This window comes from Electrophorus electricus, chromosome 5, assembly GCF_013358815.1.
Source record: "Electrophorus electricus isolate fEleEle1 chromosome 5, fEleEle1.pri, whole genome shotgun sequence".
NCBI lineage: Eukaryota > Metazoa > Chordata > Actinopteri > Gymnotiformes > Gymnotidae > Electrophorus > Electrophorus electricus.
The window spans coordinates 25,757,834-25,818,869 of NC_049539.1; the positions used below are offsets into that span (position 1 = coordinate 25,757,834).

At 40.7% G+C, this 61,036-nt stretch overlaps 3 protein-coding genes across 5 annotated transcripts; 1 reads left to right on the plus strand and 2 right to left on the minus strand.

Moving 5' to 3' along the window:
• Nucleotides 1-6,799: 6,799 nt before the first annotated feature.
• Nucleotides 6,800-13,136, plus strand: si:dkey-96l17.6 (kinesin-like protein KIN-14I). Its single transcript, XM_035525957.1, has 9 exons — nt 6,800-6,818; nt 7,137-7,329; nt 7,447-7,627; nt 7,982-8,192; nt 8,879-9,039; nt 9,379-9,581; nt 11,027-11,138; nt 12,622-12,716; nt 13,076-13,136. The coding sequence occupies exons 1-9, from the start codon at nt 6,800-6,802 to the stop codon at nt 13,134-13,136; spliced, it is 1,236 nt and encodes a 411-aa protein (XP_035381850.1).
• A 2,600-nt stretch (nt 13,137-15,736) lies between these two features.
• On the minus strand, nt 15,737-40,609 carry LOC113590290 (transmembrane channel-like protein 2-B). Its single transcript, XM_035525958.1, has 22 exons — nt 40,572-40,609; nt 39,393-39,550; nt 38,777-38,836; nt 34,845-34,964; nt 34,491-34,532; nt 34,136-34,385; nt 32,640-32,786; nt 30,464-30,554; nt 30,275-30,356; nt 30,003-30,109; nt 29,039-29,137; nt 28,782-28,924; nt 28,386-28,533; nt 27,419-27,613; nt 26,981-27,160; nt 21,941-22,102; nt 21,250-21,378; nt 18,323-18,390; nt 17,978-18,217; nt 16,471-16,593; nt 16,081-16,159; nt 15,737-15,841 (listed from the first exon to the last, which is right to left on the minus strand). The coding sequence occupies exons 1-22, from the start codon at nt 40,607-40,609 to the stop codon at nt 15,737-15,739; spliced, it is 2,766 nt and encodes a 921-aa protein (XP_035381851.1).
• Nucleotides 40,610-41,217: 608 nt separating this feature from the next.
• On the minus strand, nt 41,218-60,735 carry LOC113590285 (transmembrane channel-like protein 2-B). Of its 3 annotated transcripts, XR_004776084.1 has the most exons (21): nt 60,651-60,735; nt 60,288-60,329; nt 58,876-59,272; nt 58,040-58,186; nt 54,658-54,748; nt 54,420-54,501; nt 54,218-54,324; nt 53,785-53,883; nt 53,542-53,684; nt 52,766-52,913; nt 50,398-50,592; nt 49,869-50,048; nt 49,171-49,332; nt 48,213-48,341; nt 46,891-46,958; nt 46,445-46,684; nt 45,561-45,683; nt 44,777-44,855; nt 44,510-44,630; nt 43,406-43,847; nt 41,218-43,001 (listed from the first exon to the last, which is right to left on the minus strand). XR_004776084.1 is itself a non-coding variant. In XM_035526391.1 (20 exons), the coding sequence occupies exons 1-20, from the start codon at nt 60,691-60,693 to the stop codon at nt 43,603-43,605; spliced, it is 2,832 nt and encodes a 943-aa protein (XP_035382284.1). In that variant the 5' UTR covers nt 60,694-60,735; the 3' UTR covers nt 41,218-43,602. The 3 variants fall into 3 exon arrangements, 2 of the variants coding, with proteins under 2 accessions (XP_035382284.1, XP_026886147.2); XM_035526391.1 differs by having other exon boundaries at nt 41,218-43,847; nt 49,180-49,332; XM_027030346.2 differs by having other exon boundaries at nt 41,218-43,847.
• Nucleotides 60,736-61,036: the final 301 nt, after the last annotated feature.

The following is a 61,036-nucleotide window of genomic DNA, read 5'->3' on the forward strand; positions in this document are numbered from 1 at the left end:
AGTACCTATACCACCACCTAACAAAAATACATGCAAGAATATATATGAGATTAATCATCAACAAATCATTGCTGTCAGTAAACAAAACGTCTGTGCAGTGAAATTATACATTTACTTGATAAATATTTCAGAATGCATTAAAATAGGAGCATGACAGTATTATACCAACAAACTGGGTAATATATTATTTAAGTGTAAAAAATATTTTATGGACTTGGTTCAAGATATCAGGATATTCAAGCGATGTCATAGTTACATATAAATTATTTCATATTCTCTTGAATCTCTGTTTTCAAATTACTGAATTACTCATAATGTAGGAAGGTCAGTGTTAGGATGTGGAACACACGGGTTATTGTTGGAGAGCGTCCCTGGAACAAGGCAGTGAAACGCGTGACTGTATTTCTTTCTGTTGCCCAGAGGTGACAGTGTTCTATGTGTCTTTGTGTTTGGCTTAAGAAAAATAAGGTCAGGCTAAATCAGTTTTTAAGATAGTGGATGAAAGAAACCAGACTCAGAGTTTGCTTGTTTTAACAAGAATCTTGCAGGATTCCCAGAGAAATGAGAGGGAAAAAATCCATATAATCATGTGAGGAAGTATAGGAACAGAGTGTAAACAGGACAAAACTGGAAGTGCTTTAATTAGGAAAATATACTTATTTGGAATAGCAGCAAACACGTACAAGCTGTTGCACATGAATTATAAATTAAAACGTGTCTGTTGCCAACGTTAGGCACAGTGCAGTCCATAAAATGTGAAAGTCTTCAAAGAAATCTCAAAATATAATAGTGTCTAAAAAACCCCAAATAATATTTAAAGAACTAAAATGCAAAAACAATATATTAGGCAATTTGGAAAGTAGTGTTATGCTAAGTTATGCTTAAGAAAGTAATGCTAATGCTATGTCCTATGCACAGGAAGCAAAAATCTATACAGTACTTCACATGCATTTTGACAGGGCAACGCATATGCAAATTAATATTCCTGTGTCACACTGCTGACAGTGTTGAAGAGCTCCACGTCTAAATTGAGCACTCCCAGTTACAGTTAGTCTTCTACTCTGGTGACATACTGCGAGGCCTTTCAGGCTTGTTAAAGCTGAAGAAAGGAACTTGTTGTGAGGAACAAACAGTCTGTTTGGAATTTGACTCCTGGAATTTCATCAGTCGCCTTAGTGCTTCCCATACTTGAACACTCCTGATGACACACATCTACTTATCACACATCACATATCCCAGGGATGATGTGGGTTGAAGTGGATGTGTGTGTGATCATAAAGGACATAACGCAGTGTAGTTCAGACATTACTCAGGGCCAGTGTGGGGGGTACTATTACACAATGTCTCTGCCCCTGTACCAGATCACTGACGACATGGTGGCCATGAAGTCTAGGCATCTAGAGATGGTTCGGGAGCTGGAGGAGAACTTCCTCATTGCATCCCATGAGAACCAGGTAAGTGTGAGGTCTTATAATGAAGTGTGAGCAGCAGACTGCAAGGTCTTAAAGATGATCCATCCTGGGACATCATGCAGGAGGGTTACGCATCAGCAAGCAAGGTTGAACAACACTCCGTGTTTGGGAATTGGAATCTAGATACATGCAAGAACTAATACGAGTACTAGTGTTATGACTATTGTTATTACTAACAAAGCTACTTTAAATGAGAATGTAAGTATATGGTTTAGGCAATGAAAAAGCCAAAACTGAACCCTATATCTGCTGTTTTTAGTGAACTGTTAAACTTCATGGTTCTGTACATTTTAATTTTAGGTGAGCTTGTAAATCAACTTTGACTCAGGATTCACTATAAATGTTAACACAGTTATCTTCACCCCCCTAAAACGTTAAAAATTAATCATGAATGTTTCTACATTTGTTGGCTCATTATGATGAACACTTTTAGGGAGATTGGCCACACGAATGTGTATGTTTGCGTGACTACAGCATGTCTGCTTGCATTTGAGCAGGAAAAAGCGGTGATCAGAACCCGAACCCATTACCAGAACAAGCTAAGTGCTCTGAAGAGGGTCCTGCATATCTACCAGGAGATGGTGGAAAGGAGACATGCACTGTGGAAGGATAAGATCAGGGTGTGTTCAAAGACGACTTCTTTTTGTGTGTTTTTTCAACTGTGTTTCGATCTCCTTTTTTTAAAAGGCAGAGCAACAACACATGTAAACAAACAAAGAAGGAGTTTCAAGACAAAGCCAACCAAAGGCCTATAATTAATAGTACATGCCCTTTTAAAAATATTAAAGACTCAGACATGTGTAAAGCTGTTGTAAAAAGCACTATATAAATATATTTGACTTTGACTTTCCCAGCACATGGAGTTTAATGTCTTATTGCAGAACTCCAGACTGTAGCATGACGTTACTCTGCCTTGTGATTCACCTCAGAGTCTTCAGTGCGCAAACGAGAGGCTGCAGTATGAGCAGAGGGCTCTGCAAGAGCGCAGCAGACAGGACTCCGCAGCCTGGGACAGAGAGAAGGTATCACCACCAGCAGCGCCTGCCCCGCCACGCCCCATCGTCCTCCCTACCCCTGTGCCAGTGGACGACTGCCTGCTTAGGGTTACAAAGAGGCAGGGGAAAAAAGGAGACACACACCACATGACACCTGTTTTGGACACCACTACAGTATACACCACATGACACCTGTTTTGGACACCACTATAGTATACACCACTACAGTATACACCACATGACACCTGTTTTGGACACCACTACAGTATACACCACATGACACCTGTTTTGGACACCACTACAGTATACACCACATGACACCTGTTTTGGACACCACTATACTATACACCACATGACACCTGTTTTGGACACCACTACAGTATACACCACATGACACCTGTTTTGGACACCACTACAGTATACACCACATGACACCTGTTTTGGACACCACTACAGTATACACCACATGACACCTGTTTTGGACACCACTACAGTATACACCACATGACACCTGTTTTGGACACCACTACAGTATACACCTCATGACACCTGTTTTGGACACCACTACAGTATAAACCACATGACACCTGTTTTGGACACCACTACAGTATACACCACATGACACCTGTTTTGGACACCACTACAGTATACACCTCATGACACCTGTTTTGGACACCACTATAGTATACAACACATGACACCTGTTTTGGACAGCAACAAGAACTTATGCTTAGTGTTGGTCTCCACTTGCTTTTACATGTGGTGCGCATGCTGCACAATGTCCAGGCACCAGTGCCGTATCATTCATCAGGAGCATTATGAGAAAGCTCAGAGCGTATTTATAAATGTGCCTGAAGACATGGCCTTTATAAAACTGAAGCAAACCAAAGGCATCTTCTCTTGTTCATGATTCACAGAGCAAGATGATGGAGCTCTTCTCCACTCGCTTAGATCTTCTCCAACACCACCAGTCATCCAGTGAGTGCCTCACTAAAATTACGTGTGATAATACCACTGTATTGTCAATCATTATCATGCAATTTCTTTTGATTTGCAAATAATACTTTGACATTTTGTGCAGTCTTGCAGTTTAATTGTAAAGAGCAACTGTCAAAATAAATCAAAATGACATTGGATTTATATAAGAAAATATTTTGTAATCAGATTCATGTTTTAAATCCCTGTGCTGTGGAAGCGATGAGTTGAGAGATATTTCCCTAACATGGACACAGCTGGTTTACAATTAGCCTCCATCTGTGAATCATTTACCTTTGCTGAATAAAAGGCCTCCATAATTAATGCAAATCTGAAAATGAAGAACAAATAACATTCTAAGGAAATTAGTTTATATGTATCTCCAAGTGCAAAACTGGGATATCCCAGTGAGCGGTGATGAATCAACTGTAATCATAGGCAAAGCGTCCCTCAAAACTGTCAGAACAAGAATGGCACTTGTGTAGAAGTGACAGAGAAGATAACAAGAAGGTTGAAGGAGCTACAGAGCTCAGTGGCTAAGACTAGACTGAACGTTCACCAGTTGAAAATGTGGGATTAGGCTTTGTGTTCACATGAGACAAAAATGGAGGTTTTTTTGGCCAATATTCAAAATCCAAAGTGCTAATTTAGTCTTGAGGCTAAATTTCTTGCCCTGGCGTGGCTGAAGGAAGCTGGAGCTGACCTCAGTGGGGTGCTTGTTAGCCCTGCAGGAGCTGCAGATGGCAAGGGTGGAGATGAGCCAGGTACAGGAGCTGCTGCAGAACCTCCAGGAGCCCAAAGAAACTGCGGAAGCAAAGGTATGGGAGTGTAGCCCTCCTTCTCTTCATATGACTCAGTCCACTGAATGCATCGCACTGGATGTGCTGATAACTATACCATCATCAGACTGTCCATGACTGGAAGCAACTAACATCATAACAGTATTGTGCCAAAGAACAATTACCCATCATTGCCTTGTTAAACAACATCCATTGAACTAAAAGGAACAGACACCTGACATTCAAAAATGTTAGGGCCACTATATATATAGGTAATCATGCACCCCCAACCCACAGGATGGGAGTAACACAGACAGTCCACTAGAGGGAGCCAAAGCCCGTCTGGAGGTTCTGAGAGAGAGTCTGCATAAGAGAGAACGGGAGATCTCCATGCTGACGGAGAGAGGAGGACACAGAACCATCACACAGTCCCCATATGCTTACCTCCTCGCTGCTGTAGCACACCAGGTCAGAGGAGACCACCTCGGCAGTCAGCAAGAGAAGAAAAAACAGAGCGTCACTCCCCTAATTTGTATTATTCTGCAGATCTTTTTAACACTGTTGTTAATTTATTAATTATTAATTAATTAATTAATTCATTGTTTTTGTTCCTGTTGTTTGGTTGTCTGTATTGATGATTATTTTGTGGCTTGTGCTCCAGGCCCATGTTGTCTACACAGAGGTGACTGAAGCGAAGCAGCAGTTTGACCAGATGGCAGTGGACAACATCAAGGCTCTGGCTGAGGCTAGAGAGAGCGCAGGCCCTGCACTGGGGGAAGCCTGCACCCAGGAGAGCTGTTCTGAGGGGCAGCCAGCAGAACGAACACCACAGCGGTAAAACAAACGTGCATATATGTATATGGACAGCGGTGTAGAAACGACAAAAAAAAATATGATGAAACAAAAGACAATGAACCGAATGGAAGATGATATGTGCCATAACAGGAAGGACCAATCAGACGTCAGCGAGGCTGATCACATGACTCAGGAGAGGCTGCAGAAGCAGGAGGTCATCCAGGTGGCTCTGGAGTGCATTAGAGCAGGGGTCACACCCACCCTCACTGGTAAACACAAACAAACAAGAAAACAAACACGAGACATTGCCTTTGCAAATAAACTCGTGTCACCGGAAAATTGCTGGCACCATCTTGAAGGGCTAAATGTTGCTAACCCACATGCAGGGCCTGTAAATGAAGGCGATTTGGCAGTGCTGGATGAGACTATCAAAGTAAGGACACACAGGCACACACATGCACATTCACATGCAGAGAATGCCTCCACACACCAAGCAGCCTTTTACACGGTGGTGAAAAACTCCAACTCCATTTCAAACACAAGTTTCACCTGATGATAACCTGATGTTCATAGAATATTGGAAATTATTCAGGAAATCCAGCAAACAGCAATGTGCAGTAGAAAGTAAATTATACACTTTACTTTTTAAAAAGCAATATTAATGAGAATACATGAACTGATACATATATGAATACATATCATATATAATTTTTTATATTTAATTTTAATGTTTGTTTAATTTTGTTGTTCAACCAAAATGTGTTCAATGTGATAACAAGCAGTAGTTGGATGTGTTTAAAGTATCAGGCATATTCTGATTGACACTTGAAAATGTGCTGCAAGTTTTCATGGTAAACGGTCCTTTCACAGCTGTTTGTACTTTTAACGAGTGAAAGTACAAATGAAAATGACCAGAAACTAAGCGTAACTTATTTAGTAAATGTAAAACTTCAAGTCATTGTTTTAAAAATGTTGTTTTCTGGAAGCTTCTCAGCATACGCGGGACCCGCTCCACCCATCGAGGTTTTGTTATAAATTAGCACATTTCTATATGACTGTTGATTATGAGCCCATTTGGTCCTGTGCTCTGCAGACCTTCGAGGAGAGTTTCAGAAAGATCGACTTCCTGAACTACGATGCCGGGAAGAGTGTGGGCCAGCAGTTACTGCTGCTGCAAGCCGAGGTCAGAACAGCCAGCTAGGGTTTACGCCACAGGCAAATGTCCACTTTCATTTTTGCTTTCAGAAAAGATGCTGTTGGGTCCCAAAAAAGCTTCAGGAGATGTCTTAGCACTACACACAGCAGAAGTTCCAGAACTGAAATCACTCTTTTACCTCTTTCAATTTCATTTCTGTGAGCCCTCTAACATGTTCATTCAGGACTGGGCATTTGGCTTTAAGTACTTGTTATCTCCCTTTGCTAACATGTGCATGAAACTCATGAAGGCCTTGTCATTTAGCTCGAGATTTTACATTCGATACATTAAAATGTCCAGTGCAGACAACAGTGGATATCCAGGCACTCTGTTCCCGTTGACAGTGTAATATAGTCAAATCCCCAACAAATCTGAGCACAGATCAGATGCATGAATGGATTAATGCTAATATTGAATCACTACTAACCGTAGCTGGGGGGAGGGGGAGGGGTGCTTGAACGATAATGAATGGGGGGGATTTCATGTCGCTGCACCTTTCATGCCCAGCTAAAGCAGGTCAAAGAAGAAAACAGGAAGACGGTGGAGCACTACACTGCAGAGCGGACCCTGAGGAAGAAGTACTACAACATGGTGGAAGACATGAAAGGCACCTGCACATGCTATCAGTGCACATATCATCCAGACATTCAGTATAACATGTGGGGAACCAAAGGAGATGAGCAAATTTGTTTGAACAGGAAGCAAGCTCGCATTGTAATATGAACTATAATAACCTTGATGATTTTGAAATCAGCTATAAGAAGTGTTCCAAAATTGCCTTTTTTGTAGCAGCTCTCTGTGAGCAGCAGGGCAAGTGCATTACAGCTGTGTCCTAAATGCAGACTTGACTGTTGTTATAAGTGAAGTATTTTGATGTGGATGGGTGTGGTTCAAGAATGAGGTCATATGCGTGTACTGTGAGCAGGTAAGATCCGGGTGTTGTGCCGTATACGGCCTCTGACCCGGCCAGAGCTGGCCAGGGGTACCAGCACCATCGTGTCATGCTTGGACGATTACTCGGTGATTCTCGAAACTCCACGGGGCCCTCGGGAATTTCAGTTTGACAGGATCTTCTCCATGGACAGCACACAAGAAGAGGTGTTTCAGGAGTCCAGCAGGTAGGGGGGCAAACGCCGTCACGCAAACACAAGCTGGTTGTGCACTGTGAGGGACCACAGATGGTTCTGGTAGTCTGCTTAATTCTTCAAACAGACATTTCTCTACTTTCTTTTAAGGCTGATTCAGTCAGCAATGGATGGTTTCAATGTGTGCATCTTTGCTTATGGCCAGACCGGGTCTGGGAAGACCTTTACTATGGTGGGTGACAAAGATCTTAAAAACCCTGGAATCATCCCCAGAACCTTCAGCAAGATCTTTGAAATCATTCAGGAGAATGAGATTAAATTTGAGTTCAAGGTATTTGACCTATTTGTAAGGTATTTGTAATCTAAGTTTAACTTAATACAACAATGGATGTCAGAGTATTATCAACAGGGTTGTTATTCCCTTCTCTCCCCTACCCTATGTCTTGATTGTCTTGATGTTGTCTACCCATATCCTGTAAAGCAGAGGTTCTCAGTCTACCACCTGATCACCTGACTCAGATGCATTGGAAGATATAACGGAACACAAATCTGGCTTTGAGGACTAGACTGGGAACCTCTGCTGCTTTGTGTTGCACATCTAATCATGAAAGAAATATCAAGGAAGTAGTCATTATCTTTCCCTCTCCTCTCCCTATATCTCCTCGCATGGCCCTTCCAACCCCAGGTGTCAGCCTCCATGCTGGAGCTGTACAACGACCGGCTGCAGGACCTGTTTGTGAGCCCAGCCGAGGCGCTGGCTAAGCGCGTTGAAATTAAGAAGGACAAAAAGGGGCTGGTGTTTGCCCAGGGAGCAGAGATGAAGCATGCGGCCAGCTCCGGCGAGCTCTTCGCCCTCTTCGAGCTGGGCTGTGCCAACCGCCACATAGCCGCCACCAGTATGTTCCTGTCTTCCCTTTAAAGCGGATTGGGTTTAGGTGGGATTAGGTGGTGTTAGGGTGGAAACACTGGTCCCTGGCCCTCAATGAACAAGGATTAGATATCTCTGCTGTACTGTGTTTTGACTGGCCTTGGCTGGCTACTGTGTTGTGCTATGACTCTGTTGGCTGGTAACTGTGTTGTGCTATGACTCTGTTGGCTGGCTACTGTGTTGTGCTATGACTCTGTTGGCTGGCTACTGTGTTGTGCTATGACACTGTTGGCTGGCTACTGTGTTGTGCTATGACTCTGCTGGCTGGCTACTGTGTTGTGCTATGACTCTGTTGGCTGGCTACTGTGTTGTGCTATGACTCTGTTGGCTGGCTACTGTGTTGTGCTATGACTCTGCTGGCTGGCTACTGTGTTGTGCTATGACTCTGCTGGCTGGCTACTGTGTTGTGCTATGACTCTGTTGGCTGGCTACTGTGTTGTGCTATGACTCTGTTGGCTGGCTACTGTGTTGTGCTATGACTCTGTTGGCTGGCTACTGTGTTGTGCTATGACTCTGTTGGCTGGCTACTGTGTTGTGCTATGACTCTGTTGGCTGGCTACTGTGTTGTGCTATGACTCTGTTGGCTGGTAACTGTGTTGTGCTATGACCGTGCTGGCTGGTAACTGCTGCATTCTGGTCTCGGCTGCCCTACAGAGATGAACGTGGAGAGCTCTCGCTCTCACCTGATCATCAGTATCATGCTGGAGAGCCGTAACCTGACCAATGGCAGCATGAGCTTCGGGAAGCTGAACCTCGTCGACCTGGCGGGCAGCGAGAGAGCGGCTAGGACGGGCGCCAGGGATGATCAGCTCAAGGTCCCCTTTGTGCTTATGGAATTTGAGGAGTTGTTAAGAATGGACAATGAAGTCCAAAGACAGATGTTAATCCAAGGTGCACACCTTAAGGTCCTGAGATTGGATACTGTCTTCAAGTAAACAACACCTATAAAACAATTATAAACATAGATCAATAGGAACTATAATAGAAGTGATACCACCCTTTGCTTGCCTGAACGAAAAGAAGGTGTGCAGCTTTGACTTAAGGGCTGTTATACTTTCAACCAATAATTTACTCCATATTCAGCATGTGTAAGTATACACAGTATACCTGTGTTTATGTGTGTTTGGCCATTTGTACTTTGTGCATATTTGCAGGAGGCTAACTCTATCAACAAGTCTCTGAGTGCACTGGGTGACGTGATCTCTGCCCTCGCCATGGATCAGACCCACGTGCCGTACCGCAACAACAAGCTGACCCAGCTCATGCAGGACTCACTGGGTGGCAATGCCAAAACTCTCATGTTCCTCAACATCTCACCTTCTGACTGTAACCTGGATGAGACCCTAACATCACTCATGTGAGATGTGCATGGGCGTGTACACAGATCCACACGCATTCAGATCCTTTTACTTGATGCACATGTTGTGTTCTGAATGGATATAATCGCCCTGAATCCACACTTAATCACTCATAATGGCAAAGTGGAATCATGCATTTAGAAAGCCCTGAAATCTTCAGGTCTAACCACAGATGTTCGATGAGATTTAAGTCTCGGATTTGGCTTGGCCACTCAAGAACATTCAGAGATTTGCTCCAAAGTCACTCTGGTGTTGTTCTGGCTGTATGCTTCAGGTCATTGTCATGCTGAAAGGTGAACTGGCAGCCCAGTGTGAGTTTGGCTTTCATTCATCCCACTTTTCTCCCTGTACAGACATAGTGCTTGCTATTCTACCTGAAGAGCTCAATTTTCATCACATCAATCTTTTTCCACATGTTTGCAGAGTCCTTTACATGCCATTTAGCAGGCTGTCATATTCCTTTTAATTAACAGCGCCTACTGTCTTGCCATTCTGCCATAAAGGCCTGTAGAGTGCTGAAGTGGCTTTCCATCCTATAGCTTCTCAAATCTCTGCACAGGACTTTTGGAGGTCCATTAGGCTTGGAGGCCTTGGATCTCGCTTACCTTCCTGACCAAGGCTTCTCTGGCCCGGATGCCCAATTTGGCCAGACGGCCAACTCTAGGAAGATTCATGGTCATACCAAGCTTCTTCTCTTCAAAAATAATTGAGGCCAAAATCCTGAATATTGTTTTATTTCCATGCCTTCATATATATATATAAATATACACACACACACACACACACACACACACACACACACACACACACACACCTTGCCACAGTTTGTTTGCAAAGATCCATACAGTTCCTTAAACTTCATGACTTGACAATACATTGTAAATTGTGAGCTTTTTATAGACCTGGATGTGCGCCTTTCCATACGCTGTCCAGTCAAATGAAATTACAACAGGTGGAGTCAGTTTGAGTTCTACACACCCCAAGAATAATTAAAGCAATCACATTACCACAATCTGGAATGCCTTAGCAAAAAGTATATTTTCACTTCATCATTATGGATGATAAAGTGTAGATTGATGGGTAAAAATGGCAATTATATCAATTAACAAACACTTAGTAAGAATACGACACAGGAGTATTTTAGGTGTCCCTGATGCTTTTTAAACCAAGGGCAGTAGTAGCTCTTTTCAAATGAGAAGACACTTTTGGTAATAGGGTATTTCACTGTTTCATGAAGCATATTGTTGCTATTTACATTGTTTTTTGGCCCAATTAGAAAACCTAAAGATATACCAAGATATATTTTTTAAAGTGCTTAGAATGTTGCTAAACAAAAGTAAAGCCTACTGAACACATGTAGCATGGAGCATGTTTTTCTTATTCATGGAGCATGTTTTTCTTACAATGAGAAGTTGTTGTGACATGGATGCGTTTCTTCAACCAGATATGCCTCCCGAGTGAAGGCCATAACAAACCACGCCCAGAGGAACACAGAGAGCAAAGAAATCGCTCAACTCAAAGAGGTCACAGTTCAGCTAGTGAACTCTGCTTTGCCAGTATTTTTGAAGTGTTTCTATTTTTTGTTTAAAAATGTTAACCTATTGTCTCCTTCACTTTGCTTTTAGATGGTTCTGAGACTGAAGTCAGGACAACCAGTGGAAGAGGAAGACATCTGAAAGAAACACTGACACACACACACACACACTTATGTGCTCACACACACACACTAGTGCTCACACACACACACTAGTGCTCACATACACTCTGGCTTGGCAGCATGAAACCCCAAGAAACCTGGTCATAATATAATAATTATATAATAATATAACAATAATATATTAGAATAATTATATTGCTTTTCAGTATAATTCCTGCTTTTCAAAGTTGCCATGGTTAGCCTGTCCCTAGTGTCTCTGTCACCATGGCAACCCTTTCTTGTGTACTTGTTTACTTCCTGGTTTCTTTTGCATGTGCTTCCTTGTTTTGGTTCCATTCCTTATTTTCGTTTTCTCCTCCCTGCATGAGTTTCACCTGTGTCTTGTTTAGTTCTCGTTAGCTTGTGTATTTAATCCCCATGCTTGTCGTAGTGTGTGGCTGGTCATTGTTAGTCCGAGCCTCTGGTGGTGCTTTGCTCGTGTAGTTTGTGTGACTTTAGATTTAACCATAAAAAATCTCACTCTTTTCTGGGTTTGCATCTGCCTCATGTTTGTTCCACATTACAGCTTTTTGTATACATTCAATATTATATTATTGTATGAATTATTGCTTTTTTTCTGAATTACAAGGATTTACAACACAGTCAACAAAATCAATCTAATCTGTGTCCATGTGTAGTTTGTTTCAATGTCCATTAATTTGTTTTGAGAGTGTGTGTTTTGAGTGTGTGTAGGTAATTTTAATCTTCCAAAAAACAAAAAAACCCTCAAAACAAAAATTACTTAATTACAATCTGAGTAAATTAACTTGTGACGTAAACTTGAACTGACGTGCTCTTTATTATTCATGATAATTGCCTGTAACAAAGTTATCTGAGAATAAACTCTGAAATGTGAGTCTTAATGTCCAGAAGCCTTCCAGTGGTCTCCAGGACCGTTAATGCACAGCGCTGTTCCTCGGGAGCTGTGGACATATTAGTAGGGAGATATAGTGATGACGATCAGGTGTCTCCCATCAGTAAACAGGTTGTCACGGGCCACGCCCCCTCCACGAGTCACGTGGTAAGGTCTGCCGTATGCAGGGGGGTTCACCCATGTTTGTAGCCACACCCCCGTGAAGGCACGCACCTCTACGGGGTTACGTGTTAATGTGTCTGTCTATTTAAACCACCGTCAGTGCGTGCCTCACTGTTGGTTATTGTTTGTCTGCGTGTTACTGTCTGAAGTTGTATGTTTGTATTCAGGTTACTGTCTATCCATTGTATGTTTGTCTAGCCTATGTTAATCGTTAACACAAGTGTCTTTATGTTCGCCATAACTGTTATGTGTGAGTGCCACCATTGTCTATATGTTTGTGTCATTAAACGTTTCACCACGTTGAAAGAGTCTGTACGTCCTGCTCCATGCCCTGCGGCACTCGGGCATCGTTACACGGGTGATTTTGATCAGGATAAATGACCGGTACTTCCCTCCTCTAAGGTGAGTATCTTCTTCTCGGAGTTGGCCCAGGCTACCGTGACATAACTACTGTGTATATGGCGTGTACACTGAATAAAATAATTACACTGAGTAACACTGAAGAAAAGAATTACTTTGAACTAAATACAAAGTAAATGTTTATAGCTATAAATGTAAATAGTTTCGTACTAGTGGTAATTGGTTCTCTCACACATGACAGTACTTTCAACGCAGGACATGTGTGATGTTTTTATTAATCTCTTGGTATATTCTGGACTAAATCTTTGGAAACTTTATGGGATAAAAAAAAGCACAAAGCAGAACGGAACGCTCAGGGATAGGATTGTGACCCCTCTTAATGTGAGACTCTGGGAGTGCAGAACAGAGGGGCCAGAGAAGGAACAGGAGCAGAGACCGATGGACTCTTCTGATCTCTGCTGAAGAGCACGCAGGCAAAACCTCCCCAAAGAGGCATTTCACTGCAAACAACCTGCCTACGTGGAGGACTGAATCAAACTGATAGTGCTAGTAGAGCTGGCAAAGCACAGACAGGAAGACAGACAGGATGAATGATCAGCAAAAGAAGGTGCAAAACGTATGGCTTAAATAGTAAGGCTAAAGAAACAAACTAGGAACAGCTGGAAACTATAAAGGGAGGAGAGCAGGGCCTATAGAAACAAAATGAACACACAAATAAAGGCAGGTAACCAGGGCAATGCTCAGGGATGAGACCGTGATACAAAATCTGGTGGGTAGCTGAATGGACTCAGGTACTACCCCGAAGAGTGCTGTGAATGGACTCAATATGTTATGCTTGTAAGAAGAAAACCAGATGCTCATGGATTTTAAAATAATGTTCTGTATTAATTGCAGTTCATGTTTTAAAAAGTGTAATTCCAAAATATCATGAAAAACAGTTCATTAATCCAAAAGGTGCAAAGGTAACAGGCAACCTAACAAAAGGGTCAAAAACACAAACCAGGTCAAAAAACAAAACAATAACACAATGATAAACCACCAAAACAGATGGAAATACTTCACAATGAAAATAATACAAGTCCAGACTTGAATACTTTTGAATAATGAGAGACAAGTGAAAACAGTTCCATACTCAGGTGATGTAGAATGGCTTAGAAGATTCTGATTGGGTGAAGGTGATGATGCACGTATGGGGAGTCCTTCCAATGGCTCATAGGAAATTGCATCCTTACCACTAACCACTGTAGGCTGCAGATGACTGACAGGTGGCAGCAGTAGGCATGTCACAATAAGAGTATAGGGCGGTGCAAAAAAGGGCAGGGCAGGTTAAAAGAACCTTGAAGCAAAAATGTGAAATCGGAAAACCTTTCAGAACTGTGCCATTAAGGCTGTTTTTGTTGCTTCAGGGGTGTTCACACACCAGCAGGTCTATCCTGGACTGTTCTGTAACAGGTGCTACTGCTGTTTGGCTGGCTGGCTTGGGGAGTTTGTGGGAGGCCCTGTTTATGACACTAAGCCTATTTGTGTTACCATATATTTCAGTCAGTAGAGGGCGCTCATACACCCTAAGATGCCAGAGTTGGGATCGTGAGAGTTGGTAGAAAAAAACAGAGGGAAGCGTATTAGAGCAGTAAGAAAGAGACTGCTCTAACAAGAGAGTGATAGCAAGCTTAGTGATGTACTAATACCTGATTGGTGGTTGTTCATTGTTGTTCATCCTGACATCAAATCACCTTTTGACCACAAACATAAGCAAAGACACAACTGCAGTTAGGTGCTACGCTGCATGACCTATCTGTGAATCCATCTTTTCCCTGACCGCCGCATGTCCATAAACCAATAAAAATGATCAAAAACCTGTTGGTTCATGGTTGTGTCCAAATTCCTAGAGATCTACCAGAATTTAGCTTCAACTTCAATTCAGGATCTTTAGGGGCATCTGACTATATGATCCAGGTACATTAAATTAATTTAAATTGATGTTCTGTAAAAAGTTACATAACTAGGAGGAAGTTCACCACTTGTAGTGTATTTGGCAGGACATTTGGTACTGTGGCATGGCACAGGTCAAGATGTAATACTGTACATGTATTTATGAACACAGTCAATAACATTATGGGCTCTGAATCGTTCATTAATAACCATGACTCATCTTGTATCAGTGCAAAAGTTATTTATTTTATCTATGGAAAGTCATGCAATCAACTCATTTTAGAAAAACAAAAAAAGACATACTTTTATAGCACTGCACACATTAAAGGCATAACTGTTAATGTCAGTCATTTTTTGTTATGGTTGCACTGAAGTTAGGAACTTTAATAGAAGAAAATACAAAAACACTTCTAAATACTTGGAACCATAGTTCAAAGACGTTCAGCTGAAAATTTATTTGTGTAATTTTGCCAAGTGTGCTGTGTCTCTTATTTGTTTGTGACCTTGTATACGATCTTTGCTATTGTGTATATATGTGGCATTGTGTGTCTTTACAAATGTGTATGATCTTGTACATTCTTTCTTTTTGTGTGCATGTTTTTTTTAATTGTCTTTGTGTCTCTGGCTTCAGTGTCTTATCCATCTTTCATTGGTGAAGGTCCTACTGGACCATGGAGAAGTCCTGGAGGAAGTAAGTGAGCATACCCCGGCAATGGCCCTGGACACCTGGGGATTAGTAGGCGGGTCATTGGAGTCCATGGATTTTCAGCAGCCAATGGCATGTCATTCTCAGAGGGTACCCATCTTCCATTGGTTGCTGACTCTACTATTCCATACATCATTGGTAATTTACCAACAAGGGGTGGGCTAGCTGGTTGCTCTAAAGTTGAAAGAGGAAATTGTTAGTATGCACATTCTGTCCTGCTCTAAAGCTTTATTATTAATCTGATTCTAAATCTAAAAATTGGTATGTCTGGCAAACTCAAAAACAATAGCGCCACTCATGCCCTGGCATGAGAAATCATGAAGACTCCATTGGGAACCTTTGTTCACCAATAGCACACCAATAAACAGACAAAGCACTGATAAACAAAAGTGACCACATTAAGAATTCAATAAAGCAAGCAGCCCTACTGACCTAGAGTGTGTTCTGAAATCAGGGCTCTGTCAGACAGAACATCCTTCTCGTCATTCATTACCTTGTTGGTCCTGTATTTTTTCTTTTTTTCTTTTACCTAAAATCAAATAAGATTCATACTTGGCTGGTTTGAAAAGAGTTTTAGCCAACCAAGTTTATGAGTTCAGTAACGTCCAATTATCTTTAATTAAAAACAAAATTACCAGAGGGGTAGAATGTGACATACAAGAGACAACAGACGAGATGGAATTTTTTTCATAATGAGATCAAACACTTGGAAGACGCATTTGTAATCCTACCCAGTACTACTATAAATAGATTAAAAGTGGCACACACTTTTTCCAATCTCTTTTTCAGCTCCATGTTGGTTTTGTGGTAGCCTGTAGATACCTTCTGCAGGTAGTAGATAATCAGCCTGTACAGAGGCAAGCCATAAAAGCTGTGTGTACAATTCTATCCTTAAAAGCTTCTACCCATTAAATTTGTGAGGCCCATGTTATTTCTATTCAACCTCTATCTAGAATACATTATTAAATTAAATCTTATTACAATGTACATCAAATATTTCATAACAAATTCTGGAAGATAGACATGACTAATATCCGCATAATTATAACCTATGCCTAGCCTACAGAACATGATTATGTTAGTAAGGTTAGCGTAATCTCACATGCAAATAAATGAATAAATGGTCCAAGCATGGGAATAGAGTCACGAAGCACTTACGCCATTAATATCAGCACTGACATGACGACTCCTGGGTTAAATACAAAGTTGACGAAAGTTTTCATAAAAGCTGGAAACTCCAGGATCATATCGGTGAGGACGTCGTACATCTTATTTTTCCCACTGCTCAGGGGACCAATCAGAGTCAATAAAAGAGTCAAAAAAGCATAAAGCCATTTCTTATAAAAATAATCCTTGCTAGTTAAAGAAAGCATTAGATCTCTAGAAAATGTTTATTGAAAGATGGATTGATTGGCTGAATGTGAATGTTGGTTCTTTGCTTAATTTGTTTGTTTAACAGCTTTTTTGTCCCCAACAGGGTGGTAGGGTAGGTATAAAGATGGAATGATTAGGATGAAGGGAGTGAGGGAGGTATTAAAAATGGATTAAAATGAAAGAGTGTAACTGGTGTGAAAAGAAGAGGAGCTGAAATGAAGGATGAAAGTGATGGGTTAAAAGAGGGAGAATGGGAAATAAGAGGAAAGAAACGAGGCATGTCTATATATATATATATATATATTTCTATTTATTTATTTTTTTATTTTTTTTATTATTTTTTTTTTTTTTTTTTTTACAAAAACCAAGGACATTAACTATATTAGAAAAAAACCTGAGAAATGTTTAGGTGAGTGTCCATGGGTTCACTGGGAAATTGGTAAAAGGACAGGTGGACAGACATGTGCTCTCTGCATGAAATATAGGTTCAATAATGAATGGACTAACAAATGGGGTCGCTAACTGATGTATTTCTATTAGAGAATGAAGCAGCAAAAAAAACAAGGTAGCAAAGTTGAACAGGGTTTGGATTAATTAGATAATATCAGTTATGCAAAGAAATGGAAGTCAGTAATTTTATCAAATTATCTGATATGTCAAATATCTGATTTGATATATACAGCTCAAAATTAAGCATTAAGACATGACAGAAACTAAGAAAGGCATGCTTTGGGTGAGTTGCTAAGTTTTTACACGTTTGGTAGCACTAGACTAAAATTAAGATTAGTAGTAGTAAAATTTGCAGTGTTACTTACAAGATACTTAGTTTACAAAATCACAACACTACCAACTCATTAATGGAAAAGGCAATTAAATACCTTTCATATTAGTTTAGCAATGCTACTGCCTGAAAACTAGCATTACCTATTCCAAACCATAGTGGCCATAGCCAGACTCTCTAGTTGGGGGAATGTGACTGCTCTAACAATGCTAGCAGAGAGCTGTAGCAGGGCTGGAGTGGGATAATCTGTGAAAAAACCTTGGCAGCCAAAGAGAAGATCTTTGTCTATCAGTCACATCAGTATTCAAGGATGCTGAAACTGGTGAGTAAAACAGAAGGAGAACAGGCAGTCTTTACAATGCAGTGGAGCCTGTGCAAAAATTGTCTCTGAGTTCAGAGAGGAATTTTTTCCTGGGGTGAATACAGAAACCTAGAAATGTTGGTAGGGGCGAGTAGACTTCCCTAACTATGTGTGTGGAGGGGAGGTATGTAGGTGTGGGTTTATGTAACCTGAAAGGTCCACAGTCAAAGGATGGCAACATAGTCATGATGATGACAATCACAGGAATTAGACAGACGAACAGCACAAACAGAAGGATGCCCATGTAGATGTTGCTGGTCCGTGAGGCCTTGAATATATTTCTGTTGGGAATATTGCTGCTTTTTAAAGTCCAGCATTGAAAGTACATGGAAATGACCAGGCGTAGAATATTTACACTCATCAGCCCTGGACAATAGAACGTACCCATCCTGAAACAGTCATACAAACATATGTGATTATTCATGTACACACACAGACATACAGATAAAAAAAAATATATGATTCATTGTTAAGTTTTAAGACTTACTACTTACAAGACCATTCCCTGGTTGAAAATAATCCCAAGTACACTTGTACTGATATCAAACTGTCCATAACAGGGCTACAAAACGAATACACAAACACACGCACATTAGTTTCCAAAGATAAGTGCAGACATTATTGTTGTCAGCCTAATCCTCAGTAATTTCACACACACCCCTTAGGATTGTTACATCCCCGTTATCTTGCCACTAAAAGGGATCATGTAACAGCAGGCCTTGAACTGGTAACCTTCTGCTTACAAGCACCTAACCACTAAGATACCACTGATCCTTTCATGACACAGCCTTCTTCCAAGCTTCTCTTGCTTTGGACAAGATTAATGGCATCATGTTCTCCCAACTGACCAAAATCTCCCTTATGAAGTTTCATAGACATGCCTTGTATGCATTAAACATCTTTGTCTCCTAAGCCTCTGCCACCTCAGATACAGCGTTTGCATTATCCCCTAGACATGGTCCTTCATCTCCCACCTCGTCATTCTCACTTCTTCGTCCTCCTCCCTGCATATTTTGGTCTCTCTGGCCATTGCCTCATTGTCTCAATTCTTGCTTCTCCTCCTTTGGCAATGGAATGACATCTTGATCTTTTACCAATATGCAACCTCCTCTCCCACAGATGCGCAGTTGTTCGCCAACACAACCATTCTTGTTTCACCATGCTCCTATGAGAGCTCAAATTATCTGGCCAGTCCATTTTCTGTCATCTTCTGCCAGCCACCTGCAAATAAATCTACCCTTTAAAGGAATTCAATGATAAAAATGGTTAATGCTTTTGACATCTCCCTATGGCAACTGCCACAGTGCTTTCACGCTCTCTTATCAGTCATTTCTCAACATCTGTCAACATCTCCCTATATTAGTTCCACCTGGTTATCCACCTGATCAAGTCTCTGACCACTATTTTCGGATCGGTGCAGTATCCTGAACATCCAAACATTCAAATCCTTGGACACTGGTGTTCCAAAGTTTCTCTCTTTGAGCAAGTACCCAGACACAAGACATCAGAAAGCCCATTCGCAGATCTTTCTGACATAATATGAAGATTTGTCCACCTGCAGAAGCCACACAAAGCTCCATCCCAAAGTTCACCAGAGTTCTCTCCCTCACCTTAATTACCCACATTCCAACCACTGCAGAAGGTCTGCCCTCACAATCTGATACTGGTAGTGGGTGCTGAGCATTGCACAGGTATGACTGTATCAGCCACAGTCGTGTTCAGGCATAACACGTCATTGGCACTTCTGGGGTTGATAATGGTCTGCCACCCAAAAATATCTAATATGCAAGGTGTTTGTCATAAATACAGTGGTGTGAAAAAGTGTTTGCCCTCTTCCTGATAGCTTATTTTTTTTGCATGTTTGTCACAATTAAATGTTTCAGTTCATCAAACAAATTTTAAAGTAAACACAAAATGCAATTTTATATGAAGGATTTTATTATTAAGAGGAACAAATCCAAACCTACATGGCCCTGTGTTTAAATTAACTGTGGTTTATCACATCTTTGGAAAGCTGAGTTCAATTTCTCCCACACCCAGGCCTGATTATTGCCACACCTGTTCTCAATCAAGAAATCACATAAATAGGACCTGCCTGACAAAGTGAAGTAGACCAAAAGATCCTCAAAAGCTAGATATCATACTGCGATCCAAAGAAATTCAGGAACAAATGAGATACAAAGTAATTGAGATCTATCAGTCTGGAAAAGGTTATAAAGCCATTTCTAAAGCTTTGGGACTCCAGTGAACCACAGTGAGAGCTATTGTCCACAAATGGCAAAAACATAGAACATAGAAATAAGAAAGAGACTGGGCAAAAATGGCCTGCATGGCAGAGTTCCAAGATGAAAACCACTGCTGAGCAAAAAGAACATAAAAGCTAATCTCAGTTTTGCCAGAAAACATCTTGATGATCCCCAAGACTTTTGGGAAAATTCTCTGTGGACTGAGAAGACAAAAGTTGAACTTTTTGGAAGGTGTATGTCCCATTACATCTGGTGTAAACGTAACACAGCATTTCAGAAAAGGAACATCATAGCAACAGTAAAATATTGTGGTGGTAGTGTGATGGTCTGGGCTGTTTTGCTGCTTCAGGACCTGGAAGACTTGCTGTGGTAAATGGAACCATGAATTCTGCGATCTACCAAAAAATCCTGAAGGAGAATGTCTGGCCATTTGTTCATGACCTCAAGCTAAAGCCCACTTGGGTTCTGCAGCAGGACAATGACCCAAAACACACCAGCAAGTCTACCTCTGAATGGCTTAAGAAAATCAAAATGAAGACTTTGGAGTGGTCTAGTCAAAGCCCTGACCTGAATCCGATTGAGATGCTCTGGCATGACCTTATAAAGGCGGTTCATGCGCCAATGTGGCCTAATTACAACAATTCTGCAAAGATAAGTGGGCCAAAATTCCTCCACAGCGCTGTAAAAGACTCATTGCCAGTTATTGCAAACACTTGTTTGCAGTTGTTGCTGCTAAGGGTGGCACAACACTTTAGGTGGCACAATTAGGTTATGGGGGCAATCACTTTTTGACACATGGCCATGTAGGTTTGGATTTTTTTCCCTTAATAATAAAAACCTTCATTTAAAAACTGCATTTTGTATTTCCTTGTGTTATCTTTGTCTAATATTGAAATTTGTTTGATGATCTGAAACATTTAAGTGTGACAAACATGCAAAAAGGGGGCAAACACTTTCACACCACTGTATGTAAATAATATTTTTTTTAAACTGTTATACTGAATATTTAATAAAAGTTCAGTTAATTCTAACAATAGACAACATATATCAATTATATATTGCATTACACCACATCAAGGACCACACTGAGAATCACCTGGCCAAAAACCACATAATACAACAACAACAACAATAATAACAAAAAAACAAACAAACCAAGATTTTAAAAAGCTCACAAATGTGGCTTCCAGGTCCCAGCACCAGCAATAGTTGAGGTAGCGAACAACTACAGCTCTGATGGTATCTGTGATCAGGATGTTAATATACGTCACTTGTATATCTGATATTATTAGCTTCATAAACCCCTAAACAGAGCAAAAGAAATGAAAAAAAATGTAATAGGACTGCATGATTATGACAAAAACAAACAAATTGTACAAATAATAATTGTACAAATTGTAATAATTCTGGGTGATGCTGCAGCTGAAATATTTAACTGTGAAGAAGAGTGACATTGGAGTACCCTTTCATATCACACATGAGTGATATACGGGGGTATTCAGTCCCACTGAATGAACAATTCATAGATTATTCAAATCTATGAACTTGGGAGGGCAAGGGTTAATATGCATGTCCTAAGTAAGGCATGTAACTGATCGTTGTATGATTTTGAAATGTTCATTAACTGCCCAATTCTGTATACATGACCTCAGCTGTACAACTGTATGCATTTATTTGCAATTGTGATCTCTTGGAGAAAACTACAAATGCTGAACTGTAATGTATAGGGAACACTATTACATAAAAATAATTTTTTAGATGCAGTGGATAAACCTAGATTTAATTTATATGCGATTATACATGGATATGTTCATGAGGTGCATTTGGACACTAAAATAATAGCAGCCTGTTCAGGATAATACCCACGATGCCCACTTGAGTCTCCCAGCAGGGTCCCCTGATGACATCAGCAGGGTCAATGTTTGGTGGGGGGATGTTCTCAGTCACGTTGTGGTGCAGTGTGTAGTTAGCATAGTACTGCTGCAGGGCAATGATGCTTTGATTCTTTATTGTCTTCTCAACCTGTAGCTGTGAACATGAAGCCACAAAATGTAATGAAAATTTGAAATAGCAAACCTTTATTTTTTGTATTTAATGTGCATTCAGTATATTCAATATACTAAGGCATTTTTATCATAAGGGGCATTATTCAGTATTGTTTTGACATTACTGTTTTAGGATGAATTTTTAAAGTACCATTTAAATGTTAAATTACAACAAGGTCCAAAATACTGACTTTCATAATTTACCAAAAACTAATGTTATTTTACTCAGTTCAAACAATCGGTCAATCAATTGATTTTTGATATATTTTATTTATATATAATTTGCTCAGAATTGACCCCAAAGCATTGTAAATTATTTTAAATTGAAAAGACAAATTTAAAAAGATGTGATTAATTTTGGGCTTTGAACAAGTCAATAGTGTTGGTGTTTCTGATCAAAATAGGTAGAGGTCTGATAGCTAAAAGCTCTGTTTCCAGTTGGTTTTAGATTTGTTCTAGACATGGTGTGTCCAGCATCATGGGAGCAGAGACATTTTTTCAGGATAGCAGAAGCACAGAACATTGTAGAAATGAATGTGCGCTTGGGGATGAATGTTCTGATTATTAGTCCACAATATAAAACCATACCTTTTCTAATTTTATATTACACAAACTGTATACATCATATTCCTATGTTCCAAAATGGGACTTGAGATGACTAAGCTGTATAGTTGTGTGTGTGTGAGAGAGAGAGAGAGAGAGAGAGAGAGAGAGAGAGAGAGAGAGAGAGAGAGAGAGAGAGAGAGAGAGAGAGAGAGAGAGAGAGAGAGAGTTCAAGCTGCCTTGGACACCAAGTTGTATGGTGAGTTGCACCCATCGCTATCAGCAAGAGAGGAGGTAACCACACCATCATGGGGGGGGGGGAACCAGGCACTTCACTTGCAATGCTAAATGCCTCGCTGCTGTTATTTCATATTTCAAGAGAGAAAAATCCTATAACATCAAAGGCTTCAGCGGTGTGAACATCTGGGGTAAAGATTTAAATAGTTCACCATGGCAGATAGAATTGCATTTCATACTAAGAAATCATCTTCAGTGCCGAGTACGCAAACATCGGTGACACTATGAAGTGATCAGGGAGAGTCAAGATGGATGCTTTAGGTCACTGTTCTTTAGATGAAACCAGGTCCAGAATGTGATAATGGCAGCGGGTGGGAGGGTCTTGTTATAAACACGTGTGTAACAAAGAACAGGTGAAACTAATTAACAATCACGTGGAAGCCCAAGGAAAAATTATTTATAAAGGGAGACCAAACACTTAAAAAATATCAAAGATTAGTTTAGTTTGTCAGATTCTGACAGTAGGCAATTTTGTTAAAGAAATAGACGAGCTTTAGAAAATCTGTAAATCTGTCCACTCCAACCAGAATGACAGTTATAATGAGAGGAATGCAATGATGTGATAATGTTGAAACCACCTGAAACCAGGGTTGATGAGGAAGGAGCCGCCAAAAGAGATAGGAAAAGATAGGAAGGAAATTCCAATATCTGGTCATTTGAGGAGACAATGTAACCCCGGTTACAGCTCTTCCACAGCTGGGTGAGGCAGCTCTGGACAGCTGGTTTGAAAATGACCAGGTTTCCCCAGAGTGTATATAGCATCTCTCCCTTAAGCACGTTCCAACTGGGAACGACAAGTCTTTCCCATCTTTTTTGGCCTATGGGTTGGGATTTTCTGAAAATGGGGAAATTGGATTAGGACAAGGGTTGTCCGCCAGGTGGTGCTCTCTTCACTATTCACACAGGCGATTACTGAAGTGAATAGAATGAGCCATAAGCTGCTCTAAGTCCCCGATTTGTTGCAACAAGCCAGCTCATCCTTGATTGGCTCCGACAGTCCATTGTGAAAAGCTGCAGCCAGGGCCTCCTGTTTCCAATGGCTATAAATACCCAGCATTTGAAAGTGAATTGTGTAATTTGCAACTTAATGCCCTGCAGGAGCCAGAATAATTGCAAAATCTGCCTTGTGGCTGGTGACTCAGTGGTCAAAAACGTGCCTCATTTCTTCAAAGAAGTTGGTAAGAGGAGCAGATGGTGCTCTGTCACTCCAAGACATCAGTGACCCAAGCAGTTTAGATTAAAAATACCGGGCAACCACATTTAACACTGGTTTGGCAAGATGAGGTGTTGCTACAGGGTCAGCAGGTGACAAAGGATCTGACGGTTGCTATAACTGCAAAGCTGGCAAGGCATGGCGAATCTTGCTAATCATCCACTGGAAACATCTGCTTGCCCTTCAAAGATGTTTAAGGCTGCCAAGATATGGTCAAACTCAGTGGGCTCAGATGTAGGAATCCCTGTGGGGTCCATACTTTAGCCCAATCTAAATCTCCAGTCTTCTCCACTCTAGATTTATGCACGCTCCTGAAAAAGTCTACAGGTTCAAATAATTCTGCTGTACATCAAGGCCCTAAGTGGAGTAATGCACTTTTTCAAACTTCCAGAGAAGGAATAACACACAAGCAATGCACAATGTCACACTGGCAAGAAGAGAGATTATCACATAGTTTCACACATAGCGTGAACTTTAGCAACAAAGGCTCGAACAATGTGCTAGTATACTGTAATGGCAAGACATGCGCAGCACTGGAGGTAGATAGCTGGGATTAAATAACAAAACACAAACAAGGCACAGGTAACAGAGATCAGTAATCAGGGGATTGTGAACAAGGAAGGTGTTGTGTGTGAGAGTGGGCATGTCCCTCTGTCTGCGTGCCTGGCATCATTCACTGCCTGGCCAAAAAAAAAGGTCACACACGCTTAATATTTCGTTGAACCGCCTTTAGCTTTGATTACGGCACACATTCACTGTGGCATCATTTCCACAAGCTTCTGCAATGTCACAACATTTATTTATGTCCAGAGTTGCACTAAATTTTCCCCAAGATCTTGTGTTGATGATGGGAGATTTGAACCACTGCGCAAAGTCTTCTCCAGCACATCCCAAAGATTCTCAGTGGGGTTCAGGTCTGAACTCTGTGGTGGCCAATCCATGTGTGAAAATGATGTCTCATGCTCCCTGAACCACTCTTTCACAATTTGAGCCTGATAAATCCTGACATTGTCATCTTGGAATATGCCCGAGCCATCAGGGAAGAAAAAATCCATTGATGGAATAACCTGGTCATTCAGTATATTCAGGTAGTCAGCTGACCTCATTCTTTGGGCACATAACGTTGCTGAACCTAGACCTGACCAACTGCAGCAATCCCAGATCATAGCACTGCCCCCACAGGCTTGTACGGTAGGCACTAAGCATGATGGGTGCATCACTTCAGCCACCTCTCTTCTTACCCTGATGCACTCTGGAACAGGGTAAATCTGGACTCATCAGACCACATGACCTTCTTACATTGTTCCAGAGTCAAATCTTTATGCTCCTTCGCATTGTGCATGTCGAAATGTTCTTAATTTCACTAATTTCTACTGTTGTTTTTCTATGATTTGATTTCACCACACATTTAAGTGATCGCCGATCTCGATCATTCAAGATTTTTTTCTGACCACATTCCTTCCCCACTGTCCTTCCACTTTTTAATATTGCGTTGGACAGTTCTTAACCCGATTTTAGTAGTTTCAGCAATCTCCTTAGATGTTTTCTCTGATTGATGCATGACAATAATTTGAGCCTTCTGAAACAGATTAACATCTTTTCCATGACCACAGAGAAGCTACTCACTGCATCAGTTATGGTTAAATAACTTGTTGCCAGCTGAAACATAATCACCCATGCAGTAATTATCCAATGGGAGGCTCTTACCTATTTGCTTAGTTAAATCCAGGTGGTGACCTTTTTTTTTGGCCAGGCAGTGTATATTGACATGGATGATAAGCATGGAAATGAGTCAGTCAAGTCCCCTAGGATTTTTTAGAAGCTAGCAGCACGGGGGCCTCGCAGATTTGACTTGATGACATTGGCCACTTTAATAAATGTCACAGATGCTAGTCCAAAATCTGCAAGATTGTTCTGCAGTCTGGAGAATTCCATATGGCAATAGTTGTAATAACTTTCCAAGTTTTCTTCTCCTTCTCTATTTAAAGTCTTTCCTTTTTCATCTAGTCTTTTTTAGAAAAGTTGCTCCTCTTTTTTTTATTTCTCCTTTGTAAGTATGACTTAAATATAAAAGCTTTAAAAAAAAATCAAAATATTTTTAAAATGGCTTTCCTCGCTAAAGCCTTTGAGTACACATCTCCTAAACCCTTTTTGCATAACCATAAGCAGAACTTTCATCACACAGTGCAAACAATCCTACGTTTTCATGCACAAAGCACTGCCATGGACAAAACACACAACTCCATTCACCACAAAATAAATGCAAAACACAATTCCAGTCACCACAAATAACACAAGTGGTTAAAAAATCAACACACATAAATTTTCTGAAGTTCTAAAGACATGATTTACCAATGAGAAAACAGTAATGCAGTTTGAATCCATGCAGATGGATAACTAAGGTAACAAGTGGGAACAAAATGAATAATTGTGGAGTGCAGATGCTTCCAGACAGATATACAGCTGTAATGGCAGCAGATCCGTTAATGAAATCAGGGTGAGACCACCACAAAGGACTGTTCTTTCCTGGTGATTATAAGGTGGAGGACTACCTAGGTGGACTCAATCGCAATTAAAGGGGTGGAAAGAAAACACTGGGATTTATTCAGTCGGTTCATTCTTCATTAAGCCGAAGGGTATCACCAGATATTCATACAGGCCCATGAGCAAAGCAAATTAAAACAGTTCTTTATAGGAGCCTCAGACTTCAGACTCTTTTGTACAAGGTTACATGTACAAAGGTGAAAAAATATTCTAGATTAGCACACTGATGGTGTGCAACAAATTTGTCTTCTAAGTCTGGCATACCTGGTCAGTGATGTCTTCAATAATAGTAAACACGAAGGTGTAAATGTTGCCAACGAAAAGGGCAAAGAGTCGTCCCAGCTGCCATTTGAGGGCGATGCGGGGGTGGTAGTCCTCCAGCTCAGCAATGGTCTCAAACAGTGCTGGACAAAACATGCCCAGCAGTGAGATGACAATCTCCACCTTAGCAAGACACAACAAATTTTATTTTAAAAAATAAAACCTAAATAAAACTTTAAAAAAAAACACATAAACATAAATATATAGAGACAAGGCCAACTAAAACAAATAACAAATAAGCACATAAAAAAAAATATAAGCCAATGCAGGTTTTTGAAACAAATCTACTCATAGAACTTCAGGGGTTTTTCGACAGTGTTATTGTTGCAGAACAGCATTTGACTCCTAAGAACCAAAAGGAGTTTATAAAATGAAAGTTACCTCATTTTTCTGTAACCAGGATACCTGATTGCGGTCCATTTTAGAAAACGTTTGGTGTCTTTTTGCCACAGAATATATAAGATATCCACTGCCCATCAGGCAGGACAGGATCAGCACGTTAGCGACAAAACGCAGAAACAACCGCGTGTTCAGGTCCTCGTTCTTGAAGTGCCTCAGTTCGTCAACTAAGGATTCCTGCAGGCACAAGGTCAAAGGTCAGTCAAAGCCACCCGATGCTTGGAATCGCTACAGCCCAAGACATGTCATAAGATTTATTTTAAATTCTCTATCTCGTGACCTCACTGCCAAGTGTTTGGTTTAATAAAGTCGGCTGGTAATCAGGACCACAGGGTACTGACCGCTCTCCATGTTTCTCAACTAGTGTCTACTAGTGAGCAGCACTGACCGCCAGAGCAAACACTGAGACAAGAGCTACAGTTCATTTTCTGCTGCACCACTCACTCCTCCCTTAGCACCAAAATTAAAGTCAACTCTGAGGGCAGAGACATGTAGCAGGCCTCCGTGCAGTTGACTACCCTTGCTCCCTGCATAGTTTGCGATCATTGCCCAGTAAGATCTAGTGATGGGAGGTCAATATGCAGCTACAATGAGCCATGCCATACTCACACGCACATCTAGTGCGCAGACACCTCTCTGCTGCCCTACCAACGTCAGGATTACAAGCCCCTCATTTAAAGCATAATGTGACAATCCTCACCCTCACAAGTTGCCTTAAAATCTAATGGGCTGATGCATTTCTGATGCATTTCTGACGCTGCCTTTTTAGCACATATCCAGAATTCTACACAAATTTCCGTATCCCTTATTCGACTCACTTTCTCATTATAAAAACCCTTCAAACTCATTAAATCACTCTGATAAGCCATTCTGAGCTCCTTATCTGATGTGTGTAATGGTTAAATAGCCGTTTAAGTAATTGAAAGAAGTTAGGAATTCTTGTTCAAACCTTCAAGACAAATGTGATGGCAGCACTTTTCTCCTCTGCTGTCTCCGTGTTTCCAATGAGGTACTCCCAGCTTGTGAAAACATTCCAGGAGAACTTGAAGGCATCCTCATCTCCAATACTATTCGCCTCACTGGCATTCTTCGCCATCCTACGAGAGGAACCGACAATCACCTTAACCGATGAGTTATTATGACTAGCCACGAATGAAAGCAATGAATAAACCTTTTTTGTTTAGCTCAGTTGACTGGGAAAGATGTAACCTTCTTTTCTACATTTACAGTCATCAAATTGAGCGTATCATCTTAAGAATTAATTCGTGTCTAAGTTCATGACCCCTGTAATAGAGTAAAAATATAAATAGTGAAGAATGCTTTGGGGGGGGGAAAGGAGACTTACACCCTAATCACTACCACCAGGATGTAGAAGAAAATTACAAGTCCAACAAGTAAATATGCCAGGGGTAGGTGGTACCCAAAGAATCCAATCTTTTCCTTGTTGTCATAGTAACCATAAAAGAAAGCTGAGTACTTCAAATAACCCTTTTTGAAAACAAACAAACAAACAAAAATCGTTACTATTTGACTTTCCTGGTCATTTTAATACTTTATTTTAAATAAAATCTAGAGTAATAAAAAGCATGACAAATTCCTCACGCCATATTCATAGAGGACGTCGAAGTCCATGGCATTGGCTTGCTCATTTCTAGGGACTGTCTTCCTTGGGATGGTGCCATATGGCACCCCCCACAGAGTCTCCAGACAGAGAGAAAGAGATCACTGCACAGATTACTCAACACCATCTGACACCATCTCCAAAAGTTTGGTCAGCAAAGAAACATAATAAAGTTTATAATAACTCCTGCTGTTGAGTTGGCATTCGGGAATGAGATTTCAGTCACTTGCATTTGTCATATTTAATTACCAGTTGCGTGCAAAACATTAACCAAAATGTAGCTAATTTATTCCAGTTCCATGGTGGAGACATGCCATACAGACAAGCCAAACCCCACGCCATCATTTGAGTGGTCTTTTTGTGGCCCTCAATTTAGAAACCTTTGTTTATATGAAAATGTACTGATTGAAAAATTAGGGCCAAGTTTTCTGATAAGATTTTAAAAATCTGATAAGGTTTTAAAAAAATGCCCCAAAAAAAGGAATCAAGTACTCACTTGTTGTTCACACAGTCGCTTAAATACTGTTTGTTATGAAACTAGATTTAAAAACTATTGTTGTAGGTTAGAGTAACGTGTGAATACAAGAGTAAAAAGTTAAATACTACTGTTAAATAGGACAATCGCAATTTTTATGCATCATGTTTAATTTATACATTCAAAGTCAAATTTATGCCTGTGTTATAGATAGAATGTATCAGTATAGTGAAAAAGATACAACCATTAGAACTTTTTTTATATGTGAAGCAGACAATTCACTTGAAAACATGGCTTCTGTAACATGTCTGGCCCACTTGTAAATGCTATGAAAAAATTCTAATCACAAGAAAATTGCAACGTGTAGCAAATTTGTCTAAATGGCTTGGACTAGCAGTTTCGGCATTAATCTGTTTGTGTAAGTGGTCCCTGCAAAACAAGGTTTCATAAAGATTTCATTATAAATTTACCTCAGGAATTATAATAAGCCCAACCACTAAGACAAATGGAACAAGATTGACGACATACATCCACCTGAGGAAGATGAAGTAGGAGGCTACAGAAGAGCCATACTGACCTTAGAGGGAGAGAAAGACGAGGACACGTCAGGGTATATATGGGTATACTATATGTTTAGTATATTCTACACAGCCACTGAAATTACAATGTATATAAGAAAAATATTAAATATTATAAAAATATATAAGAAGACTATATAAGAGGAAATTTAAATGCAACCAACTTTCTACTTCTTTAATTTTCCCTTGCCAGGGAGTGATCATAGTCTTCAAGTTTTCTAACTCTAGATTGAACTTGATCAGTTTCTAAAAAACACATAAATAAAAGGACAGAAAACAACATTACGGCATCATTAAGACATGACATGGTTTCTCACAGACCATGATGCATTGTGGATAATTCCATGCTGTACCTTGTTAATCATGGTTTTAAAAAAGCGGGTGTTCGTCCCCTTCGCACTTCCCAATACGCTTTCAGATGCCTCTACAAACTCCTGGGCTTTCCTGGCAAAGATTCAGATACACAGACAATAAGAGATCCTGCCAAAAAAAGTGTGCTGGAACATGAAGCAATTATTTATTTCTCATAGCACACAGAAATAAATAGAGAAATTATCAGTTTTCCAAAATTGGTATGTGAGTACAATACGCTGATGTCTATGAGCTCAGAGAGTTAAAGCAACGTTTTGTAAGGCATGAGTGCTCAGTCCTGCTCCTGCACTTCTACCATGTGAAAAGGTTTAGTTCCAATCTAATCCCCTCAATCTAGATTAACAAAAGCTTTTGGACCACACAAATCTTATGAGAACATGTGTTTTATTAGGGCTAGGATTGAGCAGCTATTATCTGTTATGGAAGAGTTGAATGGGTTTTATGAAATTGACTTATAGTGTCCTACTTCTGTTAACTTCTCTGATCTAAAGTTAACAAAAATATGGATTACAGACATATTAGACCATGTACTTTTTGCATCTATTGTTTCATAATTATAATAATGTGGCTCAATGAATCACCATTATGGAATCACCACAGGATGATACCAGTCTGGAAATATCACATTCCACCCACAGCCAAATATTAGTCAAATATCAAACTTCAGGCAGTAAATTCATTACCGAGTTGATAATGAGAAAATTAGTTAAATAAAGGAATTAAATGATTGAAAATATGTGTACACTATAAAAAGATACATTACATGAAGCATGTTACATAAAGAAAGACAGTATCAGTATTTTTTTACAAAGCAAGGTACTGACAGAAAGACTGTCACAAGCCTTTGGTAACACTTTTAAGCAAATTGAACAAACCTAAAATGTGCCCCTTGTTTTCTAAGACCGTCTGATTGTTCCAAGTGTTTTCACAGTACAGGTGTAAAAGCTAATAAAAGTCTAAATGACTTCAAACTCTATGCAGAATGAGAAAAATCCTGCAACATGCATGCATGCATAAACTGGCATTCAAGAATGCACAATTCACCTTTCGCCTTTGTCAACTCTGCCCTCGCACGGGCCAGCAAGGTACCCAGCAAATCAGCCTGGTAACAGTCCACTTTGACAATCAATAATGATGACTCTCTAAAAGGTAACCAGCCAATTAAGCTAAAACTCTATCAGTTGGGTGATAGTTCTTTTCATTCAACCTAATGCACAGACCAGTAAATATAATCCCCCTAAAGCCCAAATACTTGCTGAGGCTAATCGGTGTTTTGTCCAGCAGTGTTTGTTTCTACTTCCTCTTGTCCAGACTCAAGATTGCATGGGACTGCGAGGTGGAGTGAGGTCTTCTTGAGGTCAGTTCACTCACCAGATAACTTCTGTCGCACTATCCAACTCCTTATTGGGCCACTGGAATGGAGCTTGTACCGTTCAGTGTAGAATAGCATAATTTGCATGTTTGGTGGTGTGATATCATTTGATAATGCTTTTCTTAAGAACTGCAAGGGCTTCTCCACAAATTAAGCATACTGACTTTCACTTTAATGAAAAATAAATCAGTGGTCCATTTTTTTGAAAGACACAATGCTTGTCATAGACGTAGATGTTTTTCCATCACGTAGCCATTTTTGCATACTTAATGCAGGTATAAAATTAACTTGTAATCACAGTTCTTGAAATTGATTGGACAATTTGAAAAGTGCTTATTTTATTTGCATAACAACAAAGAGTTATTGCACAAAGAAAAAACATATTGCCAATTAAAATCTAAGAAATTTTTGGTGTTGAGTGGACAGACCCATTGGAGGTTAGTCTTGTTACTGGTGTCAATAAGAAGTTTCCTGCTCTCCTCACTGGACATACTAGTTCTTCCTGAAAAATGTGCATTACAAAAATGAGCTTTTTGCACTTGAAAGTACAGCACAACCTAGATCAGGTCAAGACAAAGTCACCCGCCCTTCTTTGTGACATCACAAAACTAACTAGACTCTGAGAAAGAGCAACGCAATGGTTTAATTAAGCACCACAAGCCAAAATGAAGCCACAGTCCAAGCTAGGTGGGTATTTTTCAGCGTTACAAAGCAAAACGCATGGAACATTGATGGCCCAGATAGCCAGCAAGTGAAAGAGAGGTGAGAGGAAAAAGCCATTTTACTTTAAGCTATGGAGTCTTCTCTTCATGTGCCATGGCTTGCTCCGGAGCGTGCTGATCAGTTTCTTCTTCTCTTCCAGTTCTTCTTGCAGCTGAGTCAGTTCTCCTCCCGACAGGGACTCGGAGTTTGAGTCACTTGATGAGTACGAGCTGCCAGGAAGAGGAAGATCAAAGTCTAGGGTCACCATACAACAGTCCACAGAGTCTTGAGCAAATGATATGCTCCTTATGGGTCTGGACTGCTTTGTTGATGAAAAGTGATGATGGTAGACATTACAGAGGATACAAGATGAATGAAAGCCAGCACGTCATCAGCGTTCATTCTGTGGGCGGCAAACGTGGCTTAAAGACAAAAAGAAAGATAACATAAGCACTTCCAAGTCCTCTGATGAAAGGCAAGAGGCAAAGCCATTGATTCAGACAATACTTTCCAACAGTATTAAGCACAGGGACAGCTGAAGTCAAAGCAGCACTTTCAGACTGGAGATGCTCGATCATGTTCATTGGAAATGTTCAACCATTTAAACGAAATCCCTTAATCCCTCAGTAAAGTAAACAATGAACAATAAACCCTGAACACAAGCCGATATAAATGAGATATAAAGTATAATGATTCATGCACATATAAAACATTTCAACACCATTTCAACTGCAACCTAAGGAGAAAAAAAAAAAAAGCTTTTCCAGGTTTCCACTGAGTTATACACATTTTGCAAGGGAAAAAACAAACAAACAAAAATGTAAGAAATTAAAGTAGTATCCATCAGAGACTTTTCTTGATAAAAATAATTATTTACATAATACCATAAAAAAAACATTTTGCCAAATAAAAAAGTTTTTAATGTCATTGATATCACAGTTATATAAGTATATTCTTTTGGCTTCTCTGACTTTTCCAAAATAATAAATGACAATATAAAATGTACAATATAATTACTGCTTTCTTTTTTTGCTATGAAAACATTTATAGCCTGCAATTTCATGACATTTAAATTACTGGGGAAGCGTTTATCTGCTAAATGTGTACAGAAAAATGTTTTGCTACTATTTGTAAAATATTATCCATAATAATCTTTTGCCTACACTAGTATATGCTTCAAAGCCATAAAACAGGGAAACCTAACTAAGGCTATACTGCTAAAACACTCAGTTGAAGCCCCCCCCCCCCCCCCCCCCCCAAAGGACAAATACTCTCTACATTACAATGTCAATTTTGAAAGTTTCTTTTTTGTCTGTTTTTGGTTCACAACAAATAGAGAAACTAAAGCTGCTGTGTTTAAAAGTCTGGTGATTGATTTAAATGCCACCACAGTTGCCATGTGAGCTCTTTCGCATACTGCACTGCAACTTTACTACATATTGAGTTCAGTCATAAGCATCCTTTCATCTTTCATCAGTTAACATGCCTCTGTGTTCTCAAAGCCGCCCTTGAAACGAAGTGCGTTGGCGGAGAGCTAGAAAGTGATTCAGAGGAAATAAACCTCTACAGAACACTGCACCTGCTGCTGTTGTTTCCTTTTCTTCGATTTTTTCCAGTGCACGTTTCTTTCCCTCCTTTGTCGCGTTCTTCCTCCTCCTCTTCCTCGCGCCGTCTTCGCGCCCCACCCTTCTCGCCGGCCGTCTTTGCCCGCGCGTCACGTCGCCCATCACTGCCCTCCTCCTCCTCGCTGTCTGCCGCCCACCACTGTGTCTTTCGACAGACGGCATGTTTGGCTTCCTTGTTGCCTTTCGCCCTCACGTTGCAATATTCTGCCCAGAAGGGAGGAAAATGAACCCACCTGGTCACCGCACACTGCCAGACATCTTACTGCACAGCGAACGCTGCTGCCGCACACGTTTCAAGAAATGTGTTACCATCGCTTTCGCTGTCGTACTCCGCATCCATTTCCATTCCAGCTGCAGTAAAATCCCCCAAAAAACAAAAGTTATGTCAATATCGAGACCGAAATCTAGACAATTTGTTTTTAAACCGTGTGTAGCCTTGGTTCTCTTGGAGTAAATATGTTTGCTTTCTTTTCTTTGGGCTAAATTTCTAAAACTGCTACTATGTTTAGAAATCGTGCTAAAATAAGTTAACACAATTTTAAAGAAATTCAGCTTTTCTTTAAATACAAACAAAGCTTTGAAAATGCAGAATGACAATCTTCGACACTAAATTAGTTACAATAAGTCAGTAACAATATGTCAAAATGAACACGATTGACTTACCTTTGGTCATGGCTATTACGATATCACTTTTCTTAAGTGGCATTGTGGCGGTCAGTGAGTGAGCTTCGCTCAGCCAGTTCTCAGCTTCTGCTTCTGCTAGCAAAGGCACCTGGGACACACCTGAGCAGCAGATAGTTCTCCTCATGTGACAGATGCACCTCTCAACAGCCTGAGCATCAAATGTCTCCTAGGCTACTGCAAATGGTATCGCCCTGGAGATCATCTTAGATAGCCTGTGGGATATCCCAAGCAGAGGACAGATGAAAGAATGGAGCAGAACCTGCAGGCGTGCACGCCATCAAAATGAGCATGTCACAAATCTCTCATTAATCATCGGTCTTCGTGCACATTCAGTAACCTTTCAGTGAGTAATAAATGATAAAAGATTATGTTAAAATGGGACTTCTGAAGAACACTCCCAATAGGCAATGCGCCAATACCCAATCTGAAGTCCAAATTGACCAGTTCAGTTCCTAAAGTGCAACAGTATGTGTGTGTTCTGTATTCATTCTAATTAAAGTATTAAAATGTACAAACATCTCACTGTTTTCTTTGATTTTTGTTTTTGACCTGTAGCTGGTCTGGTTTTTGGTCGTTGTTTTAATTAGCAGAACACATGTCCGCTTATGTGAACCTGACCCAATGAATAAATTAGTGGGAGCTGGACACTCCATTAAAATACCCACTTCCTGGAACCATAGCCTCTGAAAACTCCTCCTTACGCATCTCTGTTGTCTTGCTCTTTCACTGTGACTCATGTCTGTGCTCTGCTAGGTCGTCATACAGCCCACGAGTCTAAACACTTATAGGTCCAAATGAGTAGTCAGCAGATGTACCTGTGTGTAGTTAAGGAATCATGAAGACTGTGTGTAGTTAAGGAATCATGAACCAAACATAATAATGGTAATATCATCTTTGGTTTTCTCATGTTTGGCCAGTCAGGCCAGATATATTGCAGCTTGCAAACTGTGCATTATTCCATTCCATGTCTGGCAATTACATCTATCACCCCCCAGCAAAATGAATACTTGTCTCTCTGCTTAAAGTGAGTAATTCCTGCAAATTTCAGAAAACATGTCTGTCATTACATTGACATTAACTGTCATGAATGAATTGTACAGTAATGTGGGATAATGTTTGAGAGCTATGCATTAACATTTGAATGTCTTAGCACACTAGTGGCTCAGATCTGTACACAGAGCACAGAGCACTCATGTAAACAGAAAATGATGGTATAATGGATTAAGCACATAGATTATATGCTCAGTAGAGGCTAAAGTTCTGTTTCACATTCCTTCATGCAAGGGTTTTTTGAGACTTAGGCTGCTGAGCTATTTTATTGTCCATTGTAATATTTATTTTTGATATTTGCATAGGTAATCAATTACTTAGTTGACTCAGTTATGGTTTTAGTTTATAAATGAACTCTCCAAGGAAGGTGACATCCGTGCAGGGTGAGTTCCCTGGAGGGTGACATCCGTGCAGGGTGAGTTCCCTGGAGTGTGAGTTAACTATGGCTTACCTAAATTAACAAATAAACAAAAAACCCAAATGTCTTAGATTAATAATTAATGTTGTGCGCCCCTGCATTTTGCATGAGCAACTGCAATGTTAATGAAACTTTTGTGCCAAGTATCCAGTGAGTAAATGTCAAGATTACATGACACTGATGGAAAGCCCTTGACAAGGCTTTTGATAAAGTCACTGTTGTAATCAACACTTTCTAAGCTCTTGACAGACACCTCACATATGTGACATGTAATGCCATGCCAAAGCCATGCAATGGGGGCTACGGGCCGATTAGTGAATTTCACATATCCTCGTTGGCAAGTCTCGGCCAGTGGGGGGAAATGAATCTGTGTGTGAGACACCTTACACCTGCAGAGCACACGACAGATTTGAGACAGCAGCCCACTACATCAGTGCTCAGAATTAGTTGTCTTGAGCAGGGCATTTACTCCGTAATGGTTTTAGAAATGCAACAACGTCTTGCAAGCCTAAAAGCACTGGCTGTGTTTACCCTCACAGTAAACGGGAAAAGGGTGGTCAGATAGTTTGACTGTCATAAGATGAATAAATAAATAAATTCCCCCGTGCAAAGACTAGATTCAGGACAGTCATTAAAGGAAAGTTTCAGATTCCAGACGTTCCTCTGTGGGAAACATCAACTGCCATTAAGAAGACACTGAAGTGCGGTGAAGAGCCAAACCCTCATTGTGTTACAGATTAATTCATTTGCTCCCTCGTCTTGTTTCACTACTAATTTCAGTCAGAGGTCCTTCATCAGCTGTGCAAGCAAAGTGCTTTTGAGTTTATAGGAATTTGTCACAACATTCATTCCATGAGCATCTAAAGTTCCAAGCATGTAGATCTTTGAGTTTCCTAATTTCAATGCTGCCATAGCAACAACAGGCAATGCAAACAGGTGTCATTTATGCAGCATCCATTAGTATTAAAATGCCTCTGGAAATGACAAATCCTTCATGCTGATGGTCCGAAGGTGTTCAAAAGGATCAACTGTTATCACACATTCCTCATCATGCATTGCTGCACGAGTTCTATACTTTTAAAGGCCCCGACAGTATTTTTCATCCTTACTCAGAATGTTATATTAGCAGGAAAAATGTGATTATCTTCATACTTCTGCTTCAGTTCAACATTTATTGGGCACCACAGAGTTGTAATGTGAGGCAGACACATTCGCTGAGAAGAGCGAGATTAATTAGGAGCAAATGCAGAATCAAAGTTTAAAGTTCAAAAGGCTTTTATTGTCATTTCAGCTATATATGAGCACACAGCAAAAACGAAACAATGTTCCCAGACCATGGTGCAACATAAAACAAAACAAGTGCAACAGACAACACTCTACATGAATGCAAACAATACAGTACAGTGCAATAATGTCATACAATAAATAAATACAGGACAGGACCAATACAAAAAGAACAGTGCATTTATTTTAGCAGTACGCAGTACTGGGAATTTGTAAAGTGGGCTGTACCTAGGAGTCAGTGACATGCTATACTGAACATAGCAGTCACTGGTAGCAACCAGAGCAGTTCAAAGTACAGTGCTGGTTTAGTACAGTACTCTAGCAGCAAGGAGGAATAATGTGCAAGAGTGCAAAAGGAGTGCATATATGTGTGTGAAGTTTGACTTCAGCAACTAGTCCGATACAAAAAACAATGTGTGTGTGTGTGTGTGTGTGTGTGTATGTATGTATGTATGGATATGTATGTGTGTATATGTGTGTGTGTGTGTGTGTGTACGTGCATGACTGTGTATAAACATGTGTGTATATGTGTTTGTATAGAAGTGTCCATTTGTTGGAATTGGAATTGGAATTAGCCAGAGTTCAGGAGTCTGATGGCTTCTGGGAAGAAACTGCTGCACAGTCTAGAGGTGCGGGATTGGATGCTGCGGCAAAAGGGTAAACAGTTTATGTGAGGGGTGTGTGGGATCTCCCACAATGCTGGTGGCTTTACGGATGCAACCTGTTGTGTAGATGTCCGTGATGGAGGGAAGAGAGAACCCCCAATGATCTTCTCAACTGTTCTCACTATTCTCTGAAGGGTCTTGCAGTCAAAGGCGGTGCAGTTCCCAAACCAGGTAATGATGCAGCTGCTCAGGATGCTCTCAATAGTACCTCTGTAGAAGGTAGTGAGGATGGGTGATGGGAGATGGGCTTTCCACAGCTTCCGAAGGAAGTAAAGACGTTGCTGGGCTCTCTTGGTAATGGAACTGGTGTTCAGGGTCCAGGTGAGGTTCTCCACTAAGTGAACACCAAGGAACTTGGTTCCTTGGACAATCTCCACTGAGGAGCTGTTGGTGGTAAGCGGGGAGTGATCTCTCCATGCTCTCCTGAAGTCAACAACCATCTCTTTTGTTTTGCCAACATTCAGATACAGGTTGTTGACCTTGCAGCAGCTCACCAGTTCTCGCACTGGAGTCGTAATCACAGTCCAGGGTCATAGAGCCACAGCACGGAGAGTCTGGGGAAACATGGCAAACAAAAAAATACAAAAAGCACATGATACCAGAAGAGAGAAAAAGGTGACAATAAACAACACAACCTACACGACCAGAGGGTAGGACTGACAGGCTTGTACTAAAAATAATAAACCGCGAGCATGAACGAGGGTTAACAATGACCAGCAACGACAATGAACAAACATAGGGTATATACACACGGACTATTGAGAAGTAAACAAGAGACAGGTGATACAAATGATGGGAGAAGAAAACAAAACTAAGGATGAACAAAAACAAAGACATAAGACAGTGTGACCAAGGAGACAGGACGCTAGGAGGGGCCAACCATGACAGTAACCCCCCCACCCCAAAGTGCACATCACCAAAGTGCAAAAAAAAAAAAAAAAAAAACATTAAAAAAAAAAAAAAACAGAGCAGGGACTGGAACAGAACACTGAACAGAAACATACTGAAGACGACAAAAGGTCCAGGAGGAAGGACGAGGAGATGCAACAAAAGACAACAAACGACGAGGGATGGGATGGGCTGGAGCCAGCAGAAGACACGGAAGCAGACACGACAAGCGGTAGGTCCGAAGGTGTCGCGATGGCGGGTCCGGCAGGACCGGAGGAATGGCCATGGGACCAGGCCTGGTGTGAGGCACAGGAACAGGAACTGGCAGGGTGGTATCTTTCAGCCCCAAAACAGGAACTGGCTGGCTGGTGTCTTCCACACTAGGAAAAGACACCAGGACAGGAGAGGTGACACAGATAAAGAACCCAGAGCCTTGCTCCCTCGCTGCGTCCTTGGTCGGCTGGTCGTTTGATTTTTTAAAAATCCAGCCACATTTTTCTCATATAGATGGACATAATCAATGTTACAAATTATTCATAAGCTGAGGAACTAAACTCGAATCTGTAATCATCACGCCAGCTACGCGGAAAATGTTGCCGCTGGCAATATACCCCAATTTATAACAAAACTGCCAGGTTTTCAGAGTAGGAATAATAATACATCATGTTAACAAACTGTTTTAAATATTATTACCTCAGTCGATTGAGTGCATTTCCCCTCTGATGATGTCGAATCTTGAATATGATCAGCGTTTTGTCCTGATGAAACGAACTGAATGAAAAATGTTCCCGAATGTAACATCAATTAAGCCTGCTGCACAAACCTCTTATCCAGTGATATCAACTGTAGCTTAATGGCAGTTTTCAGATTTACAATCGGTGGTTGGGCAGCTGAAATGCAACAGTTTCAGTGACATTTTGCTTCTGAAATTTGAACGGGATGACGTATTCAGGGTTGTCTGTTTAAACCAGGAGTGTCCAAGTGTTTTGTCTTGAGATGGTTAAAGTCTAGAAAGGGGGGAAAATATACAAATATAGAAAGTAGGTTCAAATAGATTTTTATTGTTACTGATATAATTTAAAAAAAATTATAATAAAATGAATAATTCACAAAGTTTTATATATATATATACATATATATAGTATAAAAATATGTTTGATCTCTCATAGGATAAGGAGATAACCATCAGGTTTAAACTGATAGAAGGTTTTTTGTTGTTTTATATAATTTTAAGACACATTACCTATTTATTTTAGGAAATGGTACCATCTGCAGGACACTTGCAAGTACATGTAGGATAACGCTAACTGCCCTTTGTCAGCAAGCATGAACACACAGATGACCACGATTGGCTAGTGCCGTGGTGATTGACAGGGGGCAGAGTACTGTCATCCCGCCCACCCAGAGAGTAGCACCAGTTTACTCTCTTTGCCTCCCATCCACACGTGTGAAACACAGTACCCATGTGTTGTTTCCGATTGTTTTGTTTGATAGATTAGTACCAAAGCTTCATGTTACGTGTTTCTAGGGTTCTTATTTTTGAGTTATATTTGAGTCTTAATTTTGTGACTCTTTCTGTGTCATGGTGCCTCTATAAGCTTCAGAAAGTAAGCGTCAAGGTCAGAAAGTGATAACATCCTCAGAACAGAGGCCTAACTCACCCCCTCACGTATTTTTCCTGTCTTTGTCCTGGTGTAGTCTGTATTAGACTAGCACTCTAACCCTCAAGATAAAAGAAAAAACTTGGGTTTCTCTACGTATGCAAATAAATATTGAAAATTGGAGGATGAACACTGTCTCCTGACTCTCCATTGCAGAAGGCAGAACCACTAAACAGCGGCTTTGACTTCATAGATGACCGGTCAGAGGACCCTTTACAATGGTCAAAACCATGTGCAATATAGGATATGTGCCATCCAAATGGCGTAACTGCCCACCTCGTTGGCCCAGTAGCTGTGTTACTGATCACACATTAAAAACATTTATCTTCTAGTTTAAAAGTGAGATAATCTAATCTACACCACAGTAATCTAATCTAATCTAATATAAACCACAGTAATCTAATCTAATATAATCTAATCTAAACCATAGTAATCTAATCTAATCTAATCTAATATAAACCACAGTTCATATAGAGTTGATCATTTCATTTTGTAGAGGGAAAGAAACAGCCTGTAGTCTGTTACCTGTGCTGGAACAGCATGCGATGTCTCCTGGTGGACATCCAGTCAGTGTGTGTACGGGGACCCATTATGTGTGCACAATGGACTAAACAGATATCTCGCAGTAGTGTAGTTCTAAAGTATAATAGTATGTGATTAAATTTAGTTTACACCCCTCAGTGTTTTTTGATGACACCTTTGACATTTGCCCTATTTACCACTTTCCAGGGAAACTTTGTGCAGTGTCTGTCACCATTTAAGTTTGACCATATTTAGAGCCTTAAACCTGAGATCTTTGTTTTCCATTTTTTGGCTATCATGGACATTGCCTTTAGAGTAATGGGGAGCAATAGGACATTGTGGCCTGAGCGTTTGACTTTACACATACCACTTCAATAATGTTATCTACACAGAATCATGCAACTATGCCCTGCTGACCGCCTGGGGGCAATCAGCAATCATGGGCTTGTCTCTGCTCACAGGATTACCTGGGTCTACACCCTGGGCATGGGAAACCCTTTCAGCCACTAGGGGTCGCGATTGCCTTGTTTTTTAAAAATTAAGATATTAGTGAAGTTCCTAGATAAGAATTAATTAATGCGAATATTTGGCTATCTAAGTAATGTTAATGATTAGCTGAGTTAATATTTCAAACCAGTTGCCAGCTAGTAAAGTAATAACAGTAGTTCAGAATAGCCCAGTGAAGCTATTGTCTGTAAGACATCTAAAAGTGTCCTTTTGATGCTTATGATGTTTTTTTATGCGAGTAGTGAATGCTGAAGCAGGTTTGTATGTCCAAATGTATTTATTCTACATGCTTTATTCTATTTGTTTTAATGATTTCACATCTCTGTCCCCCTCCACTTGCTAACCCAGCCTCTATATGCGGTTCATGCCTCCTGTTCCAATCAGTCAATCAACCACACAGAATTACCACTTTCCCCCACCCAGTCATACGCAACTCTGAATGAACTCCACCCATTTCTCAAGTTGCAAAGAAGCCACAAGGCCCACCTTGCAAAAATTTAGGACACTTCCTCGTAAGACACTTAAATAGGTTATAGAGAGACGCACACTCTTTATCACAGCTACTGTCACATCACTCCGTGGGCAGACACATCACTCCGTGGCTGTTGCTAGGGTGGATACGGGGGCCGGATGCTGCCTTCGTCTCTGAGTTTAGACCTCAACCGTCCCTCCGTCGGGGCTCCCAGTTCCTCCTTATTTCCAGTTTGTTTTTAATTGGTGTTTTTAAAATAATAATGAATTGGATATTTGTAAGGGAAAGGAAATTGTTTTATCCCATGAAAAAGAAAGTTGTGAATAAAAGCATTCTAGTAAGTTTGTCCTTCATGCTCACTTTGCTCATCTCTGTTCAGTCAAACGAGGAGAAAAACACACTTGCACTAGATGTCACCACAGCGCATTTTAGAGAATAAACAAATCTGCTCAACAACAGAAATATGTAACACAGATTAAAAAACAATAAGACCAATGCACCACATAACCACTCTAAATCAAAATGAAACTGAAACATCAAATTGGGCTCTCCTTTTTAACATTACCGTTTGTTCAGGAGGGACTGGCCGAACAAACAAGAGAAAGACGAACGAGAAAGGTAACCAACAGCCGAGGGATGGCGAGTGCTACCTGAAGCGTTTGGGAATGGCTGACAACACAAAGCAGACAAACAAACAAATAAACAAACAAGAAGCTATGGGCAATACCCAACAACTCAACAGACAACAAAAATATGAATATTACAAAAACAACATAGTACACATAACCAAGAACATTATAATGACACAATAAATAATATATTGACAACTTACATATAAATACATTAAAACAAGGCTATCATCCCACAAGTTCAGTGAACACTTAATGCTCATCTCGTAGACAGGCATACAGAGATTAATACGTGGTAAACAAGTGAGAATTGTTAGTACTCAGGATGGATCCATAACAAAACCATTCAAATTCCATGTTATGTCTTATGGTATATCTAGTTTAACATTAATTATATTTCACATTGTCAGTTATCCATTTTCATGTTATTCTGGTCTGGATTACCTTGAACCTTGCCATGTGCTGTCTCGGTAGTCTGGCTGTGCCTGCAGCTATTGTCAGACGTCCAGTTAGAATAGCGTCCTAGGCCCGGCATCGTCTCAGCCGGTCATTCTACAGTCTCTTTGAATTGCACATTTTTCTTCATTTGACTCAATTTTATGTTTATGTTTTCGCTCGACGGTGTCTTGATTTTGAGGACCTCATCGCATCGGTGGAGGTCGTCCTCTTCCTCGGCCATAACCCGGTGGAAGTCCACGGCCCGCCCCTGGTAAAGGTCTAGGATGCCTCGCGGTTGGTGGGCGGGTCATAGGCCCCCGGGGATTTGCAGCAGCCAATGACACATCCTTCTCAAAGTTCACTAGGTTCACTGTTTTTCCATTGGCTGCTGTCCCTGTCTTCCCGGTTACTTTTGGTGACTTACCAGGGGGCTGGCTAGCTGGTTCCTCTAAAGTTTAAAAAAAATTCAAAATTTCAAAAAGAGAAGGTGAGAGACATCACTGATAATATACTTGGTCTAGTATAGTAGGATATTCTGTCTTCCTGCTCCAGTCAAAAACCGCTCCCCACAGTAAAAGAAAACTGAATTCTCGAATCGGACCTGTCTAAGAACTGTCTGGACATGATCCTAATATTTCAACGTACCAGTGCTGATATAGAGAATCAGTGCAGTAGGCTTATCTTGCTAGGTTAGCTTTTGCTCGCTAATTTGCACTGAGCAGGAAAATCTAAAACATCCATTCATCCACCTCTGAATTAGATTGTAGTTTGTTAAAGAGGAGACGCTAAACATGGACTGGACTGTACATGTTAAATCTTTACTTTCAAATCTTTTCATTTTAATGCTAGATAGGTAGCCAGCTCCATGAATTCTAGTAATACTGAGATTTATGGGAGTTCTCATCACAAGGGAACCCTCAGTTTGGAGCCTTGATTACCTGACTCACGTGTGCTGTGGAATGAAAGAAAATAAACACGAAACTCAGAAACACACATTTACATGCGATAAATAACAGTGGAGGTGGTGCAAAACAGGTCACTGAGAACAGAAGAGGACAACAGAAGGCAACCGAAGATTTCAATGAAGCGAGCAGATGTGGGGCTACTGACCTGGCTCCTCTTCAGCTGGTGGTGGAATCAGGGATTTGTTAGGCAGAAGGTCCTCCAGGTCCTTCATGACCTGGTTGGTGCTGTCTTTATTGTTCCTCCGGTTCTTTTCTTCATCTCTTTGCTAAAAGCAAATGAGAGGTTGTGTTTCTTGTTTCAGCAGCTTAGCAACATAATAGAAATTACAGACTAGAGGAACCAAGGAAAACATTGCGGCTTGTTTCTGATTCCACCACTGTGCCTGTGGCTGGGTTCAAAACTGGCACATACCATTTGCATTTTCTTCTTCAGGTCCATGTTGGCTTTCTGGTAGCCCTCAGAGACCGTGTGTAGATAATAGATAGCCAGCCTACATAAGAACAGACCACAGCATAGGGATCACAACACAGCCAGCACAGAGACTGTCTGAATGATCAGGTAACAACACAGACAGTGCAGAGACTATGTCTGAATGATCAGGTAACAACACAGACAGCACAGAGACTATGTCTGAATGATCATGTAACAACACAGCAGAGACTATGTCTGTTTGATCATATAACAAGACAGCCAGCACAGGGACTATGTCTGTTTGATCATATAACAGCACAGACAGCATAGAGACTACGTCTGTATGATTCTATAAATGAATTTCCTCATCAGTGAAGGTGGGTGTTCTTGTTTTTATTTATTTTTTACTAGTGACCTCATTTGTGTTATATTTAAGATCTAAGCTTACACTGTATGTAAAGCATTAGATGAGGAATTGTCCCAGACTGTCATTTGTAATATCTATATTGTATATTTACTTACCATAGACATTATATGAGTAGTGTGAGGGGGATACTGCCCTCACACCACCCAACCTAACACATTATATGAGTAGTGCGAGGGAGACACTGCCCTCACACCACCCAACCTCACACATTATATGGGTAGTGCGAAGGAGACACTGCCCTCACACCTCCCAACCTCACATATTATATGAGTAGTGTAGGCAGGAATTACTGGAACATGTCCCCTCCCCCCAAAAAAACAACTATGCCTGTGGAGAGTATATTCACAAATTACTCACACCATGAGAAGAACAATGGAAATGATGAGTCCTGGGTTGGAGGCATAGATGAAGATATTGGCCATGAAGGCCGGAAGGTTCTGGATCGTCTCAATAACCACATCATACATCTTCTCTCTTCCACTGTTTAGGAGAGCAAACACGAGTCAATACACACAAATCCACTTTCTGTGCATATAAGAAAATTATATAAAAAATAATCCTTGCCACTTGTGAGGACGCTTTACATTTTTAGAAAGCATGTGTTTAGTTAAGTGGTTATGCAGTTTGCTGGTTGATTATAAAGTACTTTTGCCCTGTACATATGACTCTTTGGCTCCTTGATTCCTAAGAATGCTTCAATAGCTAATTAGAGACAGTAATTAGAGACAGTAAAACACCCAGACATAAACAAAGCACAACCACGTTTATGAAGCTGGTGACCAGAAATAGTCAATAAGCTAATAATTTACAAGTAAAAACATATCAATTAAGAGAAAGGAACCTTTCACTAGGCGGTAGGTCGGTATAGCAAAATTAGGATCTACAAATGTCCATATACATTTACCACACATGCTCTACCAGGTGAGCTACACTTTCAGCAGAACAGATGTGGTGTGAGATCACTCAGATAAGGAAAATAACAAACAGCAGCTAAAGGCATAGACGTTTGGGAGAATCTACAATTAAACCATTTTTTCCCCAAATAAACATGTATTGTCATGGCAAATAACTTTAAACTTAAACTTTTTTAGGTTGGTCTAAGAATTTTATACTTTTGCACAGTATATACTCTGTCTCTCTGTCTCTGTGTGTGTGTGTGTGTGTGTGTGTGTGTGTGTGTGTGTGTGTGTGTGTGTGTGTGTGTGTGTGTGTGTGTGTGTGTGTGTGTGTGTGTGTGTGACCTGAAGGGTCCGCAGTCAAAGGAAGGGGACATGGTCATCATGGTGTAGATCACGGGCATGAGACTGAGGAAGAGCACAAGAAGTAGGATGCCCATGTAGAAGTTGTTGGAGCGTGAGGCCTTGAACACTCTCTCATGAGGAACGTTACTGCTCATCACTGCCCAGCACTGGAAGTACATGGAGGACACCAGACGCAGGATGTTTATACCCACCAGCCCCGGGGCATAAAATGCCCCCATCCTGAAACACACACACACACACACACACACACACACACACACACACACACACACACACACACACACACACACACACACACACACACACACACACACACACACACACACACACACACACACACAGTCATATATCCACGTCTCTTTCTGTCATATAAAAAAAAAATTTTTTTCAAAGCGGTTATCTTATATCAAGTTTCATATACACACCAGATCATTCCCTGGTTGAAAATGAGGCCGAGTACATTTCCACTGATATCAAACTCTCCATAAGAGGGCTGCAAAACATGATCACACAAACGCAAACGTGAGTAATGAGCTTCAGTTGCTATGGGTGGAGATACTTGGACTGGTGCATTTCTCTCTCTCCATTTCTCTCTTATTCTCTCTCCCTCTCTCTGTAATTAAATGCCGTGAGTGGTGTACTGTGTCGGTACTTCTCTGGTTGTTAGGTATCAGCTGTCAGGGTATTAGATTGGATGCGAATGACGTGTACATACAGACAGAGGCAGAAATATTGGTACTGAGGGTCAGCCGTGGTGAACTAAATAATAAATAAAAAATAAATAAACATTTGTTACAACTGTGTGCGGTTATGGCAGCCTAGTTATATGGCACCTTCGAAGCCAGATACTGAAAATGAGAGCAGCAAGCCAAAAAGTCAGATTCTTTTATTATTACTAAAGAGAGTTCCGTGTTTTTCACCTCTACCTTCTGCATCGTGTTTCCCTGCCAAGAGCAGAAATGACCACACAGTCGCTGCCTCTAAACGCGGGGCTACAGAATACCAGGTTAGGGACGCCAGTCATTTTTGCCATACCATTTCCATTTGGTTTATCATTTTAAATAATTCATCATAATTCAATAGATTTCTGTTCTGTTCAGTGGGAAATAAAGAATAATGGATTAGTGAACTTAGATTAGTGAAAACTGAGGGTTTCTTTTATAAGTGAAAGGGTACCAATATTTTTGGCCATATATATATATATATATATATGGATGGATGGATGGATGGATGGATGGATAGCAGCTTTAATCAGAACCAGGGCAACCAAATGATCTATTCAGTGTTATGAAAATGTCGTATTAGGTCAAACAGAAAGTGAAGTGTTTACATGAACTTGAATTACTTTCAAATTTTAGTAACTAACTACAAACTGGCATTTGATTCATATTCAGTAGACATTTCATTAGGTCAGGTGACTGGTCACTCAAGCAGTTTATTTAAGTACTAGGCGTGTAAAAGCAAATAGAGGATTACAAAACCCCATGTGAATGCACTCTAACAAACTGGAGCGTTGGGAATTTGATTTATAATACCACATGTGAACGCACTCTAACAAACAGGAGTTTTTGGAATGTTCTATATGAGCCTAGTCATTTCTTTACTTTAGTATACATGATTTACATTTTGAATTACAAGAAAGGTCCAGATTCACAATCGGAACCATCCAACCAAAAGTCACACTTTGACAAATTAAAAGGGCTTGGGGTGGGCAGCGAGGTTAGTATAAAGAACAATGAGAACTCACGAAGCCAGCCTCCAGGTCCCAGCACCAGCAGTAGTTGAGAAAACGCACGATTAAAGCTCTCAAGAAGTCCATGATCAAGATGGTTATATACGTCACTTGAATATCTGACACCGTTAGCTTCACAAACTCCTAAAGGAAATAACAAAAAAAACTGAAAAATAAAACTGTAATAACACAATGAGAGCATCATACCCATTACAAGCTGGGCCATGTGATTGGTCAAAAGACACCTTTCATGTAGGCATCAGCTGGGTACAACCCTTGCAACCTTTGATTTTTGCCAAAGTCTTTCAGATTTTTCACTGAGCCGGAGTCCGTTCCCACCTGCTAGGTCTCCCGTTACAGTTTCCAACCTCTTACGTTTAGGGCTAGTACGTGCTATCTCTGAAAGGCGGTGGCATCCGTTCCTCCTAGAGGTGCCACAGGAGACCGTCCACCTACAACGTAACGCTGAGCCGAACACGGACCCGACGTCAGGCTGTGGTGACAAGCCAGTCGGTCATCTTTCGTCGCAACCCAAAGGATCAAAAAGATCCAAACAGCTGACCCTGCACTGGCAGGACAATGCTAGGAAGAAGAATGTGCTATCTCTGAAACATATAACTAAATCACTACATCTCTGAGAACTGCCACTAACAAATGAAACTTACTGGAAAATTCTAACAGCTCAATTCTTTATGTGTCGTCAGCTGAATAGCACCACTCCATATGGCCAGGAGCAGAGGACTTGAACTGCCATGTGCACCCAAATGAGTACCGCTTGTACTCTCGCAGGAGTCGTGTAATACTGCACTCTGGCGAGGTAAAAATACTTCACTTTGATGAGGTGGGAATACTACTAAAAGAAACGTACCCACTGTGTCTTTTTTGCTGACCATTTGCAGCAGCCAAAATTGTGCTGATGTTAACGTGGTTCCTGTGCGCGCTAAAATGATAATGGATTCAGGATAATACCCACAATGCCCACTTGTGTCTCCCAGCAGGGTCCCCTGATGACATCGGCAGGGGCGATGTTTGGTGGGGGGATGTTCTCGGTCACGTTGTAGTACAGGGTGTAGTTAGCATAGTACTGCTGCAGGGCCCAGAAAGTTTCATTCTTTATTAACTTCTCATTTTCCAACTGTAAAAAAAGAAACAGAGAAACAGACTGCACTTGGAATTTTAAATATTTTAAAATAACAAACCCTAACCCTAACCCAATATTTTAAAGGGACCTTCTGTGTGACTTAGAAAGTAATTCTTTTTTTTCATGTTTGAGATTTTTATTATTATTATTATTATTATTATTAATGATTTGATTTTTTAAAATTGTGATAGACACAATGTGGAAATGAAGACGATTTTCAAGTTCTGCTCAAGCTTGTAAAAATCAGTGCAGGGCAAAGTTGTAACTCCTAGATAATGACCACACCAAATATTTAAGACATTTTAATATTCAGTAGAAATCAGCATTTGTTAACGTATATTAGTGAAAAATGTGTAATTTTGTTTGACAATAAAATGGGAAAGGTAATTGGGCTGTAAAAAAAAAACAATTTTTGGTTGTGGCTAAAGATTTTTCGGACACCAACTACATACAGTTCAAGGGGGGAGTGTTTTGGATAAAAACCATACCTAAAGTAGCACTCTCCAGAAAGGCGACCATATTTGTAATACCTTCTCATTGACGTCATCAATAAGGGCAAACAGGAAGGTGTAAAGGTTGCCCAGGAAAAGGGCAAAGATGCGTCCCAGCTGCCATTTGAGGGCGATGCGGGGGTGGTAGTCCTCCAGCTCAGCAATGGTCTCAAACAGAGGAGGACACACCAGGCCCAGCAGTGACATCACAAACTCAACCTGAGGGACACGAAGGTATCTTTAGTATGGGGAAAAAAAATCTAGTCATTCACAAATCAGAGCAAAAAAAAAAATGAAGACTAAACTAACTAACGACATTGACCAAACAAAAAGTCATTGATTAAAGCCACACCACTGAAATTTAATTGCAGAAAATGCAGAGTATATTAAGGGGTTAGTGACATATGTTCTGTGTGTATGCTGCTCAACATTTGAAAATACCAATAAAGGTAACCTTAGAAAATCAGGATGTTGTACAACAGTTGCAATGAACGTAGTTCTGCTAGCATCTTCCTAAGGTTCAAACACTACAGTCAGGACAAAGACAACCACGAGGAAAAAAAAGTACCTCATTTTTCTGATACCAGGATAACTGACTGGGATCCATTTTTGCATAGTCTTGTGATCTTTTCACAACAAAGTAGATAAGATATCCACTGCCCCCCAGACAGCACAGGATTATCGTATTAGCAAGAACACGCAGGAACCTCCTGAGGTGAATGTTCTCATTCTTCAAGTTCTCCTGCTCATCCACAATAGATTCCTGTAGGCAAAAGATCAGAGGTCAATAGGGGTCACTCTCCAGTGCTTTGCAGAACATAGAGGACAAACCTATTCAAACCTATTCAGATCAGATTAGCTTTCAAATCCATTTCTGGCAATACTACTGTTGATGACGGGCTTTATAAATAGTTCAGTGTTTTTTTCACGTCTAGTTGTGATGTCAATTCCGGCCAATCAGCTAGCTAGCTTTCCCCTTTCACATCATGACAACCAACTCTATGGCAGCTGAACTTGCTGCTAATTAGCTGCTAACTGACCTCACATCAGGCCTGCCCAAGCATACAGAGATCCAGTGGCTAGTGTGATGGAGAATAACAGGGGACAGTGTAATGCCATCCTTCCCACTCAGAGCAGGGATCCCTTGGACTCCCAGCCACAGATGGTTGTGCCATTGTCAGGCTTAAATGAAATTGCAAGGTTTTTTGCCATTTGGGCCATTTCAGTTATTTGGGGTCCACTGGAAACTGAATACAAAACAAGGTGCTGAACCAGTGTCTGCCAGTCAGGTTCAGTAGCATTGTTCCAGAGAGCCAGATAACACCCCACGCCACCCCCCACCGAAACGCACACACACACACACACACACACACACACACACACACACACACACACACAACATAGTTGTGGAAGAACATTTTCGATGAACAAGTTGTATGAGACTCTAAAATAAGTCTTAACGTAAAGAGATTTATGGCCATCCAGTGTGCATATCTGACAGATGAGAAATCTCTGTTAAGGCTAATTAGCCATTTTCTTATGGTTTCATGTTTTTGTTGTTTTATTATACACTGCCTGGCCTAAAAAAGGTCACCACCTGGATTTAACTAAGCAAATAGGTAAGAGTCTCCCATTGGATAAATACTGCATGGGTGATTATGTTTCAGCTGGCAACAATTTATTTAATCCTAACTGATGCAGTGAGTAGTTTCTCATTTGTTAAACAACCATGTCAAAAGACGCATACTGTGGTCATAGAAAAGATGTTAATCTGTTTCAGAAGGGTCTAATTATTGGCATGCATCAAGCAGAGAAAACAAATAAGGAGATTACTGAAACTACTAAAATCGGGTTAAGAACTATTAAGAACTTCTAGTCTGTAAATTATTAACAAGTGGAAGGACAGCGGGGAAACATCTTCGAGGAAGGAATGTGGTCGGAAAAAAATCTTGAATGATCGTGATCGGCGATCACTTAAATGTGTGGTGAAATCAAATCGTAGAAAAACAACAGTATAACTCAGGGATATGTTTAATAGTGAAAGTAAGAGCATTTCCACATGCACAATGTGAAGGGAACTCAAGGGATTGGGACTAAACAGCTGTGTAGCCTTAAGAAAACCACTTGTCAGTGAGGCTCAAATTGTGAAAGAGTGGTTCAGGGAGCATGAGACATAATTTTTACACATGGATTGGCCACCACAGAGTCTAGACCTGAACCCCACTGAGAATCTTTGGGATGTGGTGGAGAAGACTTTGTATAGTGGTCCAAATCTCCCAACATCAATACAAGATCTTGGGGAACAATTAATGCAACTCTGGACAGAAATAAATGTTGTGACATTGCAGAAACCTGTGGAAACAATGCTACAGTGAATGCATGCTGTAATCAAAGCTAAAAGTGGTCCAACGAAATATTAGAGTGTGTGACCTTTTTTTGGCCAGGCAGTGTATTAATACTAGCACAGGGCTACTAGCCTCGCAATGGCCATTCTGTGTACATTTTTATTTTAGGTTTAGTTCACCCCCCTCCACCCCACACCCCTTAGTTTTAACATTGATTGTGTGCCACTCTAAGGGTGTCTGCACGGTCCTGCTAATAACTACAATAAACTGAACAAACTGAAAAACCAGAGGCAATAGTGCTACACAGATAAAAATCAAATTGTTGATTATAATCTGGAATCTGAATTTCTTAACATAAAAAACAAGTACCAATCCAGGGTTGCCCAAATCATGCCTGCCTACCAGAGATGGTGCTTTCCTATACTAATCTGTACTGAGTCAACGGCTAATTATCAAACCCTTCACGAAAACCAGTCTGGTAGGTTAGCGCAGGTTACTCGTTTCGCACGAGATACTGCCAGAGTTCATTGTTTCAGGTTTAAATAGTTGTTTAAGTAATGGTATAGAGTTCCGAAGCCTCGTGCGACTGACCTTAAAGCTGGTCGTGATGGATGCATACTTGTTGTCAGCTGTCTCTGGGTTTCCAATCAGGTAATCCCAACTGGTGAACAGTTTCCAGCAGAAGATGAAGTCACCTTCGTCTGCACCATCACCTCCCTCGTTGGCGTTCCTGGCCATCCTGCTCACAAACAGTTACCCACTCCAGCAAAAACACACACTTCTAAAAGCAATGGACTTATTCAGTTGTGCAAACAGAGTTGATGGGGACATAGTATGTCTGGGGCATGTGTGGTTTCATTAGCCTTATCATGACTGTATATGCCTCAAAATATAACAATGTTATTGATCAGAGACGGCTTTGAGGGGGTGCCAGGTGGAAATTTGCTTTAGAATCAGTAAGACCCATGGTGAGGAACATTTGTCAGTAACGTTCAAAAAAAATTTTTTTTTTTTTATTTATTAGCATACTTGTAATATTTATTTTCAAAATTAGCATACTACTGTTGCACTTTATTTTCTCTTCTTGCATTTTATTCCATTTTAAATTGTAACATTTTTAATCTTCTATTAGATTCTATTGTATTCTATTGTGCTTAATTTATACTGTATCCTTCTCTAAAACACTTTGTAAACCTTGGTTAAAAGGTTCTACACAAATAGGTAGACAGATTTCTATAAAGATAGACAAGATAACATTATGTAGCATGACTACCTAGCATCCATACTGTTGTATTCCAATAAAACACCTCTCGCATTCATCCTTAAGACACAGGGAAGTCAATACTGCATGAGAATGAGAAACTCACGTTCTGATCACAACCAACAGGCTGTAACCAAAGATTCCAATTCCAACCAGAAAATATGACAGTGGTAGACGGAACTTCAGCAGTCCAATAGTGTTCTGGTTGTTATAGTAACCATAAAAGAGAACGGAGTACTTGCAGTAACCCTAATGAAAAAAAAAAAAACACAAAACAAATAAATTCATATTTTTAATTTTAATATTTAATATTTATGAGTGTAACAACAACATCAAAAAAAATCCTCACGCCATATTCAAAGAGGACAGAGAAGTCCATAGCTGTGTCCTGCTCATCTCTTGGGACTGTTTTCCTTGGAATGGAGCCATACGGTAAACCCATCAGGACCTCCAGAAAAAAAGAGACAGAGGTGACTTTACAAATGTCTTGAGTCACTAAATCACTGTCCAGAAATGACTGAGCACTCAGTTATTGCACTATGTGTATACAGTTATCAACTAATTGTGGCTAATTGGTTTCTTTTTAGGTCTATGGTAGTAGACAGATCAAACATGTCTCACTCTAGCAGATTAGTGACCCTCAATTTAGAAAACCTTTGCTCTGATGAAAGTTGATTGGCTGAGAAATCAGGGTTCTCTGACTGGAGTTTTAGCTTCCACACTGTATTAACTTTTTGGATAGCTGGCCCTTATGAAAGCGAGGCATTATAAACTGTATTTACCTCAGGAATGACAACAAGTCCAAACATGAAGCCAAAGAGAACCATATTGAGGCCATACATCCACCTGAGGAAGATGAAGTAGGAGGCTACGGAAGAGCCAAAGTGACCTTAGAGAGAGAGAAAGATGAGGACGGACGGGGTCAGCAGGGTGCTTCACGTAGCCGTTACCGTTAATGCAGGTAGAAGCTCAAATTAAACCAACTTTCTACTTCTTTAATTTTCCTCTCCCAGGGAATGCATGCTGTCCTGAAGTTTTCAAAGTCTCGATTGAACTTGATCAATTTCTGAGAGCAAATAATCAAAAAGAGGAAAAAAATAAATAAATAAAAACATGAAAATGCATTTAGACAAAACATGAACAGTGTGCCAATGGTTTATCATTACGTCATTAAGGATTGTGATTAGCGTCATGGTAGCGTCATGGTAACGACATGTTGTACCTTGGTCATCATGACTTTGAAGGCATAAAGCTTCCTCCCTTTGCCTTTACCCAGAGCCCCTTCAAACGTCTCCACAAACTCTTGGGCCTCCCTGTCAACCAATCACAAAGACAGAAAAGAGGTCCTGCTTAAACAACATAAAATATCTTACCCACGAACTGATCTTCAGGGTCAGTTCATGGCTTCATACCCATTCATGGATTAGGAGGAGGTTAGGCGGTTGGGGGGCGGGGGGTGAGCAAGTTGAACATAACCACTTTTAATAGCTATTTTTTAGACTCACAGGACCATGAACAATTTTCTTCAGAGCCCATATGGCCAATGAAAATAAAATAAAATACAAATATTTTTTTCGCATGGTCCAAGGATAAATTTAATCATCTGCTATAAAAATCCACTACTTCACTAGATACTTTTAAGTAGTTCTGATTCCACTAGGTGTTGAAAGTGTCCTGCAAGAATCTTAGCCTGCACAGCACTAGCTGCCTACCAGGATAGCTACACACAGCACTAGCTGCCTACCAGGATAGCTTCACACAGCACTAGCTGCCTACCAGGATAGCTTCACACAGCACTAGTTGTCTACCAGGATAGCTTCACACAGCACTAGCTGCCTACCAGGATAGCTTCACACAGCACTAGCTGCCTACCAGGATAGCTTCACACAGCACCAGTTGTCTACCAGGATAGCTTCACACAGCACTAGCTGCCTACCATTTGGCATCACACAGCACTAGCTGCCTACCAGGATAGCTTCACACAGCACTAGCTGCCTACCAGGATAGCTTCACACAGCACTAGCTGCCTACCAGGATAGCTTCACACAGCACTAGCTGCCTACCAGGATAGCTTCACACAGCACTAGCTGCCTACCAGGATGGCATCACACAGTTGCTGCAAATTAAATGCAGCTGTCACTGTTTGTGGATCCCCCTTAGAATCACACCATTACTCTCAACATCGCTACAAAAGAAAACCCCACAAAGTTGGCTGTTTTTGAGATACCGACCCCGGCTAGTCAGCGTTGACTGTGCCTCATTCAAAGTCGCTCAGATTTCTCGATTCTCCCTTTCTAATGTGGATTCACACTGAAACCAATTCATGGAAAATGTGTTCATCTTCTATTATTCTGCACTCCAGGCTCATGTATCTAATTCCCAAACAAATGAAATATATCATAATATATTATATAATTATATAATATATGTATGCATTATGAGTTTTGCCTACCAGTTTTGAAGTGAATAACTTATTTTTTCTTAGGCCTATGCTGTCTGTCAGCCTTTCGAGGTTTGTTAACGTCTATCCAACTCTTTCTTCTACCAGCTGATGTATGTCAGTGGGGAGAAAATAGCGAATGACAAGTGCTTTGTTCTGTTTAATTGGTCAGCTCACTTCATAGATTACTCACTTGTTTATAGTTTTTCCTGTTGTGGAGGTTTTGATGGGTTTGAGAAATTACAGCTCCAATCTCCCACTTTTTTCACTACTAAAGCTAAAGGCTAGCATACCGGACAAAGTCCCTCTGCATTTACACGTGGAAAATCAATCTCCCTGGAGGCATGAGCACATGGGATAACACCAATTCTAGAATATCACATTCCACCAGTGACTAATCTTCAGTGAAACCTGAGATGTCGGCAAGTTAATTAACTGCTGAAGTGTTCATGAATGTGTAGACATTTAAATAAATTTGACAACATGTGTCAAATTTGACATATGCCCATTATATCAAGCATTAAGGAAACTCATATCCCAAATTCAATACAACCTCTGTTTTAAGCATTGATGAAGGTTCGGCAGTAGGTAATACTACCAGCCAATTTTCCAGAAAGGTGATAAGCAAATCAACAGAAACCCACCCGCTGGTGACCAGCCAACAGTCCACTTTGCCAACCAATAAAGATGAACCTTCCTCAGGGACCCAACCAAGTATCAGAACCATCAGAACCCCTTGCCACAAATTCCTATAATCACCAAGGTACCCTGTCATCTAACTAGCCATTCATGAGGAATCCTTTTAGGGTACACAGGAAGGCAAAAGCAGTCTGTGCCAGATTGCCGTCCTCTCGATCAAGGAATACGTTTCTGTTCCTATGACCTTTAGGGCAGCTAATACAAGCCCCGAAGGCCAGCCTCCTGTTCAGGCTATCAGTGGATTCCTGAACAGTGTTTGTTTCGATTACCACTTAAGGGCACTTGTCCAAACTGCCTACTCTGCCCCAAGGCTGCAAGGGATAGTCTGAGGTAAGAGTTCACTTCGAGGCCACAGCGTAAGGGAATCAAAGAGTGTGGTCAGCCAAGCCAAGTTTCAGTTTCTGCTATAGTCTGGCAGATGTGGACAGAGTCACAAAGCCCTTCACGTGACTACAGGAATAAATAATCTAAAGACTAACTGACTGACTTAATTATTTATGTATTTATGTAAAAAATTCACCAGAGGTAAAATATTAGTACTTCTGTTAAGTTACTTAAAAAGTAGTTCAGCAAGATACCCCTTACTCCAAATGCAGTTAGCCAAACCAAGACCTGTTTTGGTGTAACATTTTTTTAAAGAGGCGATTAATGTCTTTAGCCAATTATTATGATTATGACCACGTATCACCATCATACAAACTGAACAAATCATACAAATAATCTCACACTTGCCTCAAACTGAACTGAGTTTGTTAATCTCAAATAGATCATACTGATCTACAAAAATAGACAAAATTCAGTACTGCAGATACTACAGTTCTTTACATGCAATGATATTTAGAACTTAAAGATCCCAAATAAACAAGGCTATTTGAGATTACCTATGAACTTGACACAGTGAAAGGTAAGTGACAGCAGTGATACTGGCATAGTGGTGTCTAGGTAGTGACTGTGTATAAGTGTATCAGGCACAGAGTTTTTAGACTGTGTTTTAGAATTTGTGTCTGTCAGTGTATCTCAGCTAGCAGAATGGCTGTGCTCAGCGGCTTCAAACTCACAAGGTGTTTCTAGAAAATAAATACCTGTAATAAAGTGGCAAATTGATGTAGGACACAGCCACGCTCCACTAGTTCCCCCTAAAATTAATATGCTTTTAATAATTTTAAAAAGGCTACAAAATTCACATAGTGCAGAATGATAAAGCAATTCAATTTGGCAAAAAATTGGTACATTTTCATCAGCTTTTTACTGTTGAAAACACTGAAAGCAGGACCTATGTGTGTAGATCAAGGTAATGTCACCAAGCCTACTTTGGCTAAAGTGTCCGTCTAACATTGTCCATAACAGCAGCAAAGAGGAGTGACCAGTACAGCTTCTCTGGAGCTCCAGAGTCACGCCCCAGACCATGCTAGGTGCGCATTGTGGATGTTACAAGGAAGAAAAGTGAAGAGAGAGGCCAATTTACTTCAAGAAGTTGAGTCTTCTCTTCATACGCCACGGTTTGTTCCGAAGCATCGCAATCTGTTTCTTCTTCTCCTCCACCTCCTCTTTCAGCCGAGCCATTTCGCCTTCTGACAGGGACTCGGCATCCGACTCGCTTCCCGAGTGCGAGCTGCCAGAGAGCATAAGCAAACCTCATAATCATATGACCATGCAGCCCCGACAAGATTATAAAAGCTCAGAGTCACCATATGATCATTCAGCCTGGACCAAACTATTAACTCCTTATGGACCTGGCCCACTGCAGAGTGAAACTAAAGTATAAATATATAAATATCCATCTAATCTAGTCTAAAATACAGACCTAGAAAACCCAGACAAATTTTGCCATGCTCCAGAACATAAAGTGGATGCACTGAGTATTAAAAGGGACCTATAATTGTCTAGTTCAGAAGTAAAACATTCAAAGCAAAAAATCTGCACTTCAACCTTATAGATTCATTTTAAATTACTGTGCTGGAGCACAGAGCTGAAAGGACAGACGCTCATACCTGTGGCCTGTACCTCTGCAGAAGCCCCTACCTGTGGCCTGTACCTCTGCAGAAGCCCCTACCTGTGGCCTGTACCTCTGCAGAAGCCCCTACCTGTGGCCTGTACCTCTGCAGAAGCCCCTACCTGTGGCCTGTACCTCTGCAGAAGCCCCTACCTGTGGCCTGTACCTCTGCAGAAGCCCCTACCTGTGGCCTGTACCTCTGCAGAAGCCCATACCTGTGGCCTGTACCTCTGCAGAAGCCCCTACCTGTGGCCTGTACCTCTGTAGAAGCCCCTACCTGTGGCCTGTACCTCTGCAGAAGCCCATACCTGTGGCTGTCATGCCTCTTCTTTTTGTCAGGGGTCTTTTCTTTCCCTCCTTTGCCGGTGCCCTTCTTCTCTTTGCTGTTCTCTTCCTCTTTTTCCTTCTTGCTCACTGCTTTCCTCCTCCTCTTCTTCTTTCCTTCGTCCTCCTCGCTGTTGACCTCTGTGCCATCGCCTTTGGCCACTGCCTTCTTCCTGCCAGTCACCTTCTTCGTCCGCCCCCGAGGCCGCTCGTCCTCGCTCTCCTCGCCGCCCCCTTCCTTCCGCTTTTTGGGCCGCCGCTTGCGAGGAGCCTCCTCTTCCTCTTCCTCCTCCTCCTCCTCGCTGTCTGCGGGTTTGGCTTTCTTCCGGCGAGCAGCGGGTTTCGCCCTGGGCCTGCCCCTTGCTCTCCTGTTGGGCTCCTCTAGAGAGCCGCCGAGGAGGCATGTTAATGCAGGTGAACACTGAGAAACTTATTACTGCATACTGAATACTGAACATTACACCCAGCATACAGCATACCCAATACTGAACCATACACACTGCATGCTGTGTACTGCACATCGCACAAAGCATACTGAATACTGATTACTGAACCTTACACACCAAATAATGCACCTTATATGCTGTATACTAAACGTTTATTACTGAAACTTACACCCTGCTTACTGAATACAGCACCTTACAGACTGTATACAGAATACTGAATATTGCACCTTACACACTGTTTACTGAATACAGCACCTTACACACTGTATACTGATTACTACGTTACACACTGTATACTGAATACTGAATACAGCACCTTACACACTGTTTACTGAATACAGCACCTTATACACTGTATACTGAATACTGCACATTACACACTGTATACTGAATACTGCACCTTACAAACTGTATACTGAATACTGATTACTGCACCTTACACACGGCAAACAGCGTGCTGAATACCGCATGTTACACACTACATACTCTCTACATACTGCAGACTCAATACTGCACCATACACACTGCATACAGCATATCAGTGCCTATCAAATAAATAAAGTGTATATGTTTGTGTTAGATACAAATGATGGGTACTATATTTCACACTCTGAACTTGTACATATTAAAACTGGAATGTATTAAGAACTATTATGGTAGCTAGCAGGCAGAAACCAACATAGCAACAGACAAATAGAACCTTTAAAGTCCTCGGTTTATATCAGTATATCACATAAGATGATTAATTGGGAAATAAAAAGATTTAGCACAGGATCACATAACTGAGGTAATCGAATTGATCCATGAATATTAAACACATGAACAAACACCCATACACATCAACACCCACCCACTCACATACATACACACACACACACACACACACACACAGGTTGTCACAAAAGGAGAGAGAACATTTCTAATCCTGAAAGACAAATCTCCAATCTTACCATCATTTTCACTTTCATACGCAGCATCCATCTTCACCCCAACTAAAACACACACACACAAAATCCAAAGTTATGTATAATATATAGACTGAAATTCTGTTAAGGTTGTACTACAATACTATATTAGGTGATATGTTAAATGCATATACATGTTCCCTGTCTATAAACTCCTCCTGGGGATATCGCAAAACTCTTTCAATAAAAAAAGAAAGAAATTCATGAATAACAAATACAATTAAACTCCAACAGTGTTTTCTTTAAATACAAACATCAACTTGAGTTTGGACAGAAAGGATGAGCACTGACAAAACAAAAATCAGTACGAACATAAAAAAATGAAAAAAACATTAATTATCCACTTACCATCATCCATGGTTATAGTGATGTCATTTTTGATACGAGGCATTGTGGCGGTCAGTGAGTGGGCTTCGCTCAGCTGATTCCCATGAACTACAGGCTTCTGCTAGCAAAGGCACCTGGGACACACCTGAGCAGCAGATAGTTCTCCTCATGTGACAGATGCGTCTCTCTGCAGCTTGAGCATCAAATGTCTCCTAGACTATGGGCAATGATATTGCCCTCAGAGATTGGTATCGAAAGCCTGTGGGTGGCAGGTGTCTCAGGCAAAGAACAAACCAATGACTGGGTAAAACGACCTGGTGCAGAATCTGCAGACATCCAGAAGCCGCCACTTCGAAGAACCGCTGGTTTACATTCAAAATGTGACATATCAACACTTGGACTTCAAA

Coding starts and splice junctions, on each gene's coding strand:
- si:dkey-96l17.6 (XM_035525957.1), top strand. Junction 7,628..7,981: donor AGATTAAATTTGAGTTCAAG/GTATTTGACCTA, acceptor TTCCAACCCCAG/GTGTCAGCCTCCATGCTGGA. Junction 12,717..13,075: donor CGGTACTTCCCTCCTCTAAG/GTGAGTATCTTC, acceptor CTGGGAGTGCAG/AACAGAGGGGCCAGAGAAGG.
- LOC113590290 (XM_035525958.1), bottom strand. CDS start 40,609: ATGGGAGGCAAAGAGAGTAAACTGGTGCTACTCTCTGG. Junction 30,357..30,463: donor TTAAAACCATGATTAACAAG/GTACAGCATGGA, acceptor TGTGTTTTTTAG/AAACTGATCAAGTTCAATCT. Junction 15,842..16,080: donor TGAAAAAGAGATTGGAAAAA/GTGTGTGCCACT, acceptor ATTTGATTTTAG/GTAAAAGAAAAAAAGAAAAA.
- LOC113590285 (XM_027030346.2), bottom strand. CDS start 60,693: ATGCCTCGTATCAAAAATGACATCACTATAACCATGGATGATG. Junction 54,749..58,039: donor AGAAGACTCAACTTCTTGAA/GTAAATTGGCCT, acceptor ATTGGTTGACAG/GGAGGCCCAAGAGTTTGTGG. Junction 46,959..48,212: donor GGGACCTGGAGGCTGGCTTC/GTGAGTTCTCAT, acceptor CATGTTTTGCAG/CCCTCTTATGGAGAGTTTGA.